Source organism: Lissotriton helveticus, chromosome 2_1, assembly GCF_964261635.1.
Source record: "Lissotriton helveticus chromosome 2_1, aLisHel1.1, whole genome shotgun sequence".
In the NCBI taxonomy this organism is placed as follows: Eukaryota; Metazoa; Chordata; class Amphibia; order Caudata; family Salamandridae; genus Lissotriton; species Lissotriton helveticus.
Genome location: NC_136059.1, coordinates 1,804,135,452 through 1,804,207,540, shown reverse-complemented (window position 1 = coordinate 1,804,207,540; position 72,089 = coordinate 1,804,135,452).

Below are 72,089 nucleotides of genomic sequence, written 5' to 3'. Positions count from 1 at the left end.
CTTAAGGCAAACTGGTCTGCTGGAGAAGCATCTGGTCTCTGGTAAAGATACTATTGTGATCGGACTATGCCACCAGCCACCATGCTGTACAGCAGCGTGTTACATAATGTATTGTTAGTTTCAGCAGGATGGGTCAGTGAGTTGAGCACTCCCTGCTGAAACATGCGTTGACTTCTCTGTCATGCCGTTCCAGCCTCGATGCTGCTAAAGTCTTCCCCCTTGTAAAGGTCACCAAGCACACTGAAGTGGCATCAGCAGCACTGCAACACTCGAATGTGCAGTAGCTGCCTCCTGACCACACTCTTTTCGTCTTTTAAAACTATTCTGTCTGTGGAAGGGAGGGAATAGTTGAGGCAGTTCTTGTCAAGGTGCAGCTAACCTCAGAATGTTTTGGCAGTGACCCTTCCATGGTCGGTAACTTGAGTACATTGAAATTGGGTGACCGTGGGCCGCAGGCCATCCCCCTGCTCCCCTATATTAGTCATACCAGCCTTGGTTCCACTGACCCCCTTACACTAAACCGTGTCTGTTGTATCTGTTATGTTGAGCCTGTCCTAAGGATGCTGTTAGCTCACTCGGTTCACCAATTGCCTTGCCTCTGCCCGACATATTACCCAATGTAATCACTGGCCAAGGATTAGGTACCGGAAATGCTAAACATACTGAAAGGGGAGGTATGGCTGGGAACTCCAACAATGATCTCAAATAATTTTACATGTTGGATAGGTGCTCTTTAATAAAAGTTAATCGTTTTTTAAGGATTCCGCAAGTAAGCGCAAGATTGAATCTATCAGAGAGAGGACTCCGCCCCAGTCCATTTATATTTTCAATAGAGTTTACCTTTAAACGAGTCTACAATTAGGCCTCTCTTTCCTTTACTGCTGGTTCTGGGGTTAAATTAGCGCTTTTAAAATACCTCGGCGTTCAGTGACTAGAGAGGGCATGAAAGGGGCTGAACTTGTATGATGTCCTCCCAGCTGTTCTGAGCAGGGCCCCCCTGACTGTGTTTATCCCCATGGCCCCCCCAAATTTTCCAATGTCCCTGCTTCCTGCTGCTCCACTTCCTAACCACAGGCGTGTTGGGCTCTGCATTTAGCGCTGGGTCCTAGCACCCCCACACTTCTCTGTGATCGGGAGAGGGCACGTTTTTCAACCTAAAAGGTTCTTTCTACCCCAGAACGATTTTCCTTTTCATTTATTTATTTATTGCATATTTTCAGACGGTGCGAACCCTCCCCGACGGTATTGGTGTGCTTTGCCTGAGCCCCCACTTCTTCCTCACACTTCTTGGCACGAGGGATTAAGCGGAACCCGGCCTCGAACCCTGGTTGCCCGCGCCCACGTCGGCCGTCAAGCAGCCGGCTCCGCGCTTTATTTACGCACCCGCTTGAGTGAACCTGTCACACAGGCCATTAGCTGGGGGGGTTCGATTCCAGTGTTTCTACATGCCACTGTATTGAGGGACCAAATAAAAACCTACACTGCCTTAACCAAGTTGTGGTAAGAAGAAACCATTGTGCCAATATCCGGCCCAGATTTAACTTTACTGCGAGTTCGCCTCGATCTCGAGGCGCTATTGGGAGACAAACTCAGCGTATAATCCTGAAATTGATATACTCTTTGGTTTACTTGAGCTCCAGTTCAACCGGGTTTGGGATTAATCTGAACGCATATTAATCTTTACTGTCCGGGCACAGACAAGCTGCAACCTTAAAATGAATGCGCCCCAATCGTAATGGAAAGCAAATTAAATCTTAGTCTGCGCAGGGCTCACACTTTTGTATTTTGCGCGTGTTTTATACAATTCTGTCGGGGCCCAGGCCAGCTGAACAAACATAAAATAATGCGCTCCATTGTAATGGCAAGCATGCTTCTTCGCACATTAACTCTCGGCCTGCGTCTGCACTTGCGTCTTTGGCAATATTAGCACCCCTTCCCAACCAACTGAAGAAAGAGGCCACTTTTCGCACTTGCCTTGGTTCGAGCTCTGTCTGGTAACGTTCCATAGCCTGAAGGATGAAAGGCTGAGCCGCGCTGCTGACTTGTGCGGGCTCACCCGGCACAGACCGTTTGCTAAAGTTGGAGCGTGCCCCTTTCCAGCTACGCTAGCTTGCCTCAACTCGTGGCTACCCCGAAGGATGAAAGGTTAAGCTGCAGAGACGCCAGAGACATACCAGCAGATGTGTACAACGCGCCCCCTCCCCCAGCAACACGCGTCCACTCCTATTCTACTTACACCTTTGTGAATTCAAAGGATGAAATGCTGGACTGCGCCCTCACCCTGGGCGATTGACTTGAGCGGAGCCCGTGCTCCCACCGCTAGGGTGCAGAAGTATCCTGCTCCCACACCCGCAGACCTACCACGCTCTATACGGCAGGATATTGCCAAAACCTTTAAACTGATCTCTCTGGCGGGCCTGATCCTCTCAATCTACCACACAGATTCTTTTGCTTGCTTGCTGGGAAGCGGGGCATAGGTAATGCCCGTCTCTCATCCTGGCATAGCAGGTGTTTTCGAAACTGTAAGGAGTACCTGATCTTTTCCCTTCGCTATTAGCCCCGCAACTAGCCTCCATGCAATTCCCCCCAGTGGGTGCTTGTTGGGCTTATGTAGCCGGTTAACAACTTACCCGGGGATGGGGTAGCGTGTGGCCACACACCCCTGCCTGCCCTCGCCCCTGGTGACTCTTTGAACTCCCTGGTCGGTCTGCGTGGCTGCCGCACGCTCCATATTCGCTTCTTACCTTCTTCTGATGTCCGTCCTGGCTTGGGAGGGTTTCCCGCCACCCGCATTGGCTGTTGTCTTCTCGGGGGCACAGATGCCCGCTCCGACCACCGCGTGGCTCCTAAATCTCTCGGATCCTTCCCTTTCGCCACCTCCTGTTGTGAGCTTTGCCCAGCCTGCTGATGCGGAGTGTAGACGGCTGCTCGCAACGGTTCAAGGTGCTCTACGCTACCCTGCCCCTCGTTACCCTCCTGAGGTATGCCTGGAACGGCGGGTGCACGGTGGGCAGCCGGGACCCTCAAAGTGGGGGGGGGGGGGGGGGGGAGTTCCCTCAAAGAGATTCCGGTTCCCCGGCAAGGCCGCCCCTCATGCTGCTTCAGTTGCGCTGGTTCCTGGGTACCTTGCCTTGGTGCTGCTACCAGCTTGCTTGTTCCCTTGGGTGGGATCGCTGTTTGACCTGTAGCACAGGCGGGGGTGGGGGCTCCGATCATGCTGCCTCCCCTCCCCGCACCACTCGACCATCGCCGTCGAAAGGAAAAGGAAAGCGTGAAAGGGAAGCCAGCTGTTCTTGCCGCCATTGCTGCTCTCCTTGTCCTGCTGAAGGCCAAGACGACCATTGAGACCCGTGAGGTGCAGCTCAAGCCTACCTTAAACACGGACAGCGGGAGGGGGGCAGGCGGCTACACGGACAGCAGGAGGGGGGCGGGCGGCTACACGGACAGCGGGAGGGGGGCGGGAACGGACAGCGGGAGGGGGGTTCGGGAACGGGATAAAAACAAAAGGAAACAGAAAAAAGACATTAAGAGCGAAAACGTCAAAATACGTACACATACAAAGTGAAAACACATTTATAAAGAAAATGCTCCTTACCTGATCGCTTCGTGGGAACTCAAATCTTGCAGCCAACTCCAACAACAAACACTTGTAGAAAGAAGAAAACAGGCCGACTCAAAAAAAAAAATAACACACACCCACCGCCGTGATGACGAACAGAAGTGGGTGGAGAGCAAAAAAATCGCGGGAACGCCCCCGAATATGGTCCGGCCTTGACGGACAGATCCGGCTCCCAATGGCTAGCCTCCATTTATGGAGCTAGCCAATGGGAGCCGGGGGACGTTCCTGATGCCCATATTGTAAACAATAGATTTCGCCTGCGCCGAAAAGCTGCGCAGAGCGCAGCCTTTGGCAGGCGAAACCTAAAAAGGGACCGGAGACTGCTTCCCACACATTGGCTATGACGAGGCCACATTATAATTTGTTCCTGATACCCATTTTTCTGCCTTTCTCAAAAAACAATTTTTCCTGTGGATCCCTAAAATTTAATTTCACGATACGAAAGTGCAGGAAAGTGGAGAAACCTTTTGACATAGTCACCCCCCACTTTTTGCCTGGCATATGATGTGACTTTGACTGGATGTGCATTGGGTCACTACTAACCAGGTCCCCAGTGGCAGATCACTTTCCCAAAACTGGGCAATTGTTTCCCCAATTGGCGATACCTTTAGTGCCCTCTACAAGTCCTTAGTAAATGGTACTCCCAGTCCATAGGGCCTGAGGCTCTTAAGAGGGTCCCCAAGGGCAGTAGCATGAATTGTATCACCCTAAGGGACGCCTCACCAAGCTCTTCCAAACTGCCACTGCGGGCTGCGTGTCTTGCTGCAGATAAAAGTGAAATCATGACATGGCACACAGCCTGTGTGCCCTGCCTACTGACGCCCCATGCATGTTAAGTAAGTCACCCCTAAAGCAGGCCTTACCACTTTAAGGCAGGGGGCACTATACTACATGTGTGAGGATAACTGCATGAGCAGATATGCCCCCGTAGTGGTCTGGTTCATTACTGCTAGTACAAGTGATCAGGAAAGCCATTTTAAAAGCATGTGCTGGACACTGGTGAAGACTAATTCCCCAGCTACATGATGGCTTCACTGAAAATTGGGATGTTTGGTATCAAACATCTTGTATTAATAAACCCACACTGATGCCAGTGTCGGGTTTAGTGATACATGCACCTTAAAGGCGCCCCCTGCAGCCATCCCAGCCACTGGTGTGCTGACAGTCTGTTTCCACCAACCTGCCACCAGAGATGAGTTTATGACCCCCCATGGGTAAGGACCTTTGCTCTTCGGGGGCCATAAACCAAGCCTGGTCAGGCAGAGAGTACTTTTCAACCCCGTCCACAGGATGACCTACGGATCAGCATTCCAGGGATGGGGAGCTCCAGAGGACCACCACCTTTGGTATGCGTATTTGGCTTCTCTCACATGAGAAGAAACCAACTCCTATTATCCAGAGCCCTGTGTCACCTGGACCAGTGGGAAAATTAGCTAGGCAAGACAGGCATGTCCACCCTCAGGTGAGGACCACCCTGAACTGGGCTACTTGAAGTGGATGTGACATTTCAGAAGTGACCATCTGGGTGATGGCAAATTTAGGATCTCTGTGGCAGGGTTATGCCCACTTCTCCAGGAAGTAGTCATATAAGGAGTATAGTGAGCCCATTGGCTGCTAGCCTATACTCCGCTAACTCCCTTAAACTCAGTATTTAGAGTGAGCCCTTGCACCAAGAAATCAGATCCTGCTGACGAAAAGAAGTTCTGAAGGCCTGCGAAAATAAGAACTTCAGAAGAAGCAACTGGCTTGGTACCAGCCCTGCTGGCCTGTTTGCCTATTCTCCACAATTGCACAAAAGTCATCTTTTCCTGCAAGCTGCTGATACTCCAAAGCCTGGGAGGACTGCCAGCACTTTGTCAAAGACTCAGGAACTCACATGGAGCAGCAGAACTGCTTCCTTGCATCCTGCAGGCACCCCAAAAGAGAGTGTGAGAATCCGGAAATGCAAAAACTCGATGCTGCAAGGCACCAATGTACCCACACTTGCCAGCCTGAGCTTAAGTCGGCCAAAGGTGCCAGCATGTTACCCTGGCCTTTCAGAGACAAAGCCCACATTGAACTTGCCCACTGTGGACTTTCTGATGCCGCCTGCAGCCTCTTTTTTACAGGCTCCCTCTAGCATAAATGCTCCTAGTGATGACAATTCAACGACTAAGGACACCTCTTTACCCGTTGCCCCTGCACCATGGAGAAGTGGACCGAACATGTCCCCAAGCATTGTGATTCCTGAGCCCCCTTGTTGATTTTTCCGACTGGTCCCCCAGTCCAAGCCAGCAGCCTTTTTTCCGACAGACCAATCTCCATAAACTTGAATGAGACACCCAAAGCTGTAAGACACCTCTGCAGCCGGCTGCCCTAGTGCTGCCTGAAGTGAACTGTTGGTGATGCCTAGGACCTTGCCCCATATTCATTTTAAGTTCAGAATATTGACCCCATAAGTCGCTGTTGAGCGCCCTACTGCAATACATATTTTTCTCAGAAGCCCACCACCAGTGTTGGTGAATGTCAGAGTTGCTAAATAGCAAGGCTCTCTAGTCTTGCTTCCACCTCATGTCTCTTCCATCCGGTATCATGCTCTCCCTGACTCCATACCCTCACTCTTGCAGGATCTTTTTTATTCCTGCTTTCTTCTTTTTATTCTGTTTTGCTGTCTATCTGCTTCTTTTCTCCTTTTCTTCCTTTCACTTTCTTGTTGAGTACTAAAGTTTGATGATGAAAAATAAATTCCACTTCCCAAAAATGAGTGCTCGTCTTCTCTGCCTACAACCACCAGCTCAAAGTAAGCCCTGTGAGTTATATGAAAATTATTCTTGACCTTGTCCCATATGAGAACCTGTACACTGAAGGGCCAGACCAAGTCTCCTTGATCAGGATCAAAAGCAACTCCAGATTGTTTTTTGTCTTGTTGAGCTTTCTCAGTCAAGAACAGGGTAATTCGTATTTCACAGCAACATTGGTTCCCACAACAGGGCGTAATCTGTCTACTGAAGAAGTTTCAATTAGATCCCACAACAAGTTATGAATGGAATTCTTGTTGAACCACACTGAAATGTATTCCAATCCATCATTTTTAGTTCATCTTTTCCATTACAGATAGGGGCCAGGAAAAGGCAATCCAAATATTGTTGCCGCCCCACAAAAGACAATCCATAATGAAATGCCAGGCCAGGTCCCCTATTAAAAGGAAGACAAGCAATCCCAGACACATTTCAGCCTTGTTTGGCTACATTAGTGAGCTGCAGCTTTGACAGAAGAATTCAAATGTGGAGTTTGGAGTACTGCTAGAGGGATAATCAGATGGAGTTTTTACGTAAGCCAAACAAATTACGGATGAAAAGTGTTTTTATAAAAATATAGAGACAGTCATATTGTATATACTTTGATACCAGAAATTAAGGCAAATATTATGCCTGCAAAACATGTTATTGTTAATATATATAAATATTATATATATACAATAAAAAAAAAAAAAGAATTTATTTCCAAAGAAGGCCCCTTTGCTATTGTGCTGTGCAGAAAATGTGTTCATGTGTTCATGTATGTGGATTTTGCTTCACTTAATAAAAACATTGGAGGGAACAGGATATCTAATTCACAAAAGATCTTGAAAATATAGTTCAGAGCTACGCAGTCTAGAGAAAAATAGCAGTCTGTATGTCTGACTTAAAAAACAACGCTGAATGCCTCACATTTCTTATTTTGTTAAAACTGACCGAATCAAGATAGTTTTTCTTTAATAGTATTTGTTAAAGGTAGGCCATAATATATTTAGAATGGGCTGCATCAGTATAATCAATATAAAAAAATTGAAAAATCCTCCCAATATGGCGTTGTAGATATTTAGGGCATCATCGCAATGCCGGTGGACAGCCACTGACAGGCAGCCCTTCCGGCTGACTGCCGCACTACTGTGCAGGCGGTCGGACCCGTGAATCTCAGGGAATGAACCACCACCTCCAACAGGATATACTGATCCCTTCAGGGTGGCTGTCGTAATCGTGATCCTGAATGGAGGCGGTGACTGCTCGGGTACCACCGTCAGGATCACGATGTCCCTTTCTGAATGCCTTCTCATGACGGTCTCACCATCATGAATAGGCAGATGGAAAATTGACTTTGGGGGACCAGAGCATGACCCCCCCCCCGTCCCCAGTGGCCCCCTGCTAAATGGCCCACACATTCATGCACTGTGTGACAGGCACCACATGGTGACTGGGACATGGTGCATGGATGTTTGTAAATTGCCTTTTTCTACTGCGGCTTGGGCCACAGCAGAATCCTCAGTAGAAAAATGCAGTTTCCGACCTCCTACACAGCGGTCTTATCAAAATATGGCAGGTGGCACCGCCGACACATTGTCAGCTCATCTCAATCCCACAGCGAATAAGGCCCGACGCTTGTCCGACTGCTATCGTAATGTGCCGCTAAGTGAGGCACAATATTATATATTAAATAGTGGAAATTAGGTGGGAAAGGACACTCCCCACACAATTACTTGGTAGAAAAAGAACCCCACTTATCCGTTTATAAATAAAAGTAAACATGACATGATCCCTTATTAACAAATGTATAAACATATACAAGTATAAAGTGAGCGTTAAACACAGAACCCACAATATATGATAGCCTCTATATGGTTTATACTAGCCTTTAATGCCTCATGTATCATCAACAATATGGCCTGGGGCATAGATTCCGCGGGTGCAGTAAGTGCAGTAGCACCCGGGACCCAGAACCCTGAGGAACCCATTGAACTTTGAAAATTGTTATATTTTACTATGCTAGCAGATGTCAATGGGGTCATTTTCCTTGCTTACACCAGGGCCCAGGGCATCCTTGCTACGCTACAGGCCATGGCTGCTGTTGGAAAGCAGCATAAAAACAGTTTGCACATTACATGCTTGCTTGCTTCTCCGCCGGATTCTTCGCCTGCAAAAGGAATTTTGCTATTAGAATCAGGAGGCCTCCTTCAACAGTTGCACCCTGAGCTATTCTAAAATGCGGATGTACATGTTTATTTTCATGAAATGGAGAGGCTGACTCTGTGATGAATGGCTACAGTAAAAGGATTGGATGGTGCCACTATACTTGTTGAAATTACTTGGCACGAGAAATGAGTCGATTTTGCCATTTTCAATGCTCGAAGAATTCATTTCCAAAGAAGGCCCCTTTGCTATTGTGCTGTGCAGAAAATGTGTTCAATGGTTCGCTCAATGATTTACATATCACCTGCCTAGTTTACTGGCAACTTTTAAGAATAAATGTAAATGTCCAGCATTTGTAAAGCGCGAACAATGACCCGAAGGTGTCAAGGCACTGGGGGTCATGGGGAAGATTAAGCAAGAGTCACGTGGTGCTGGGCCAAGTGGTGCTGGGCTGATTTGGCGCTGGGGATCGAACCGTGAGCTCCCGGGTTCCAGAGTCAGTTGCCCTGGCCGCTGCACCACATTATTATTGTTATTATTATTACAATTGCATTTATATAGTGCTTACTACCCCTGACGAGGCGTCGAAGCGCTTAAGGCGAGTAGCACACTACTCCGGGACCCATAGAGGATTAGTGTTGAATTAGTATAGTGAAACATGCAAGTACATTTTAAGTGGAGGATAGATTACTCAGTTATTTGGATTTGGAATGACAGCAGAAGGATAGAGGAGGAAAAAGATTTGTATTTATATAGAGCTTGTTACCCCTGATGGGTGTTGAAGCGCAAGTAACATGCTACTCTGGAACCCATCAGGATTAGTGTTGAATTAGTATGGTGAAACATGAAAGTAATTTTAGTGGTGAATATGTTAGTCAGTTATTTGGATTGAGAAGGGTTGGGTAGAAAAGGGAAAAGGTTTGCATTTATATAGCGCTTGTAACCCTGATGGGGTGTTGAGACGCTTTATTGGCGAGTAGCACGCTACTCTGGAACCCAATAAAGGATTAGTGGTGAATTAGTATAGTTGAATGTGGAATTTGAGAAGTGAACATGTTAGTCTGTTAATTTTGATTGAAAAGGATAGTGGCGGGATAAAAGAGTGAAGGATTAAAAAACATTTTTTTTTAGGTCTTAGCAGTAGGAGGAGGCTTTGGATGAGTAAAAAGGAGTTTTGGAGGGGAGGATTCAGATGGAAGAGTTTAGAAAGCTTTGTTTTAGAGGATCGGTATAGTAAAAAGAGGTGTCAGATGACGTAAGGAGGGGTAGAGTAGGAGAGAGTCTAGAAAGGGTTATTTTGGGGATCCTAGTAGTGGTATGGGGTTTGGGATAAATTAGAGAATGGGTGTAGAGGATATATTGATAGATGTATAGGATGAGAGATAGGGTAGTGCATTGGAAAGAGTAGAAAGTAGTTTGAGATGAGTCAAAAGGTTGGGCTAGAAGATATATTGAGCAAAGTATAGGCTGAGAAATAGGGTAGTATACTGGAAATGCTAAATTAGAAGAAAGTGATAAATATATAGATCCATAAGTACATTGAAAGTATATAGATACATAACGGAAGTAAGTATACGTAGATTACAGATATTGATAGAGGCACAGGATGAGAAATAGGGTAGTGCATTGGATATGATTTTTCAGGAGAAAAGTAACAGACACACAGATCCAAGTACATGGAAGGTACATAGATGCACAATGGAAGTATGCACATGTAGACCAAAGATGATTTTTAATGATTTATTTATTATTATTATTATTATTATTATTATTTTTCTCTCAACAACATAATTATTTTACAAGTGTATACAAAGTAATACACAAAGATAGGTACATATCTAGAGTGAAAACAAATGCTTACATACAGAGGGATATGCTGTACATTTCTGTTTGCGTATGGTGCTTATGTGGGGAAGAGTCAATTCTTGAGTAGAATTCTGAAGATAAGGTGGTTGTTGGTAGACCTTATGTTGGGGGATAAAGAGTTCCATAGATTTGGCTGCTTGAACAGAGAAGGGTATGCCACCCATGGTTTTTTTCTTCTATGGTGGGATTTTGAGGCGAGATGCTCCTTTAGAGCGGAGGTTCCTTTGTTGAATGTGTTTGGTGATTTATTCCTGATGAAGGGCTGTCCCATTCCATGTATGCTTTGAGGGTAATAGAAAGCAGCTTGAACATTGATCTTCTAGCAACCAGTAACCAATGCAGAGCTTTCAAGGCAGGGGGGATGTGGTCTCGCGGTTTGATAGGCAAGAGTAGTCTGGCAGCCGAGTTCTGAATCCGTTGTAGTCTTTTCATGGTCGTTAAAGGTGATCCATGGTAGAGGCTATTGGCGTTATCGAGTTTGTACAGAACAAGGGAGATGGTAGTTGGACCTTGTGTGGAAATCCCAAATGAGGGAAAATGTGTTGCAGCGTTTTTATAGTGAAAAAGCTTGATCTTGCTAGTTTATCCACTTGGGCATTCATCAACAGCTTGGAGTCCATGGTCATTCTGAGGTTTCTTACTTCCTTTGATACTTTAGACGGTGATCCCAGTTCATTAGGCCATGCGGCAAGCGGGTTGTAATGTTTCCAATCGCCACACGTGAGTATTTCAGTTTTTGAAGCATTCAATTTGAGCTTGCTCCAACTCATCCACTGATCCACGTCTCTGAGACAGCTGAAAATTGGTGATATTGTAATGTCTTTGGGGCATTCCAGTTGAAGGAGTATTTGCGTGTCATCTGCATAGTTATAGCACCTGAGGTGAAATTTATTGATTAGTACTGGTAATGACTTCATGTAGATGTTTAAAAGCATGGGCGAGATGATAGAACCTTGAGGGACCCCTGCTTTTGTGGAGTACGGTTTGGACGAGAAAGGTGGGGTATGGATGACATTAGTTCTGTTTCGAAGGCAGGACGCGATCCAGTCTAGAGCAGTTCCCTCTATGCCAGCTTCATAGAGTCTTTGTTTCAGAGTGTCATGGTCAACAGTGTCAAAGGCAGCTGAGAGGTCCAAGAGGAGTAGCGTAGCAACCCCGTTGTGGTCAACTGTATTCTTCAGGTCATCCCAGATGGCAAGGAGGGCAGATTCAGTGCCTCTTCCTGGACGGAATCTTGTTTGGAAGTCTGAAAGTATGTCATTCTCTTCAATGAATTGTGACATCTGGCCGAACGCTGCTTTTTCTATCAGTTTGCCCAGGAAAGGTCCATTTGTAATGGATCTGTAGTTGTCAGGGTTCAGCGGGTCCAAGTTTGTTTTCTTCAGTAAAGAGCGTATGCGTAATTCTTTTAGTTCTTCTGGAAATATTCTGGTAGTTAAGGAATCAGTGATGATTCTTCTTACTGCAGTGGCAGCAGAGGTTGTTGAAAAAATTGCTTTGAAAGTTTGTGGTGGACAGTAGTCAGAAGGGTTGCGTTTATGATTAGAGTGTATGTTGTGTGTAGGAGGGAATGAAGTAGAGGTAAAAGTGTCTTAGAGTGGTTTGTTGCAAGAGGTAAAACGTGTTGTGTTGTCCAGTGTGTGTGTTGTGCGATAGTGTTATTATGGTAGAAGGGAGAGGAGGGTGGTTGTTGGACAACTGATGAAAGGATGATTATATGTTTGTTAGTGATAAAAGGTCATCTGTTAGGTGGAATTACAGCAGGGAGTGTGTGTCGGATGGGATGTAGTTATGTATGGTGTTGATTGGCGTTGAGTTAGTGATGAGTATATTGGTTAGTGGTATAGGATAAAGTTGTGTACTGTTTGTAGGTGATGTTGGATATGTGTGGTAGTTGGGATAGTAGGTTGTGTAGATGTGGTTTGGTTCTATTTGTAGTGCATGTTGGTACATTAATCTGTACATAGTGTTGTGCGTGGTGTACATTTGGTGTGAGTGTGTTGCTCTGCTTGTGTATGTGGATGGTGTGGGCTGGGTATTGCTAAATGGAAAAATGGGCAGCATTTCTGGCCCTGACCCTGGTGTGTCTCGAACAGGCTCAAACAGGCAACTGCCCCATCACCCACAATGCAATGGTTTAGTTGAAAGATTCAACAAAACCTTAAAGGGTATGATCAAGGGTCTCCCAGAAAAGCTTAGGCGGAAATGGGACATCCTACTGCTATGCCTTGTATTTGCATACAGGGAGGTTCCTCAGAAGGGGGTTGGTTACAGCCCTTTTGAACTACTGTTTGGGCATCCTGTAAGAGGCCCATTGTGTCTGGTGAAGGAAGGATGGGAGTTACCTCTCAAACCCCCTAAACAGGACATAGTGGACAACTAAAAACCTTGAGGCTTGCCAGGAATTACAGAAAGCCAGGCATTACCAAAAGGCTGTACTGACTGTTTACCAGCCAGGACAGAAAGTGTGGGTGTTGGAGCCTGTGGCCCCAGCAGCTCTCCAAGACAAGTGGAGCGGACCCAACACTATTGTTGAACAGAAGGGAGAGGTTACCTATTTGGTAGGTCTTGGAACTCCCAGGAGCCCCCATAGGGTGCTTCATGTCAACAGACTGAAACCATATGTTTACAGGGCAGACATGGGCTTGCTCATGGTTACTGATGGCTACTGATGAGCTGACCTGCTCTCACATAACCCTGATGATGGATCTGTAGATGGAGTAGCTTTGGCAGGCAGCCTCACTGATCAGTAGCAAACTGATTGCAGACAAGTTCTCAATCAGTTCAGACATATGTTTTCTCTCACTCCAAGTCAGACCACCTGGTGCACTCATGAAGTGGACACTGGGGACAGTCTGCCTGTTAAAAATGAGAATTACAGGCAACCTGATCATGTCAGGGACTGTATTAGGACTGAAGTCCAGAAAATGTTGGATTTGGGAGTTATTGAACCCTCAGATAGCCCTTGAGCTAGTCCAGTAGTCTTGGTACCTAAACCTCACACCGAGGGTGGTAAGAGAGAGATGAGGTTTTGTGTTGACTACAGGGGTCTCAATGCAGTCACTAGGACTGATGCCCATTAAATACCAAGAGCAGATGAGCATATAGACATGTTGGCTTCAGCCAGATTTCTGAGCACATTTGATCTTACAGCTGGCTACTGGCAGATCAGATTAGCTGATGACGCAATGCCAAAGACAGCATTCTCAACCCCTAGTGGACATTATCAATTTGTGGTAATGCCCTTTGGTCTGAAGAATGCACCTGCCACTTTTCAAAGGTTGGTGAACAAAGTCCTCACAGGCCTGGAAGACTACAGTGCAGCATATCTAGATGATATTGTTGTCTGTATCTCCACCTGGGAGGATCACCTGGTCCACCTGAGAAATGTTTTGGAGGCCCCGCAAAAGGCAGGCCTAACCATCAAGGCTACTAAGTGCCAGATAGGGCAGAGTCAGGTTGTGTACCAGGGCCACCTTGTAGGTGGAGGCCAGGTTCAACCATTGCAGAGCAAAATCCAGACCATCATGGACTGGGTTGCTCCCACTACCCAGACACAGGTCAGAGCTTTCTTGGGCCTGTCTGGGTACTAAAGTAGATTTGTCAATGGGTATGGTTCCACAGTGACACCCTGAATGACTTAACATATAAAAGAATGCCTAAGAAAGTTCAGTGGACAGTCAGCCGTCAAAAGGCATTTGATGACCTGAAGCAGGCCATGTGCACTGCACCAATTCTGCAAAGACCTAACTACTCCAAAGAATTAATTGTCTAAACAGATGCATCTGAGTTGGGGGTAGGGGCTGTGCTGTCACAATTGAACGATGAAGGTCAGGACCAGCCAGTAGCTTTTATTAGCAGAATGCTGACCCCTAGAGAGAAACGTTGGTCAGCTATTGAGAGGGAGGCCTTTGTTGTGGTTTGGGCTCCGAAGAAGCTGAGGCCATACTTGTTAGGCACTCACTTCACTTTTCAGACTGACCATAAGCCCCTCTTTTGGCTAAAACAGATGAAGGGTGAAAACCGTGGAACATAGACCTGGGAGTAACCATGCCAATGCAGTTGGACTCTCCAGATATTTCCACTTAGAACATGACTCAACTGGTCAAGGTTAGTTTAATGTCCCTGCGTTTGGGGGGGAGGTTGTGTAGGAGAGTAGGATCTGCTTACTATGGTTAACCCCACTTTTTGCTGATGTTTCACTGTTTTACGACTTTAGTCTGGCTGGGGTCCTGCTGACCAGGACCCCAACATAGCTGCTTCCTATCTAAATTGATTGCATGTACATTAGGTACACTCCAGATTTGTTACTGGGATACCCATGTGAGTAGTATATGGTACCTTAGGTACTAAGGACAAAGGTACCCCAGAGGCCTACCAGGTACTGAAGCATGTATTATGCCACCCCTTGGAAGCCTTCCAAAATGGCACCACAGGTCTGCTACTGCAGCCTGCGTAAGGTGGTGTACGCACCCCTTACTAAGATATAGATTACCTATATCTACCTTTATTCACTGACACAGGTAAACCTGTAAGTCACTCCTATGGCAGGCCTTATCAATCCTGAAGGCAGAGTGCTTGGTTTTGTGTGAGAGGGTGCCCATGCATGAGCAGGACCCCTCTGCAGCTTTCAGAATCTATTCTCTGATGCTGTTCTGTGAGACAGCCAGACCATATACTCTTAAGTGCATTATAACCTCGCAGTTAATGCTAACTATGGAATGGCTGCCTGGAAACATGTTGTGTTTGGTGTCAAACACTTTGGAATCCTACCCCCCCCCCCCCTGCCACTCCTAGCGGCAGGGGTAGAATTTCACCCTTCTAGAGGGAGAAGACATGTACACACTAACCTAACCGGTAATAGTTTAAAAGAGCCCCAGCATCACAAAATGGATGCTGCAGCCACAGACACGAGTCTGACCTCCTGCTGCTGGACAAAACTCTGGTGGGGGAGGCCTGGACAATTGGTTTTCTGTCAAAGGGAGGTGTAACCACCTCCCAGACAGGCTTTAGTAGTGCTGGGGGCACACTTGGTGTCCCTGTGCATACACCAGTTCAAACCGGTTGCAGAGGCACTCAGCCCCTGCTCTGGTGTGAAACTGGACAAAGGGAAAGGGGTGTAACCACCCCCTCCCTGGGTCCTTGCATAGGTAGGACCCTAGAGTAAATCCAACCCCTAAACTTAGTATGAGTATAGAAACCCAGTCCTTAGGACTTTAGATTATACCTGGATGAAACTCTGAAGCTGCATCCTGGAACTTCAACATACTATATCGACTAGAGGACTGAAGAATCTCCCTTGGGGTCAAGAAGTCCTGGTTGCTTCAGACATGCCTTGACTCCCCTTTAAAGGGTGAGTCCCTCAGACCTTGCTGGTCTGCTCCGAAGCCAATCTTTGTTTTCTGCATGGGTTGCTGTTGCCAAGGCTTGTTGGGTCCAATGCGGATACCGACACCGTAGCACGTGACATCCTTTGTGGAACAGCTCGATTCTAGCACCTGGTTGCCGTCAACACCTCCTGGTCCTCGTGGCTGAAGAGTCAAGCTTCACCTTCTTCATCTGAAAGCACCCGACATCGGTGGGCATCCGCTCATCGCCTTCCTGGTCACTGGCTAGTGACCCAGACTCTGTCTCCTCTGCTTTCAGGTTCTTCAGATCATCTATCCACCCTTGGATCCACCCGGACACTTCCGACTTGGGCACCAGCAACACTTTTCAGCAGGTCACCATTGAAAACGAAGACGAGACCCGACATCAAAAGACACCTATGCACCCGACTTCCGTGGGTGAGGTAATTTGAGTACTCTGGTGCTCCCATGGGTATTGACTCTAGAACTGCCTAGTTCTAAAGTCCTCTTCAAGGTGTCCTTAATCTGTAATTTTCCAACCCCAACTTTCCCCATAGAAGTTAATAGTGATTTGCGGCTGTGTTTAAACACTGCACGCATCCCCCTTGGGTCCTCTGTGTCACTACCTTGGGTGGTTCCTGGTGTCCCCAGTGGTTCTAAAGGCTCTAGGCCTTGTATCGATGTCAGTCGTGGTTCTCATGCCACTTTCTTAATATATGGTTTGGTGCGCCCCTAGGGCTCAACGGATATTGTGCTAATTTACTGTGTGCTAAATAAGTTTACTGTATGTACTTTTGCCTCTAGCCTCATAAAGAGACTAGAGGGATGTGTTTAGAATAAATACATATATTTTATATATATACCTGGTGTGGTTCTCCTTTCATTTGGTCATTCATGAGATTATAGACTGGTAAATAAGCTGCTTTACATTCCTTCAAGACTTAGCCTGAAGGCTGCTCTCCACAGCTACCACTAGGCTAGCTTTCTATATAGTTTGTCTTTAAACCTACCATCAATTACGGTAGTTTGTAATGATGCAAGGTGCCCACTAGAATAGTGGACAGCATATACCAGGCCTAACTTCTCACACTGTCTTCTCGGCATTAAGCTTCAGGCAGCTGTTGGGTCATCCAGACTGCGACGTCTTGCATTCCTTTCTGGAAGATGAGTTTGGCAGTGGTGGGGTCTTTGGTGAGGGAGCGGATGAGCTGGGTGTCGTCAGCGTAGGATACGATGTTGAGGCAGTGTTGTCGGACAATTGCTGCGAGGGGGGCCACGTAGATGTTGAAGAGGGTGGGGCTCAGGGGTGACCCCTGTGGGACTCCGCAGGTGATTTTCATGGGATCTGAGGGGAGGGTGGGAGTCTGATCCTTTGGCTTCTTCCAGTGGGGATGGACGGGAGATAATGGAGTTAAGACGGAGCTAAAGTAGAGATATAATGGAGATATATTGGAGATATAATGGAGGTATAATGGAAATTTAATGACGATAAAGTGGAGCTAAAGCAGAGATATAATGGAGATATAATGGTGATAATACCGAGATAATACGGAGATAAAACAAAGATAATATCGAGATAGAGTGGAGATAATACGGAGATAAAATGGAGATATAATGGAGATATAATGGAGCTAATAGGGAGATAAAAGGGAGATAATAAGGGGGTGGGGGAGACAGATGGGGAGAGGGTGGAGAGAGAGATGGGGAGAGGGTGGAGATGGGGGAGACAGATGGGGAGACAGATGGTGAGACAGATGGGGGAGACAGATGGGGATACAGATGGGGATACAGATGGGGAGACTGATGGGGGAGACGGAGAGATGGGATGGGGAGACAGATAACGGAGATGGAGATGGAGATGGGATTGGGATGTGGAGATGGGATGGAGATTGGATGGAGATGTGGAGATGGGATGGAGATGGGGAGATAGAGATGGAGATGGGATGGAGATGGGATGAAGAGATGGAGATAGGATGGAGATGTGGAGATGGAGATGGGATGGAGAGATGGAGATGAGATGGAGATGGAGAGATGGGACGGAGAGATGGGATGGAGAGATGGAGATGGGATGGAGAGATAGAGACGAGATGGAGATGGGATGGAGAGATGGAGATGGGATGGAGATGGGATGGAGATGGGATGGGGAGGTGGAGATGGGATGAAGAGAAGGGATGGAGGGATAGAGATGGGATGAGATGAGATGAGATAAGATGGGATGAGATGGGATGGAGAGATGGAGATGGGTTGGAGAGATGGAGATGGGATGGAGATAAAATGGAGCTATAATGGAGGTATAAAGGAGGTATAATTGGATTGGATTGGAAACTTATGTAGCGCAAAACTGCCACCCTAAGGGTATCCTGGCGCTTGGATTAAAGAGAAGCCCTGAAAAAAAGAAAAAACAGAGTCAGTTATCTAAAAAGACAGACTTAGGACCCATTACTAGGGAAAAGCCAAGTTTTCAGGCTTTTCCTGAAGCCAATCAGTGAACTAGCCTGTCTGAGAATTTGTGGCAGTTCGTTCCAGGTACAGGAGGCCATCACTCCAAAAGCTCTACCACCTTTCCGAGACCTCTTAAATCTGGTGGTAGAAATCAAATTAGAGTTTGAAGAATGGAGCTGCCTACTTGGATTGTACCAGGTAAATATTTCTTGTAAAGGAACAGGACCCTGGACATGTACTGCCTTTTATATAATACAGAGGGATTTAAAATGGGCAGCCAATGACGGTCTCTTAAGGCCAGTGACGTAGAGGATCTACATGGTCTATTTAAGGCCAACTTTGCTGCCATCGATTGAACTCTCTGCAACCCCTGTACAATATATGGTGGTGCACCCAAGTACAGGGAGTTGCAATAGTCCAGTCTACTCAGTATTATCCTCCTCACTACAAGAGGACGGGTGTCCTCTGGGAGTAGAGGAAGGATTTTCCGAAGAATTCGGAGCAAGGGCAGGCAGATACTGGCACTTTCATTGGCCTGCGCGTCCATTTGAAGGTTTTTATCTACCATAACTCCCAAATTGCGCACCACTGTAGCCGAGGCCAAAGAGTCACCCTCAGGAGTGAGCTTGAACTCAGTAGGTAGGTGACGCGACATTCTCGTGGCAGGACAGTATATTACCTCCGTTTTTCCCTCATTAAATTGTAGGGTCTTTCTCTTAAGCCAACCTGCAGTTTGACACATGCACTCCTGGAAGGTGTCAATAGATACCGCTCTTTTCCCCTCCAATGAGAACACCAGTTGAGTGTCATCTGCATAGTTGATTAGATCTACCCCAAAAGATTTAATAATGGGGAATAGAGGACGTAGATAGAGGTTAAAAATGATCTGGCTTATTGCCGAACCCTGTGGTATCCCGTGGAGTACTGGAGACATGTCAGAGGTAAATTGCGATATGGATACCGCCTGTTGTCTTCCTGACAGGTAAGATCGTAACCATTTTAGAGCCTGTCCTCTCACCCCTATGTCTTCCAGTCTCTCAACCAGCACAGCACGGTTGACCGTGTCAAATGCGGCTGACATATCCAATAATACGAGGACAGATGAAACCCCATTATCAGCACGCATTCGCAGGTTATCCATTACTGATGCCAGTGCGGTCTCAGTCCCATGTCCCGGGTGAAAACCAAATTGATCCCTATCCAACAGTGAATTATCCTCTAGTTAACAGGATAGACTTTTACTAACTACCTTTTCAAGGATTTTTACCGGGTAGGGCAGTAAGGAGATTGGTCTAAATCTCGCTGGGTCGGAAGGGTCCAGGGATGATTTTTTAAGAAATGGAGTTACAATAGCTTGCTTCCAAGCCTCTGGTACCACACCTTCCTCCAGCGACTGGCAACAGATCTTCCATAGCCATAGTAAAGTTTCTTCCCCCAGAGTTTTCCAGATTTTATGAGGAGAAAGATCCAGCGGGGAGCCAGAGGACACACTTAGAGCCAGCTGGTTAAAAGAGTCCTCTGTAGGAGAAAGGAAAGTATCCAACAAGGTAGCTAACTGAAGTTCAAAAGCAGGCTTCTCGACTAGACCAACCGGCCCGTCGGACTGAAAATTCCCGACAATTTGAGATATTTTATCCTCAAAGAAGTCAGCGATCTCAGCGATCTCATTGCATAATTTCTGTGAAGCTATTACCTTATTACTGGCACAAAATGGGCTAGATAGGTTCCCAACAATACCAAAAAGTGATTTAGTGCTGTTAGGAGCTTGCAGAATAGATTTGGCATAAAAATCAGCATTGGCCCTGGCAATAGATTCCTTATAATGGGTCTCTGTCAATTTCAGAGCTTTCCTGTCTGAGTCCAGATAGGCCCTCCTCCATTTCCTCTCATGCCTTTTTATATGTTGCTCGTATCTGTTTTAGTTCATCATTATACCAGGGGGCAGAGATTTTGCTCCTGTTTTTTAGGCGCATAATCCTGCAGTAAGTCTGATAGTTCTCGCCTACAGAAGAGGAAGGGGTAAAGGACATCCGGCCCTGAAAAGATAATAGGGTCTTATTTTTCATCAACTTGGCCCATTTTCTTCCCTTTCGAAAACTCACTGACCGGTTACTAATGCCCTCTGAGCTAGAAAGCTTAATAACAAAGTGGATTAACGAGTGGCCCGTCCAATTTTGGGGCAGAATATCCACCACCTCTGTCTCGGCTTGTTTTGCAAACATGAGGTCTAAAATATGGCCCCCTAGATGCATTGATTGAGTTACCATAATGGAGGTATAATGTAGCTACTAGGGAGATAAAAGGGAGATAATAAGCAGATAATGGGGGAACTGGAGAAGACAGATGGGGAGACAGATTGGGAGACAAATGGACAGATGGGGAGACAGATGGGTAGAGGGTGGAGAGGGAGATGGGGGAGAGGGTGGACATGGGGAGACATATGGGGAGACAGATAGATGGGGATACAGATGGGGATACAGATGGGGAGACAGAGGGGGAGACAGATGGGGAGAAGGAGAGATGGGATGGGGAGACAGATTGGGAGATGGAGATGGGGATGGAAATGGGATTGAGATGTGGAGATGAAGATGGGATGGAGAGATGGAGATGGGATGGGAGATGGAGATGGGATGGGGATGGAGAGATGGCGATGGAGAGATGGAGATGGGGAGATGGAGATGGATGAAGAGATGGAGATGGGGTTGAGATGGAGATGGGATTGAGATGTGGAGATGGAGATGGGATGAAGAGATGTAGGGGCATATTAACAAGGGCTTTATCTACACTTTTTTGGCTTTAAAAGCCAAAGAAGTGGAGATAAAAATATCACCCTATGAACAACAGGGTGCTAACATGCAAAATCACATGTTAGCACCCTTTTTCACTATGCTTCCCTTTGCACCTCTAATGAGATGCAAAGTGGGCGTTCCAGGGCAAAATAATAGGAGAAATGTCGCTAAGCGACATTTCTCCTATTATCAAGCTTCACGCTAACCCTGTTAGAGACAAAAAAAGCAGCGTTAACCACGGTTAACGCTGCTTTTTTATGTCTGCTAATTTTCAGTCTTAGCCATGTAATCCAATGGTAGGTGGATTACATGGCTAAGTCCACCATGGGCTATCAACAAGGATATTCCTATCCTTGAAGTTTTATCGCTGCATTACCAGTGATAACCTCCCAAAATGCCGCTATCGCTGGATTTTGTATTGCCTAGGCGGTTAGCATTGTTAATAATGCGATAATCAGGTGATATTATTCAGCGAAAGTGGGCGTTAATTTTCCCTGTTCCTTGTTAATATGCCCAGTAGATGGGATTGAGATGTGGCGATGGAGATGGGATGGAGAGATGGAGATGGGATGGAGAGATGGAGATGGGGGGGTGGAGATGGGGCGATGGAGATGGGATGGAGAGATGGAGATGGGATGGAGAGATGGAGATGGGATGGAGAGATGGAGATGGGATGGAGATGGGATGGAGATGGGATGGAGAAATGGGATGGAGAGGGGATGGAGATGGGAAGGAGAGATGGGATTGAGAGATGGAGATAGGATGGAGATGGGATGGAGAGATGGATATGGGATGGAGATAAAATGGAGATATAATGGAGGTATAAAGGAGGTATAATGGAGGTATAGTGGAGGTACAATGGCGGTACAATGGAGGTACAATGGAGATACAATTGAGATACAATGGAGATATAATGGAGCTAATAGGGAGCTAAAAGGCGATAATAGGGAGATAATGGGGGAGACAGATGGGGAGACAGATGGGGAAACAGATGGGGAGACAGATGGGGAGAAATATGTGGGAGAAGGACATTTGAGGAGGGAGATGGGGAGATGAGGGAGAGGGAGATGAGGGAGATACAGATGGGGAGGGTGGAGAGGGAGATGGGGGAGAGGGTGGAGAGGGAGATGGGGGAGAGGGTGGAGATGGGGGAGACAGATGGGGGAGACGGAGAGATGAGATGGGGAAATAGATGGGGAGATGGAGATGGGAGAGGGAAATGGGATTGAGATGTGGAGATGGAGAGATGGAGATATGTACAGATGGAGTTGGGGAGATGGAGATGGGGAGACGGAGATGGGGGAGAAGGAGATGGGGAGACAGAGATGAGGGAGACGAAGAGGGGAGAAGACGGAGATATGGAGATGCAGAGATGGATCACTCAATCAGGGAAATGTAAGCGAGCTACTCACCTGTGGAGGCCTCAAGGCGCTGGGGGAGGGTCTGCACATCTGTTTAGCTGAAGGCCTAGGTCTTGAGGATCTTAGTGAAGGTGTTCAGGGAGGGGGCACATCTGATGTCTGTCGGTAGCTCGTTAAAAGTCTTGGCTGCAATGTGAGAGAAGGATCTTCCGCCTGCTCTGTCTCTGTGGATGCGGCGTAGTTTCAGCCATTGCAAGGTTGGAAGATCGGAGGTTTCTTTTGGGTACGTGGAAATTGATTCTGTTGTTGAGGTATTTGGGTCCATTGTTGTGTAGGCATTTGTAGGCATGAGTGAGGATTTTGAAAGTGACTCTTTTCTCCACGGTGAGCCAGTGGAGACTTCATAGGTGTTGACTGATGTGTTCATGTTGGGGGATGCCAAGGAAGAGTCTGGCGGCGGTGTTCTGTATTGTCTGTGGAGTAGCGACTTGTTGATGCCGGCGTAGAGAGCCTTTCCATAGTCCAGTCTGCTGGTGATGAGTGCGTCTGTAGCTGTCTTCCTTGACTCAGGGGGGTTTCCACTTGAAGGTCTTTGCAGAGGATGCGAGGGTGTTGAAGCAGCTGGAGGTGACGGCGTTGACCTGTAGGTTCATGGTGAGTGATGAGTCAAGTACAATGCTGGGGTTCTTGGTGTGGTCTGAGGGAGTCGTGGGGCTTCCGAGGGCAGTCGGCACCAGGTGCTGTCCCATGAAGAAGGGGTGGTACAGAGGATGAGGACTTCTGTCTTCTCAGTGTTGAGCTTCAGGCAGCTGTTGGATCATCCAGACTGCGACGTCTTGCATTCCTTTCTGGAAGTTGAGTTTGGCAGTGGTGGGGTCTTTGGTGAGGGAGAGGATGTGCTGGGTGTCGTCAGAATAGGATACGATGTTCAGGCCGTGTTGTCGGACAATGGTTGCGAGGGGGGCCACGTAGATGTTTAAGAGGATGGGGCTCAGGGGTGAACCCTGCGGGACTCCGCAGGTGATTTTCATGGGGTCTGAGAGGAAGGGTGGGAGTCTGATCCTTTGGCTACTTAGGGTGGGGATGGATGGGAGATAACAGAGATTAAACGGAGATAAAGTAGAGATATAATGGAGATAAAGTGGAGATAAAACGGAGATAAAGCGGAGATAAATGGAGATTAAGCGGGGATCAAGCGGAGATATAATGGAGATAAAATGGAGATATAATGGAGATAAAATGGAGCTAATAGGGAAATAAAAGGGAGATTATAAGGAGATAATAGGGGGAGATGGGGGTGACAAATGGGCGAGATGGAGATGGGGAGATGGAAATGGGATTGAGATGTGGAGATGGAGATGGGATGGAGAGATGGAGATGGAGAGATGGAGATGGGATGGAGATAGGGAGATGGAGAGATGGAGATGGGATGGAAATGGGGAGATGGAGATGGGATGGAGAGATGGAGATGGGATAGAGAGATGGAGATGGGATGGACATGGGATGGAGAAATGGAGATGGGACGGAGATGGGATGGAGAAATGGAGATGGGATGGAGATCGGATGAAGAGATGGAGATGAGATGTAGAGATGGAGATGGGAGGAAGAGATGGAGGGGCATATCAGCAACGCCCGCAAAGCGTGCTTAACGCTCCTTTCCCTAACGCCCGCTATCGCAGGTTTCTATCACGAAGATGTTGCGTTATTAACAAGGCGTATTTGCAAGGTGATAAAAATTCCTGCGATAGCGGGGAAATCGGCATTTTGCAGGGAACATCGCTGGTTTTCCAGCGATGGTCCCTGCAAAACGGCGAAAAACCTCGCTGCTACGACCCTGTGGTCGTTATCAGCAGAATATTTATTTATTTATTTTTATTTTATATTCTTATAAAGCGCCAGACTAGACTCCCGAAGGGGTATCTCTGCGCTATTGCTGTACCACGAGATTGTGCTAGTTAGGAGAGCATGATTATTAGGGAGTGCCGAAACTGAAGGGTAATTTATTTTATTTATCGGGATATAGGTAAGTCTTTAAATTCTTCCGGAAACACAGATGACTGGAGATTGATCTGAGTTCTGGGGGCAAGGAATTCCAGAGTATTGGACCGGCATAGGCTAATGCACGGCCACCTTGTCTGTTTTTTTTTACTCTTGGTGTCTGTAGGAGCTGCTGATGACTAGAGCGCAGAGAACGCCCCGGGATGTAGGGCTGAAAGATCTTAGTCATGTACTTCGGGCCCTCCCCTATCCTGCTCTTATGAATTGTGCATAGAGTCTTAAATTGGACTCGCTTCCTCACTGGAAGCCAGTGGAGTCTCTTCAGCAGGGGGTTTGAAGGAGTCCTAGCTGGAACATTCAGGACAATCCTTGCTGCTGTGTTTTGGATTACTTGCAATTTACTGAGCTGCTCCTCGTTTGCTCCGAGGAGCAGCCCATTGCAGTAATCCACCCTGCTGATGACCAGAGCCTGCACGAGCGTTTTTCTATGATGGTCTGGTATATAGGGGAAGACTCGTCTCAGCATCCCGATAGCCCGGAAGCAGGTACCAGCCACCTGATTGACATGTCCCTTGAAGGTAAGTTGCTGGTCAAAAAGCACTCCCAGGTTCCTAACAGAACTCTTGGGGGTGGGGACAGGGCCAAGCTCCGGGGGCCACCAGTCAGATGACCAATATGTTGCTGCTTGCCCGAAACACATTACCTCCGTTTTCCCCACATTGCACTGCAGACAGTTAGTTGACATCCAGTCTGCAATGGCTCTCATACCATCTGCAAAAGATCTTTTTATTGCAGATGTGAGAGTTTTAAACGGGAAAAGGAGTTGGGTGTCGTCAGCATACGACACCGGGGTGAACCCGAAAGATCTAGCCAGGTTGGCTAGGGGTGCCACATACACATTGAAGAGTGTAGGACTAAGGCATGAGCCTTGTGGCACTCCCTTATTGAGCTCCCTTAGTGTGGATTTGTGGGAGCCCAGCCTAACTTCTTGGACACGACCAGTCAGAAAGCTCTTCATCCAGGTCAGAGCCTCTCCCTCCACACCCACCTCACCTAGGCGGTCAAGGAGCACCGTGTGAGACACCGTATCGAAAGCGGCGGAAAGGTCCAACAGCACCAGAATCAGGGAGCTGCCCTCATCCAGTGCCATTCTGATGTTGTTGGTCACTGTTTGAAGGGCTGATTCTGTGCTGTGGTTAGGCCTGAAACCAGATTGTGAGTGGTCCAGGCCTTCCGTCGCTTCCAGATGTTGAGAAAGAAAGGTGTTCACATGTCTCTCTGTAACCTTACCCAGGTGAGGCAGGAGGGAGATCGGTCGTAAATTGGAGAGGTCAGTCCAAGGAGAGGATGCCTTTTTCCTGATCGGGTTCACCACTGCCCTTTTCCAATCTGCAGGGACCTGGCCTTTAGTTAGGAAGATGTTAATCACATCCAACATGTGCGGACCCAAAATAGGGATCATGGGGCCGACCATTTTGGTTGGAATAAGGTCATTAGGCGACCCGGATTTGATGTGGCTGCAGAGTGAAAGGAGCTCTGTGTTGGTGATCGGAGGAAAGGATGAAAGGGTGGATTTGTTACCAGATACCGATGTTTGAGGATAAGGATGGCCTGTGTTGGAGGTTTTTATAGCATCATTGGCAGCCACTATTTTTTCGTAGATGTTATTTATTTTATCCTCGAAGTATCTCGAGACTTCATCACATAGGTCTTGTGAAAAATCCTCGGAGCTGTCACAGGCAATCGGCTTGATAAAATTCTGCAGAATGTTAAAGAGCTCCTTAGAGCAGTTGCCGGCCTGTGCAATCTGCTGTGTTAGGTGTTGCTTCCTGGCATGCTTTATGTTTTTGTAGTACTTGGATTGAGTGTCTAGGAAGGCTACTCTACTGCTCTCGGTCTTCCCTTTCCTCCAAGCTTTCTCAGCCCGTCTACAGTTCTGCTTAGCTACCCTCAACTCATGGGTATACACCCCCTATGTTAGGGGTGGCTAAGTCAAGAATTTAGCAGATCTAAGGGGCATATTAGCAAGAACCTCGTTAAAATTATCGTCCTTTTAGCGGCAACAAACTGCCGTTAAAATGGCGATATTGGGCTTGCTAATATGCGTTAAAGAATTCCAATAGAAGCCCAAGTTAGATGTCCTGCACATCTAACCTGGGCTTCCATTGGACTTTTATAACGCATATTAGCAAGCCCATTATCGCTGCTTTAGCAGCAGTTTCTTGCCGCTAAAACGGCGATCATTTTATATAATAGAGATAAAGTGGAGATAAAGCAGGGATAAAGCAGAGATATAATAGAGATAAAAAGGAGATAAAATGGAGATAACATGGAGATATAATGGAGATAAAATGGAGATAGAATGGAGCTAATTAGGGAGCTAAAAGGGAGAGAATAAGGAGATAAATGGGGGAGATGGAGATGGGGAGATGGAAATGGGACTGAGATGTGGAGATGGAGAGATGGAGATGGGATGGAGATGGGGAGATGGAGAGATGGAGATGGGATGGAGATGGGGAGATGGAGATGGGATGGAGAGATGGAGATGGGATGGAGAGATGGAGATGGGATGGAGAAATGGAAATGGGATGGAGAGATGGAGAGATGGAGATGGGATGGTGATGGGATGGAGAGATGGAGATGGAGATGGGATGGAGAGATGGAAATAGGATGGAGATGGGATGGAGATGGAATGGAGATGGGATGGAGATGGGATGGAGAGATTTGGGGGCATATCAGCAACGCTTTGCGATAACTATCGCAAAACGTGCTTAGCGCTCCTTTCCCTAGCCCGCTATTGCAGATTTTTATCGCATAGATATCCCGTTATTAGCAACGTGCATCTCCAAGGCGATAAAAATTGCTGCAATAGCGGGGAAATCGCCGTTTTGCAGGGAACATTGCTGGTTTTCCGGCGATATTCCCTGCAAAATAGTGGGGTGGCTAAGTCAAGAATTTAGCAGATGTTAGTTTTTGGAGAAAACAGCAGTTTTCTCCAAAAACTAACGTCTGCTAAAATGCTAGAGCATCCTTGCTGATAGCGTGAAGCAGCGCTATTGATGTCCTGACAGGTAGTGCATGTCAGGAACACCCACTTTGCATCTCATTAGAGATGCAAAGGTAGGCGTAGGGCAAAAGGGTGCTAACATGCAAATATGCATTTTAGCACACTCTTGCTGATAGGGCGATGGTTTTATCTCCGCTTTTCTGGCTTTTAAAACAAAAAAAGCGGAGATAAAGCCCTTGCTGAAATGCCCCAGAGATGGGATGGAGTTATAATGGAGATATAAAGGCGGTATAAAGGAGGTATAAAGGAGGTATAATGGAGATATAATGGAGCTAATAGGAAGCTAAAAGGGAGATAATAGGGAGGGAGATAATAGGGAGACAAATGGGGAGACAGATGGGGGAGAAAGATGGGGCGACAGATGGGGAAGCAGATGGGGAGACATATGGGGAGACAGATGGGGAAACAGATGGAGAGACAGATGGGGTGAAGGACATGGAATGCGGGAGATGGGGAGATGAGGGAGAGGGAGATGAGGGAGAGACAGATGGAGGAGAAGGACATGGGATGAGGGAGATGGGTAGATGAGGGAGAGGGAAATGAGGGAGAGACAGATGGGGAGAAGGTAATGGGGAGATGAGGGAGAGACAGATGAGGGAGAGACAGATGGGGAGGGGAGATGGGATATAGGGTGGAGAGGGAGATGGGATAGAGGGTGGAGAGGGAGATTGGATAGAGGGTGGAGATGGGAGAGACAGATGGGGAGACATATGGGGAGACAGATGGGGGAGAAGGAGAGATGGGATGGGGAGACAGATGGGAGAGAAGGAGATGGGGAGATGGAAATTGGATTGAGAAGTGGAGATGGAGATGGAATGGAGAGATGGAGAGATGTAGAGATGGAGTTGGGGGAGATGGGGAGACAGATGGGGAGACAGAGATGGGGGAGATAGAGATGGGGGACAGAGATGGGGAGACAGAGCTCGGGAGACGGAGATGGGGAGAGAAATGGTGGAGACAGATGGGGAGACAGAGATGGGGAGACAGATGTGGGAGACGGAGATGGGGAGACGGGGGAGATGGAGATGAGAAGATGGAGATGAGGGAAATTGAGATATGAAGATGGAGAGATGGATCAATCAGTCAGGGAAATGTAAGTGAGCTACTCACCTGTGGGGGCCTCAAGGTGCTGGGGGGGGGGGGTCCGCAGATCTGTTTAGCCGAAGGACCAGGTCTTGAGGATCTTAGTGAAGGTGTTCAGGGAGGTGGCACATCTGATGTCTGTCAGTAGCTCATTAAGGGGCATATTATCAAGAAACAGCGTTAACATTATCGCCGCTTTAGCGGCAGAAAACTGCAGCTACAGCAACGATAATGGGCTTGATAATATTCCCTTGTGAATTCCCATAGAAGCCCATGTTCTGGTGTGAACATGGGCTTCTATGGGAATTCTCTACGCGTATTATCAATCCCATTATCGCTGCTTTAGCGGCACTTTTCTGACGCTAAAGCGGCGATAATGTTAACGCTGTTTCTTGATAAAATGCCCCTTTAGGTCTTGGCTGCAATGTGAGAGAAGGATCTTCCGCCTGCTCTGGCTGTGTGGATGCACGTGGTTTCAGCCAGTGCGAGGTTGGAAGATCGGAGCTTTCTTTTGGGTACGTGGAAGTTAATTCTGTTGTTGAGGTATTTGGGTCCATTGTTGTGTAGGCATTTGGAGGCGTGAGTGAGGATTTTGAAAGGATGTATGACGTTACAACGCATACTTTTACAATGCCTACCTTTACAATGCATTTTTTACACCGCAGCATCCATTACAACGCACACCATTACAACGCATACCATACAACGAATTCTTTGAAACTACCTTTACAACGCATTCCACTACAACGCATACTACATTTACAACGCATACCATTACAACGCATTATATTACATTGCATGTAAGTTAAGTGTTGGATAGTGTAGGGTAAAAATTACTATTCTAACTCCAGGGGGTGCAACAGTAGGGTAAGTGTTGGATAGTGTAGGGGTAAAAATTACTATTCTAACTCCAGGGGGTGCAACAGTAGGGTAAGTGTTGGATAGTGTAGGGGTAAAAATTACTATTCTAACTCCAGGGGGTGCAACAGTAGGGTAAGTGTTGGATAGTGTAGGGTACTATGTGTTGTAATGCTATGCGTTGTAATGGTATGCGTTGTAGTGTCATGCGTTGTAATGACTGCATTGTAAATGAATGCGTTGTAATGGATTTTGCGTTGTAAAAGTTTCGTTGTAATGGTAGTGCGTTGTAAAAGTTGCGTTGTAAAGGTTGTATACCATTTTGAAAGCAACTCTTTTCTCCACGGGGAGCCAGTGGAGACTTTGTAGGTGTTATGTTATTTACTTTTATAAGGCACTCAGCTACCCAAGGGCTTCCCGGCGCCGCCTGAAGAAAGTCAAAATAATCAAAAGAGAGATGGAAGACCTATTGATTAAAAAGCCAGGTTTTCAACATCTTACGAAAGTGCACAAAACTGGACTCGTTCCTCAAAGACAGAGGAAGAGAATTCCACAAAGTAGGACCCAAATAGGAAAAAGATCGCCCGCCTACCCTGGATAATCTATATCTCGGGAACCAATAATTTTATTTGGTTGGCTGAGCGGAGAGGGCGAGAGGAGACATACAGATGAGCGATGGAACTCATATATTGGGGGGCCTTGCCTGTTTTAATCCTGTGCATATAATTTAAGGTCTTAATTTTAATGCGATTTTCCACTTTCAACCAGTGGAGATCACGCAAGCAACTGGAGACAGGTGTAGTTTTTGGATTCTGGCAGAACAGGCGAGCAGCAGCATTTTGAACGATTTGCAATTTACAAATGACCTACCTATTGGCTCCAAGAAAAAGGATGTTGCCGTAGTCCAGGCGAGAGGTGACCAAAGCCTGGACTACCATTCTTTTTGTGGAGTCCGGCAACATTCATAAACATTTTTTGAGCCGTCTAAGTATGGAAAAGCATATTGCAGCCACCTTTATTGCTTGAGGCCTCATCGAGAGGTGGTGATCGATGATGAATCCCAGATTATGGGCTCGTTTAGTAGGCTGAGGGGAGGGACCCAATTCAGGGGGCCAATGTTGGGGGTTCCTAAGCACTTTTTTATTCCCCAGGCCGAGCACCTCTGTCTTCTCCCCATTGAGCTTAAGTGAATTAACTTGCATCCACTGAATGATTTTACTGAGCCCATCTTGAAGAGAAGAGGGCTTAAAAGCTCCTTTAGCAGAGAGGGAGCAGACTATTTGGGTGTCATCAGCATATGAAAAAATTGACAGTCCTACCTCCTCAGCAATGTCAGCCAAAGGTTTAACATAAATGTTAAACAATAAGGGGCTAAGAATTGAGCCATGTGGCACCCCATAAGGGGAGGCATGGATTTTGGAAGCTGCTTTTGAGGAAGAAACCTGAAACGTACGGTCCCACAAAAAATGTGTCAGCCATTTCAAGGCAGATCCAGTCACGCCGATGGATTGGAGAGTTTGCAAAAGCACGGTATGAGATACCGTGTCAAAGGCGGCGCTCAGGTCTAGCAGTATGAGCGCCACAGTATCGCCATCATCCAAATGACTACGTATCATTTCACTGACTCCTAGAAGTGTGGTTTCTGTAGAATACCCTTCCCTAAACCCTGATTGGGATGGTTGTAAGCACTTGTGAGTTTCCACATAGTGAGTTAGTTGCAAATTCACATGTTTCTCCAATAGCTTGGAGAAAACTGGGAGCAGGGAAATGGGTTGAAAGTTGGATAATTGGGCTGGGTCAGCGTTAGGTTTCTTTAACAGCAAGAGGACCATTGCATGCTTCCACTCAGGAGGAATCAGGGCTTCATATAAGGAGGCGTTGAGTAGCTCCTTGATCAACTGCAAAGCAGGTAAGTCAATTTTTTGCAATATGGTACCAGGAAGCGGGTCCCGAGGGGAACCTGATTTAATGCTTTTTAAGATACGACTGAAAGAGATAGTATCAAACAGAGTCCATTGTTCGAGTTTGTTTATGATGGCCATCTCCTGGGACTCTGACTGAATTCTAGGATTAGGTCAGGCAAGGGTAGCCATGCATTGGAAATCTTAGAAGTATTTAATATAGAATAGATCTGCTCCACTTTCACAAGAAAGAACATCGCAAGTTCCTCACATTGCGATTCTGAAAGAGTTGGTTGTGGAGCTTGACTGGCTGTACCGGAAAGTTCCTTAACCAGTTTAAACAGAACTTTAGGGCAGTTTTGGGCATTAGAAATAGTAGCACTTACATAATCGGCCCGAGCAGTATTACAGAGGGAATGATAATCTCTGATTGGCTGTTTATAGTTCGCTTTAGATTCTGGGGCATAATCCTTCCTCCGGCATAATCCTTCCTCCAGCGTCTCTCTAACGCTTTACACTTACTCTTCACTTTTTGTAAAGAGGGTGAAAACCAGGGAGCCGGAGGAAGATGATTTTTTACTGTCTGCGAGGAAGGAGGGAGGCAGATATCAACAGAATTAGAAATCCAATTCATGATAGTACCTAAGTCGGTCATGGAGGTCTGATTAATGGGAGGCATGGTTTCCATTAAGGGATGGTTAAAAAGATCCATGTCAAGTTTACCCCAGTTTCTAGAATTAAGTTTATTCCCTAAGTTGGGCACAGTTTGATTAGTAAGTTCTGTCTTAACCCTGAAGTCAACTAGGAAATGATCAGACCAGATGACAGCTGAGGATATTAGAAAATATTGGGTCTAATAAATGTCCCGCTGCATGAGTCGGTCCTGAATTAGACAGCACAAAATTCAAATCAGAAATTATGGAGGTGCTAACAGGGCAAGTTGTATCATCAAAATGAATATTTAGGTCACCTAAAATTGTAAAATTAGCTGCGCTAAGCAGATGGAGAGTGACCAAATCGGGAAATGTAGAAGCCCACAGGCCAGCAGGGCTACGTGGACAATAAAGTAGCATTCCTGAGAAGGTAAACCGAGGGGTAGGGCAAGTTTGAATGTCTTATCCTCACTATCCTTCCAGGTTAGCTTATCAAATTCACACTTGTATCAATTATTAAAAATAATAGCCAGCCCACGACCCGTTTTACCTTCACGGTCTCTTCTAACTATAGATTAAACATTTGGGAGTGCAGCCGCTACATCAGGGCTTGAGCTTTCATGGAGCCATGTTTCCGTTAAAAGATTGCATCTGGGCGTACATTAGTTAAGAGGTCAAATATATCCGCTCTATGTTTTGGGAGTGAGCGACAATTTAAACTAAAAAAAGTAAATTCTACATCCTTGGGGGAAAAACTCCTAGCAGTACTGCTAGCCTCTATCCTGTTGATACAAGTGGGGTTGTTAAAGGCAGTCTGTTTTTTAGGAGACGGGAGGGGGGGGGTCAAAATAAACCCACATCTATTACAATTCCCAGATGCACCATCCATAGAAGGGGGTGCAATTGAATGCAATCAATCTGAGGGTTAATACGAAGATCTAACAATTGTTTGAAGGACTAATTGCAGAGGTGTTGGAATTTGAGAAGGGGTTATGGCCTCTGGGCTAGTACTGGCACGGACGGGCGCGGACGGGCGTGGACGGGCGCGGACGGGCGCAGACGGTCTTGCCATTGGCGCGCCCGCTGTGCACGTTCAATGCACGTCCTCACGAGTCCATTAAATAGATTAATGGGTGGGCGGCATGCAAAAAGGCGTCTAAAAACTAGAGCGCTAACCACCCGAGACGCGTGGCTCCTCTCAAATGTCGTCAGGAAGTGTAGGAGCAAAGGAGTTTAACACACTCAAGAACAAGTAAAAAATCAATTTCCCCAGTTACATAAAAAAGACACCATTCAACATTAAAATCCAGCTGTTAGAACACACTCGTAATTGGCAAAAGCAAACCTGTCAGGCACTGCGCGTCCTCACGAGTCCATTAAATAGATTAATGGGCGTGCGGCGTGCAAAAAGGCGTCTAAAAACTAGAGCGCTAACCGCCCGAGACACGTGACTCCCTACAAATGTCATCTGGAAGTGTAGGAGCAAACCTGTCAGGTGTTGACTGATGTGTTTGTGTCGGGGATGCAGAGGAAGAGTCTGGCGATGGTGTTTTGTATTGTCTTCGGAGTAGGGACTTGTTGATGACGGCGTAGAGTGCATTTCCAAAGTCCAGTCTGCTGGTGATGAGTGCGTGGGTGGCTCTCTTCCTTGACTTAGGGGGGATCCACTTGAATGTCTTGCAGAGGATGCGAGAGTGTTGAAGCAGCTGGAGGTGACGGCGTTGACCTGTTGGTTCATGGTGAGTGATGGCTCAAGTACGATGCTGAGGTTTTGGGCGTAGTCTGAGGGGATAGGGGGGCTTCCAAGGGCAGTCGGCCGCCACCAGGTGCTGTCCCATGAAGAAGGGGAGGTTCAGAGGACGAGGACTTCTGTCTTCTCGGCGTCGAGCTTCAGGCAGCTGTTGGGTCATCCAGACTGCGACGTCTTGCATTCCTTTCTGGAAGATGAGTTTGGCAGTTGTGGGGTATTTGGTGAGGGAGAGGATGAGCTGGGTGTCGTTGGTGTAGGATACAATGTTGAAGCCGTGTTGTCGGAGGATAGCTGCAAGGGGGGCCACGTAGATGTTGAAGAGGGTGGGGCTCAGGGGTGAACCCTGTGGGACTCCACAGGTGATTTTCATGGTGTCTGAGATGAAGGGTGAGAGTCTGATCGTTTGGCTTCCTCCGGTGGGGATGGATGGGAGATAACAGAGATAAAACGGAGATAAAGTAGAGATATAATGGAGATATATTGGAGATATAATAGAGATATCATGGAAATTTAATGGAGATACAGTGGAGATAGAGTGGAGATAAAGCGGAGATATAATGGAGATAAAATAGAGATATATTGGAGATATAATGAGATAAAGTGGAGATAAAGTGGAGATATAATGGAGCTATAATGGAGCTAAAACTGAGATAAAATGGAGATATAATGAAGGTATAATCCACCAGTTCCGCCAGCCTTGCCCTCGCCGCCGCCCCCCGCATCCAACGAACGCTACGGCAGACCCAAGACCTGCTCACCTTCAGAAGACTCCTCAAGATCTGGCTCTTCGAGCAGTAGCAGCACCCCCCCCCCCCTTCAGTGCCTTGAGACCCTCATGGGTAAGTAGTGCGCTTTACAAGTATCCTGATTGATTGATTGATTGGTAATGGAGATAATAAGGAGATAATAAGGTGAGATGGGGAGACAGATGTGGGAGACAGATGGGGAGAAAGATGGGGAGACAAATGGACAGATGGGGAAACAGATGGGGAGAGGGTGGAGATGGGGGAGATAGATGGACAGATGGGGAGACAGATGGGGGAGAGGGTGGAGAGGGATATGGGGGAGACTGTGGTGATGGGGGAGACAGATGAGGAGACAGATGTGGAGATGGAAATGGGATTGAGATGTGGAGATGGGGAGGGGATGGAGAGGGGATGGAGAGATGGAGATGGGATTGAGATGCGGAGATGGAGATGGGATGGACAGATGGAGAGATGGAGAGATGGAGATGGGATGGAGATGGGATGGAAATGGGAGATGGAGTTTGTATGGAGATGGGATGGAGATGGGGAAATGGAGATGGGATGAAGAGATGGAGATGGGATTGAGATGTGGAGATGGAGATGGGATGGAGAGATGGAGATGGGATAGAGATGGGGAGATGGGATGGAGAGATGGAGATGGGATGGAGATGGGGAGATGGGATGGAGAGATGGAGATGGGATGGAAAGATGGAGATGGGGATGGAGATGGGGAGATGGAGATGGGATGAAGAGATGGAGATGGGATGGAGAGATGGGATGGAGACGGGATGGAGAGGGGGAGATGGGATGGAGAGATGGAGATGGGATGGAGAAATGGAGTTGGGGTGGAGGGATGGAGATGGGATGGAGATGGGATGGAGATGGGGAAATGGAGATGGGATGAAGAGATGGAGATGGGATTGAAATGTGGAGATGGGGAGATGGGATGGAGGGATGGAGATGGGATGGAGAGATGGAGATGGGGAAATGGGATGGAGAGAAGGATATGGGACAGAGAGATGGAGACTGATTGAGAGATGGAGATGGGTAGATGGGATGGAGTGATGGAGATGGAGATCGAGATGGGATGGAGAGATGTAGATGGGATTGAGATGGGATTGAGATGGAGATGAGATGGAGAGATGGAGATGGAATGGAGACATGGAGATGGGATGGAGATGGGGAGATGGGATGGAGATATGGAGATGGGATGGAGAGAAGGAGATGGGGTGGAGGGATGGAGATGGGATGTAGATGGGATGGGATGAGATGGGATGGAGAGATGGAGATGGGATGGAGAGATGGATATGGGATGGAGATGGGATGGAGAGATGGAGATGGGATGGAGAGATGGAGATGGAGAGATGGAGATGGGATGAGGGATGGAGAACGGATGAGATGGGATGGAGAGATGGAGATGGGATGGAGAGATGGAGATGAGATGGAGAGACGGAGATGGAATAGAGATGGGATGGAGAGATGGAGATAGGATGGAGAGATGGAGATGGAGAGATGGAGATCAAATGGATATAATGGAGGTATAATGGAGATGCAAATGTAGATATAATGGAGATAAAATGTAGATATAATGGAGCTAATAGGGAGCTAAAAGGGAGATAACGGGGAGAGAGATGAGGAGGCAGATAGGGGAGACAAATGGAGGAGACAGATGGGGAGACAGATGGGGAGAAGGACATGGGATGAAGGCGATGGGGAGATGAGGGAGATTGGGAGATGAGGGAGAGACAGATGGGGAGAGGGTAGAGAGGGAAATGGGGTAGAGGGTGGAGATAGGGGAGACAATGGGGAGACGGAGTGATGGGTTGGGGAATACAGATGGGGAGATGAAGATGGGGAGATGGAAATGGGATTCAGATGTGGAGATGGAGATGAAGAGATGTAAAGATGGAGTTGGGGGAGATGGAGATGGGGAGATGTAGATGGAGAGACAGAGATGGGGGAGACGGGGGAGATGGTGGAGATAGAGATGAGGGAGATAGAGATATGAAGATGGAGAGATGGATCAATCAATCAGGGAAATATAAGTGAGATACTCACCCATGGGGACCTCAAGGTGCTGGGGGTGCCTGCAGATCTGTTTAGCCAAAGGCCCAGGTCTTGAGGATCTTAGTGAAGGAGTTTGGGGAGAGGGCACATCTGATGTCTGTCGGTAGCTTGTTAAAGAACTAGGCTGCAATGTGAGAGAAGGATCCTCCGCCTGCTCTGGCTCTGTGGATGTGCATGGTTTCAATACAAGTATTCTTAAGAGTGCTCCGCCTGTTATAGGATTTGAAGGCATATTTGCCAGGTTGTTTAAGCTAAAGAAATTGAGAGACCAGACAGCTAGTAGTTAATGATAGAAAATTACTTGTGGCAATCACAATTGAGCCTTCCTTACATCTTTGGTTGGACTCTCGATGCTGGAGTACACACAAGGAAATTATGGCACTGCATAGTGCAGTGACTCCCAGATGCAGAATTACGCACCAATATGAGTTTGCCTGATGAGCAAGAAGACTGACAGCCCAATTCACAAAGGGCCTCTGCTCTCATGGCGGATGCCCCACCATCGTGGCAGGATCCCCCCAATGAGAAACTATAATGAGGATGTCTCACCACGAGTACGGGTCTCATGCAACGACTGCGAGACATCCGCCATGAATGTGGGTCCCTTTGTTAATCGTGCCGTAACTGTGCAACATGTTATTCAGGTATCTTTAACCCCACATTCTGGGATTTTTTCCCCCACCCACATTTTACTAGGTTCTTGGAGACAAAATGTCTGCAAGGGCTTACAAAAACCAGGAAGTGCATTGTTTCTTCGAAATTTGTAATCTTGAGGTAAAGATAATTTCTACATCTATCTATTTATATATGACCCTATCCTGCTCCCCCCCGCCCCGAGCGCTGGTGCACAATTAGGCTACCGAGCGCATCGCACACACCTTTGCACTATAGTGCAGGGTTGTGTGTAAGTCAAGCATAGGCTTTTTACTGGAAGGTTAGCCTTCCAGTGCAAAATACTATGCTAACACTAACTTTAAAACTTTTCACACTGCGAATGCATGCTGTAGAGCACAGCACACTTACAAAGTGGGAAAAGTTTGGGGGAATAAAAGCACATCTTCTTTTTAATGCTGCAGTCAGTGGCATTAAATTCTGGTGAAAAACCCGGTTTAGTGGCTTCGCTGCGAAACAGCATGGCCGCTTGCTGAGGATTCTCCGGAGACCCATTTCCAGCCTCGTCAATCCGCCTTACAAAACCGATCCCCCGGTGTTGAATCTAGACACTGGAGGAGTAGCTGTGCCCACTGGGAACGGACGTCTGGGGCCAAAAACATCCACATCTGCATTTGAGGCCTCCTGGGCGGACAAGCCGCGGCCTTGCGTGGGGGCGTCTGCCATCACAGAAACTGACAGAGCCGGCGGGCCCCATCCCCATCCCCAGGAGGGGGCGGAAAAACTCAGATGTGGAGCAAGCTCGCTCTGGGTGGTGTCCCGAGGTCTGTGCCACAGCAAATCCGTTTCCTCTGCCTGCTGTCTGTGACCTGCGGGCTGACTTTGCTGCGACGAGGCCGGGTCCTGGCGATCAGACCGGGAGCTTTGTGCGGCTGGCTGTGGAGGAGCGGCCCTTCGCGCTGGGCTGCGACTGTGCCGCTTCTCGCGGGTCTGCACCCGCGACCTCGCCTGGGACCTGGATTGTGTTGGGCGTCGCCTGGGCGAGGTCCAGGGGCGGCCGTGTCCGCTATAACAGGACCTAATAGTGCCGGTGAGCCCCCCCCTTCAGATATCCTGGGGGGGCATGAATCCAGGACTAAACCTGCGGCAGCCCCGGGCTCTGGAACACAGGCTACTTACACCTCTGCATATGGGACGGACCTCAATGCTGGATCACATTTGGGGGGCTGTTTGTGCAGAAAGTGAGGAGATTAAGGGAGACCTAGCCTTGTGAGTGTGGACCAGGCATTTATCAAACTCCATACTCTGTTGGTGCCAGCAGTTGGAGGCCCCTAGTGCCCTTCCCCCCACCCCCCTCCTTTCCATACACACTCCTGGCTCTTCCTTCTGAGCCTCTGCTGCTGGACCATATCGAAGGGAGCAACAATAATTTTTGTGGACCTGCGTCCTGAGACATGAGAAGCAAACGCCCATCGCGCTGAGTTGGCCGTCCAGGGATGAAGATGCCCTTGCGGCTCATATAGTGCTCACAGGTCACAGCAAGGGCCAGTAAGGGGGTCTACATTGCGTACTGCACCCTGGGTGCCCTCCTTCACTCAGATTTGGTTCATCATCTGGCGCTGATGCTCTGGCGTGGCAGACTTGACCCGGCGAAATTGTCAACCAGTGCGCCGTGGGCCTGACGCACCGACAAAGCCCACGCCATGTCCAACGCAAAGGGCGGAAGGCCATCTCAACAAACCAGGCTCGACCGTTACATATGTCCAAAGACAGACCTGCCCGAGCGGAAAGAACTGTCGACAAGCAGCAGAGTGGGGCGGAACAGGATCCTACTGAGCCCACAATGAAGGATTTAAAGGCAGCTATCACAAGGGTCCGCACATCCATTGACACCCTTTCTTCGGAGGTGACACTGATAAGGGCCGACCTTACAATATACTGAGAAAAGGTCAAGCAGCTGGAGCTCACCAATGCCAGTCTTGTGGATGACACTTCGCAATTACAGACGGATGTCAGAGAACTTTTTTTAAAATTACTATTTTTTTTTTACAGAGTTTTATATAGCGCAAACTTGACCCAAATTGGGTATCAGAGTGCTTTACATAGCACCAGTTGCGTTTTATAAGGAGACATTCATTAAAAAAAAATGCAGCACCGGGAGATTAAGTGACTTGCCCAGAATCACATGATGTTCAGCGTCATTGCCGAGATTCAAACCCAGTTCCCTGTTCTTGGGGTACCAGACAAATCAGAAGGTCCCGCCACAGACCTGTTTATCGAAAATCTGATCACAACGAAGCTTCAACCGAAGGGCCTATCCAAGCTGTTCGTGATTGAGAGGGCACACAGGGTGCCTGGGGGTCACCCAAAGCCGGGGGCCCCCCCTACCGACACTGGCCAGGTTGCTAAACTATAGGGACAGGGACACCATCTTACAAGCTGCAAGGGTCGCTCCTCCGATTCACCTGGACAACTCAGAAATCACCTTCTATCCCAACTTCACCTGGGCAGTGCAGATGCGGTGACGCTCATTCCTGGATGTCAAGCGGAGATTGCGAGAAAACTGTCTTAAATACGCCATGCTCTTCCCTGCGCGCCTGCGTGTCGAGATCGATGGTAAAACCCGCTTCTTGGACCTGCCAGAGGTAGCATCTGACTGGCTGGACATCTGGAGAACCTCGCCGGAACGGTGCTCTAACGATCATTGAGGCAGATAACATGTCTTCACCGGGCGGCTATTAATGACGCTGGTCCGCCTGTTCCCTCCATAGGCTGAGCTCCACACACGGACTCTTTACACCCGAAGATGTTGAACTGTACATCAGTGTATCCAAGTACTTAATAGTCGGTGATCCGAATATCAACCATGTAATGCACCTGTAATATGTAACGGTAGGAAAGGGGGTTGACGGGGCGGTCAGGCCTCCCCCCACGTTCTTCTTTTAGCAGTATTGTTGGGCGATAGGCACTCTGCTTTTAAAAAACATGGGCAGTTCCGAGCCCAGAGTGCAGGGGAGCAGGGCGGGTTTTTTGGGAGGGATTGTTTTGTCTTGTTTATTGTTTTTTGGGTTCTCTCTATGGTACAGTGTATGATTGTGATGCCAGTAGTTGCGACCTAAGTACATGTCAATGGGAGTGCAGCGTAACAAGGAAGTCAAAATCTTGAGTTGGAATGTTAACGGGCTGGGGGACAAGATTAAGAGAAGTGTCGTATTGCAATATATTAAGAGACTGTCACCGGACATTGTACTACTGCAAGAAACTCATCTCATTGGCAACACATGCAGAGCTATGCACAAATGGGGGTACTCAATGGTGGCGCACGCGGGCTTTGCGTCTAACTCAAGGGGGGTGGGCATCATGCAAAAAAAATCACTCACGTCCACCTGTATAGATGACCGTGGCAGATATATGCGCCTCCAGGGCTGCAGGCTGTAACGTTCCCTGACCTTAGTGCTGTGCTGATAACTCTGCTGAATGGGCACCTGGTGCTCGGCGGCGACTTTAACTCAATATTATCGGTCTCCCTAGACAGACACCCCCCTCGCACAACCCCCCAAACAGCACACTCTTTCTCCAGTTTCCTAGAAGCGATGGGATTGGTAGATGGATGGAGGGCATACAATTCGGACAAGATCCAACACACTTTTCACTCAGGGGCACACAATAGTCTCTCCCGCCTTGATTATATAATTGTCCCAGGTCCACAAGTCACGGATATCCACGAGATCCGACACCTGGCCAGAGGTATTTCCGATCATTCCCCTCTATGGGTACACAAAGTCCTAGACCACACACAAGTAGGATGCGTCGCCCTTCTAAATCCCTGGTACCGAAAAAACTCTAAAATAGTAAAGAACTTAGGAAATCTATTGATAACTATTTCTTGGAGAATGAACACACCGTTAAGTCCCCGCAAATATTATGGGAAACCTTTAACACAGTGGTTCGGGGCAAAGCCCTTTCCGTAATAGCAGGATCTAAAAAGGACATAATAAAAGACATCTCACGCCTTGAACAAGTCGTGACCTCTGATGCCACTCCTGAAGCCCTTCTCTCACTCCGTTTACGTCAGGACGAATACCGAGCACTGTTTAGTGACCCTGCCAAAATAACGGGACAAGATAGGCTGGGCCGGATATATGACTGGGGAGACAAGGCTGGCAAGCTAATCGCCTGGCTCGATAAAAAGGAGCACACCAGTAGGCTTGTTCCAGAACTCAGAGGCGCTGACATATCCCCCATAACAGACCCCCAAGACATAGTCAACCAATTTGCAGCCCACTTCCACAAAGTCTATAGATCTGTGGCGCAATACCCTGAAGCAGATTCCTCGGACCTTACTAAAGACATCTCCCTCCCTACGCTCTTGGACGCTGACCGAAACATTTATGAATAGTGCCCTCACCGCTGATGAAATCTCAATCGCGATATGATCGCTGCACTCGGGTAAAGCTCTGGGCTCCAGTGGGATCCCAATCAAGCTTTATAAGCTCCATCCAGATAAACTAGCTCCTTATCTGAAGTCCATGTTTGAAGACAGCCTTGTACAGGGATCACTGCCGATAGACCAGAGAATTGCGACCATTGTCACAATCTACAATAAAGGGAAACCCAAAACTGACTACGCCTCCTACCACCCTATATCATTGCTAAATGCAGCACCTAAAATCCTTGCAAAAGTGCTTGCCAATAGACTGATCAAGGTAATAGGGGACTCAGTTCACCCGGATCAGTCGGGGTTTATGCCGAGGAGGAACACTGCTCTAAATTTGCGTAGACTGCACTGGGTCCTGGGCAGTGTGCCGGCCATATGTGAGGACGCAATTATAGTCTCCCTAGATGCCACTATGGCATTTGATACCCTGGAATGGCCTTATCTTTTTGCCATTCTTGCAAAATTGGGGTTTGGGCCGACTTTTAGCCGCTGGGTGCGATTATTATATAGCGCACAATGGCTCAAATAGTCGTAAACAAAAAAAGATCTGAGACTTTCACACTTAACCGAGGGACCCACCCGGGGTGCCCCCTCTCTCCTTTACTTTTTGCTTTGGCCATCGAGCCACTTGCAGCTTGGATCCGTAAGGATGCAATGACTCGAGGCATGCGGTGGTCGGCAGACTGAGAAGACCGCATCGCTCTGTATGCAGATGATATTTTTCTATATCTCACATCCCCCAAGAGATCCCTGATTGCCATATTCGACATCCTGGACATTTTTGGTAGATATTCAGGGTTTCGTGTCAACTGGCAAAAATCCCTCTGGTGGGCACTCCCCCTCTACCCCAGAATTGCCCTATACCGATAGTGTCAGAGGGCTTCAAATACCTAGGCATATTCATATCTCTTGATCCCGCTGTCAGATACTCCCGTAACCTGGTCCCCCCACTGCAGAGTCTCAAAAGTTATATTGCAAACTGGAAGTCACTCCCGCTATCAATATTGGGAAAAGCGTCCCTCTTTAAAATGATGTCCCTGCCCAGTTTCCTATATGCACTGCCGAACTCGGCTGACCCCTTCCCAAACTCGTACTTTAAAGACATTGAAGGGCTCCAGTGAGACCTTCTCTGGGGTAGGAGACCACGTATCACTTTACAAAAACTTACACTCAGCTGGTACGATGGTGGAATCGGATTACCAGATATTAAAAAATACTACTGGGCAGCACATCTTATAGCCATAAACCACGGTACATATGGTAACCCTGACAACCCGGGCTTCCTCATGGATCGTTGGCTTCGCACTCTATTCCACTCCAATCTTCTCCCTCCATGACGCTACACAACACTCTACACCATTCAACACCACTCTATGCCACTCTATGACACTGTACGCCACTCAACAACACTCTATGCCACTCCACCATGCATTAAAAAAAGACTGCTTTATTAAAAAACATTCACAGACATGGCAGCTTGCTGACCTCAGCAGGCAGCCTTCTCTGGCTTGGATTGTGACATACCTCATTAATATGCATGAGGTAGGTCCGTTTGGACCAACTAGGAAACTCAAAAGAGTTTCATACATTAGGAATGCCGATTGTATAATTGGAATGCAGGGAGAGTTGCAATTAGGAAATTGGTATTCATGTTTGTACATCTGGCCCTATGCGACTCCATGACACTCTACTCCAATCTATGACACTCTAGTCTGTCCACGACACTCCACCACACTCTATACCAGTCAATTCTATGCCACCTTATGCAACTCCACTCTTTGCCTTTCCATGACACTCCACTCTACTTTACACCACTCCAGACACTCTACACCTATCTACGATACTCTACTCACTCTATAACAGTCCACTTTACAACACTCTGCCACTCCACTAAACAACACTATACTCCATTCCACTGAACAACACTCTACTGCACACTATGCTCCTCTGCTCTACGCCCTCCATGACACTAAGCTACACTCTACACCACTCTACACTACTCCATGCCACTCTATGCCACTTGACGACATTCCACTCTACTCCACTCTACTCTACTCTACACCACTCCACACCAATCTATGACACTCTGCTCCACTCCAATCTACTCCACTCTCCTCCACAACACTCTATGCCACCCCATGGCACTCTACAGCCATTCCACAACACTTTATACTACTCCATTCTATGACACTCTACGACACAGCACTCTACTCCACTCTATGCAGCTCTTTCTATGCCACTCCACACCACTTTACTCCTTGCTACTCTAGTCTGCAACACTCTACTCCACTCTACACAACTCCACTCTATGAATTTCTATGCCATTCCACAGTACAACACTCTACTCCACTCCACTAAAGGACACCCTACTGCACTCTATGCCATTCCACTCTACTCTAAGGGGAGAGGTGTGGCGCCGCGGCCAGGGCGACTGACGCTGGAATCTGGGGATCAGGGTTCGATCCCCGGCTCCGGCGGCAGGTTAGCTCAGCACCATGCGACTCTGGGCAATAGCTTGCTTAATCTTCCCGACGGCCCCCAGCGCCTAGAGACCCTAACGGGTGATTGTGCGCTATACAAATGTGGATTATTATTATTATTATTATTATTACTCCACTCCACTCTACTCTCTCCATGAAACTATCCAACACTCTATGACACTCTACACCACTCCATGCCACTCCAATCCACTCTACGTCACTCCACAACACTTTATGCCACTCCACTCCACCACTATCCACTCTACTCTACTCCACTCTACACCACTCCACAACAGTCCACCACACTCTATACTACTCAATTTTATGCCTCCTTATGCAACTTCACTCCACTTTATGCCTCTCCTTGACACTGCACTCTACTCCACTCTACTCTACACAACTCCATGACACTCTAAACCAGGCTTCTCCAACGAGTAGTTCAAGAGCTACTGGTAGCTCTCCAGCTACCTGTATGTAGCTCTCCTTTGCATAGCCCAGCCCAAAGGATTAAACGCTTTCAGCTTGTGGAATTAATATATGTTTACCATAATTGAAAAGTGTATATTTGAGAGAAAAGGTTTTATTGTAAAATTTCCAAAATGTATTTAATGCTAAAGTTTGAGTAATAAATCATGAAGCGTTGGGAGGATTATTACTCATATTATTACTTTGGTGCCAACGGCATTACAGCTGGGGCTGTTATATGTGATCCATGTAGAGGCATTCCAAATCAATAAAGCTTTTTTAGGTCGAAGTTTGGTAAAGACATCTTGGGGAGATTCAGAAAGCTGACCTAGGAATGCATTCTGCCCTTTGCTTACCACTGACCTTGTGAATTGCAAATCACATTTTCTGGCTTTCTATTTACTTTAGGCTGTCCAGCTTGAGTTTGTCCCTCCCCTTGCCCAAACTTTGTTTATTGTATTCTTCCACAAGCTCGATTTCTGTAAACAGGCCTTTAAATCTTGTCACATTTTTTGCGTATTCGAAGACTGAGGTTAAATGTTAAGCTCTCTCTCTGAGGGAGCTTGGTGGCTACTTTTCTTTTTCTGACTACAAAGTGAGAAAATCTATGTGACAATCTTGCCGAGTATCAACGTTAGAGGAGACGTGAAGGATGTTTTTGTTGTCTAGCACACAACAAAAAGAAAATAACTGCGCTGATGTTTCAGAATATATCTGAATTAGTACAAGCAAAGCACATTTTTTTTGGTAAGTGTGGGGGAAACAAATATTTAAATATGATCAAAACACATCAATTTTGATTATTTATGGAGTTTTTATATAGCGCAAACTTGACCCGCTATCGGGCATCAGAGCGCTTTACAAAGCACCAGTTGCGTTACATGAGGACACACATTCATTTTTGTTAGGCATGGGGAGATTAAGTGATTTTGCCCAGAATCACAGGATGTTCAGCGTCATTGCTGAGACTCGAACCCGGTTCCCCAGATTCGCGGTCGATCGCCCTAGCCGTTAGGCCAACTCCTCTCCATCAATACACGAGGTAATGACTCTGTGTGCAGAAAAAAAGATGTGTTGCCTGTAATGGCAGTGCCCTTCTTCACCATGCACACTCCATATTGCGCCTCTCCACTACACTCTATGCCCTTCTACTCTATGACACGCCACTCCATTCTATGACACTCCACTCCACTCCACTCTACAACATGCCACACCACTCTACACCCCTCCACTATAATACACTCGGCAGCATGCCACTCCATTAAAGTCTACTCCACTTCAATCTACGCCACTCACTCCACAACACAACATGCCACTCCACTCTATGCCCCTCCACTGCACATCACTTACCCTATTCCACTCTACCCGACTTGTATCTACCCCACTGTAAACTACCCCACTCTACCCCAATCTACCCCAATCCACTCTACCCCAACATACCCCACTCCAATCTACCCCACCCTACTCCACATCACTAACTTTTAGCCATGCTTAGCAGCAGCCACACTAGTGTGCACAATGGTTAAAACACATTGACAAAGCTAATAGCACTTGCATAGGCGAGACCTATTGGCTTTGCCTTTCCTTGTTTTTACATTACTGCTGCCAATCCTGCTTAGTGCTCTGATGTGATCACTGCTGATAATCTTGCATGGGGTGGTCACTCATGACATTTTATTTGATGTGGTCATTATTAAAACACTAATAATATTATTAGCTCCAGAAATTTTCATTAAACGTAAGTAGCTCTCACCACAGAAACTGTTGGAGACCTGCTCTACACCTGCTCTACGACACTCTACTCTACTCCATTCTACTCACTCTACACCAGTCCACTCTACAACACTCTGTCCCATTCCACTGAACAACACTCTACTCCACTCCACTGAATTACACTCTACTGCACACTATTCTCCTCCGCTCTACGCCCTCCACAACACTATGCTACACTCTACACTACTCCAATCCACTCCAGGCCACTCTATGCCACTCAACGACACTCCACTCTACTCCACTCTACTCTACACTACACCACTCCACTCTACACCAATCTATGACACTCTACTTCACTCCAGTGTACTCCACTTTACTCCACAACACTCTATGCCACTCCATGACACTCTACGGCCATTCCACAACTCTTTATGCCACCCATTCTATGACACTCTACTCCACTCTATGACACAGCCCTCCACTCCACTCTACACAGCTATTTCTATGCCACTCCACACCACTTTACTCCACGCTATTCTAGTATGCGACAATCTACTCCACTCTACACAACCCCACTCTAAGACACTCTATGCCATTCCACAGTACACCACTCCACTACAATGAAGGATACCCTACTGCACTCTATGCCATTCCACTCTACTCCACTCAACTCTACTCCCTCCATGAAACTATGCAATGCTCTATGACACGCTACACCACTCCATGCTACTCCAAGCCACTCTATGCCATGCCACAACACTTTATGCCACTCCACCCCACCACACTCCACTCCACTCTACTCTACTCCACTCTACACCACTCAACAACACTCCTCTCTATGACACTCCACTCTAGGACACTTCACTATATATCATCTCAGCCCATGTCACTCCGCTCTCTTCTACACCACTAACTTGTACCCATACTGAATTGCCACCACCCTGGTTTACAACATGGCTAAAAAAGATTGGCAATGCCAGTAGGTCTTGTATAGGCAAGATCTACTGACTTTCCAATGCTTGTTTAACAATGGGACCAGGTTGTGCATTTTGCAGCATGTTAAGCTAGTCCTAATGTGCATATAGATTTCCAGCTTGCTGACAGATTTTCTTGTCAAATCCTCCTATAGAAAGGTCATTCATGCTACTCATTTTTGGGGAGAGGATGTGTGGCACCCTCGTCTACAGACCCCCGGGACCACGCACACAATTCAGCGAAGACATCACAGACTTCATCAGCCCGCACGCCCTCCCCTCCACTGACTACATCCTCCTCGGGGACCTCAACTTCCACCTGGAGAACAACAAGGACCGCAACACCACCGCCCTGCTGGAAAACCTCGCCAACCTCGGACTCAAGCAACTGGTCAACACCCCCACCCACTATGCCGGCCACACGCTTGATCCCGTCTTCTCTTCCAGCAAGTACATCACCTTCAGCCACGCCACCGGACTCCACTGGACCGACCACAGCTGCTTCCACTTCAGCTTCAAAAGATCCACGACTCACCACCATCCGCAACAGGTACCTCACAGGAATTGGAGCAAGATCACCGCTGACCAGCTCACCACCTCCCTCAGCCAGAGCCCACCCGCCAACACAACGGACCCCAACGAAGCAGCCCGCAACTTCACACAGTGGCTGACCACCTGCGCCGATGACCTCGGGCCACTAAAGAACCCTCCCAGCAGACCCAGAAGCAAGAAGGCATCCTGGTTCACCGACGACCTCAAGGACTCCAAGAAGACCTGCCGCACCCTCGAGAAAGACTGGCTCCTCGACCGGACCACCGACAACATGATCGCCCTCAAACACGCTACCCGCAAGCACCATCAGCTCATCCGCACCACCAAGAAGAAATCCCTGAAGGAACGACTGGACAACAACACCCACGACAGCAAAGAGCTCTTCACTATCGTCAAGGAGTTCTCCAACCCCAGCACCGGCACCAACAACATCACTCCGTCACAAGACCTCTGCGACTCCCTCGCCTCGTTCTTCCACCGCAAGATCGCCGACATCCACAACAACTTCGGCACCCCACCCACGCACCCAACCGTCGAACCAATGCCCCCCACTGCCACCCTTCGCACCTGGACCACGGTGACCACCGAAGACACAACCCGCACGATGAACACCATCCACTCGGGATCACCGACCGACCCCTGCCCACACCACGTCTTCAACAAGGCCGACTCCACCATCGCACCCCAACTCCGGAACATCATCAACGCCTCCTTCAACACCGCCACCTTCCCGGAGAGCTGGAAGCACGCCGAGATCAGCGCCCTCCTGAAGAAACCTACAGCGGACCCCACCGATCTCAAAAACTTCCACCCCATCTCGCTCCTCCCTTTTCCTGCTAAAGTCATCGAGAAGATCGTCAACAGACAGCTGACCACCTTCCTCGAGACGAACGGATCCCTCGACCCCTCGCAGTCCGGCTTCAGAGCCAACCACAGCACCGAGACCGCCCTCATCGCAGCCACCGACGACATCCGGACCCTGCTCGACAAGGGGGAAACAGTGGCCCTCATCCTCCTGGACCTCTCCACTGCGTTCGACACGGTCTGCCACCGCACCCTAGTCCAGCGCCTCAGCAACATCGGTATCCAAGAGAAGGCACTGGAGTGGATCATCTCGTTCCTCGCCGGAAGAACACAAAGAGTCCCCCTCCCCCCGTTTCGCTCCGAGGCCACCGAAGTCATCTGCGGCGTCCCGCAAGGATCTTCACTCAGCTCCACCCTCTTCAACATCTACATGAAACCTCTCGCAGCCATCGCACGCCAGCACAACCTCAACATCATCTCTTACGCCGACGACACCCAGCTGATCCTCTCCCTCATCAGAGACCCCGACACCGCCAGAACCTGCCTACACGAAGGGATGAAAGACGTCGCCGAGTGGATGAAGGACAGCCGCCTGAAACTGAACTCGGACATGACGGAAGTCCTCATCCTGGGATCTTTGCCCTCCGCCTGGGATGACTCCTGGTGGCCCCCAGCCCTGGGCACCGCACCCAAGCCAACCGACCACGCACGCAACCTGGGCTTCATCCTGGACCCCTCCCTCTCGATGACCAGACAAGTCAACGCCGTCTCCTCATCGTGCTTCAACACCCTGCGTATGCTTCGCAAGATCTTCCGCTGGATCCCGACCGAGACCAGGAAGACTGTCACCCAGGCACTCGTCACCAGCCGACTGGACTACGGAAACGCCCTCTAAGCCGGAACCACAGCCAAGCTACAGAAAAGACTCCAGCGCATCCAGAACGCCTCCGCCCGACTCATCCTGGATGTCCCCAGACGCAGCCACATCTCCAGCCACCTGAGGAACCTGCACTGGCTCCCCGTCGACAAGAGGATCACGTTCCGGCTCCTCACCCACGCACACAAGTCTCTCCACGACCTGGGCCCCAAGTACCTCAACGACTGCCTGACCTTCTACACGCCCACCCGCCAGCTACAGTCCACCAGCCTCGCCCTCTCAGCCGCACCACGCATCCGAAGAGCCACCGCCGGAGGAAGATCCTTCTCTTACCTGGCTGCCAAGACTTGGAACTCCCTCCCCATCCACCTTCGGCTGACCCAGGACCATCTCGCCTTCAGGAAACAACTCAAGACCTGGCTGTTCGAGCAGTAGCATACCCCTCCCCCCAAGCGCCTTGAGACCCTCCCGGGTGAGTAGTGCGCTATACAAATGGCATGATTGATTGATTGATTGGTGCTGGGATGATCAGGGAAACAGCCGGGTCCTCGATTCATCTGCCCCCAATGAAATGTGATGAATTGGTCCCACTGTAATTTGCCAACACCGGGATATAATTCAGCAGAACTCAGACGTTGTCTGCTCAGAACAGCAACATGCAGACTGAGGGGCATATTAGCAAGAACCTCTTTAAAATTATCGCTGTTTTAGCGGCAGGAAACTGCAGCTAAAACGGTGATAATAGGCTTGCTAATATGCGTTATAGAATTCCAATAGAAGCCCAGGTTAGATGTCCTGCACATCTAACCTTTTGGTGGAATAGAATCCTGACAGGGAGATATCTGAAGTCTAATATTTAAATGCCATTGCACTGGGGAAACACACAGCTTGTTATCACTTCACAGAGAGAGAATTAGAGGCATGTTTTTGACTTTGTGCAACCTCCATATGTAAGCGATATGAAAGCACTGTAAGAATGTCGCATGTATCAGTATGCATGAGTATCTAAACAAATAACAATTTGAAGGGCACTTCCTATTATTTTTTATGTAATACATTTACAGCAGTACTCATCCCACTGCAGGGTGTTAGAGCACTTGAAATCACAGGCACACATCATACATTGACAATAAATCTTACAGCTGTATGGCTGGGATAAACACAAAGTCAGGATTTAAAACGTAACACAATGGTTGGTGTTGTCTTTTATTACTACACAAGAAACCCTATTTAGCCCCCTTATAATAACAGATAGATAAAAACCAATAAGGTTTCCAACCCATGTCTTGCAGTTTGCATGTAGTTCCTTGATGCCAATTCATAGCTCACTGTGCTTTATTGTAAGGATTTCAATTTATGAACTGCATGGAACAAAAGGGTCTCTGTGTCGAAGGCAGTGAACCACTTACCTATCTAAGGGCCCGATGTAGGTCGGTCGGTAACGGCCGAAAATCTGTATTTTCGGCCGTTACCGATCGGTAAATAGGTGATTGGCATGTAGGGGGGCTTTATTTTACCGAATCGGTAAAATTACCGATTCGGTAATTTTACCGATTCGGTAAAATAAAAAATCGGTAAATTTACCGAATCTGAGCCACCCATATGTAGGTGGGACTCTTCAGAGTCCCAGGAGCCTTACCGAATCAGTATTTTACCATCAAATCCAATTTGATGGTAAAATACCGATTCCGGTGTGCATGCACATGTGTGCATGCACACCTATGCCATGTGACAGGCAGACCTGCCCTTAGGGCATGTATGCCTGCCACATGGCACCCGAGCCTGTTTTGGGGGTGCCAGAGGGTGTCAAAGTGACACCCCTTGCACCCTTGTGAAAATCGGTATTTACCGATTCGGTAAATACCGAATCGGTAATGCCCATTCATTCCTATGGGCTTCAAAGCCCATAGGAATGCATGGGCATTACCGATTCGGTATTTACCGAATCGGTAAATACCGAAATAATCCGATTCGGTATTCCAGCACATCTGGAATACCTACATGTCGACCCCATAGATTTACCGATTTTTAATTACCGAATCGGTAAAATTCGGTAATTTAAAATCGGTAAATCTATTTCACCTACATCTGGCCCTAAATAGCATAATATGCTGTCATCTGGATGTATGACGTTATAACGCATACTATTACTCCGCAGACCAATACAACGCGACTTTTACTCCGCATACCGTTACAACGCATAGCGCCTTGGGGCGCTGGATAGTGGTAAGTATAATTTTCTATTCCAACACCAGTCCCCGTGGACACTAGGGAAGGTGTTGGATAGAAAATTAAACTTATTCCCTATCCTACAGCGCCCCCCAGCGCAATGCGTTGTAACGGTATGTGGAGTAAAAGTCGCGTTGTAATGGTAGTGCGGAGTAAAAAATGCGTTGTAACAGGTGTATACCTGTCATCTGCATGTTACACCATGTGCTTGGCAGGAGACACAATAAACCTCAGTGCTACTAAATGAGTCAAAACTGTGATTAAACAAAACACAGATCTATCCAGCATGTGCTTTTTTTTAAATTTATTTTAAAAATATTTTTATTGAAGCTTTTTAACTTCCAGAATCACAGTAAAATCATGGCAGTAGTTATACATCACAGGAGCATATGACAATAATACCTATACGTTGCGTTCTAAAATAAGGCATATTTCCAGTGTCTCCAGCATGTGCTTTAACCTCCAGAGTTATCTTAGCATTATTATTCCCTAGGATTTACTGGGCAGACAAAGGTCTCTGCACAGCTGTCTTAACCCTGTTAGAACTCCTCCCAGAGAACCATAGGACACACAGGGACTACTGGGCCCAACCATGGTGATCGAGGCCTTTTACTCGTAATGGCCTCGGTCCCTGCCTACTACGTGTGCTGAACAACTGGGCCAAGTACCCCTTCTGCATTTGACTCTCAGTAGCAGGCAAGACTCTTGTGGGGATATGTAGATACAGGTCAGTGAACAAGAATCATAACTCAAAATGCAAACAGTGCACACAGTAAATCAGTGGCCATTACAATTCTAATTTTTAAAGAAAAAATATATGTTTATTACTAACTTTTCACATGCACAGGCATATGACATTCAAAAGCAATAACACAATCCCCCTTAAGGTCAGGGTGCTAGTACTTATCAGACTAATCCATGTCCCACTTTCCCTTTCGTAATGTGTTCAGGGTTATTCCTCATTCACTTGTGGCAGCATCCAGGGAATGCAAACTATTAAACCGTACTTAAGTGTTCCCCCTTTGACTCCTTAGAAACTAGAAAACAGTGCCTTTGGAACTGCAGCACTGATAGCAGCAAGTCCCCCCGGGCCCCAAAAGCCCGCTTTCAGTCTAACCCACTGTGGTGGTATGGCATTGTTCACCGGTACAGTGAGTGCCTTCTTCTTGAGTGTTCCAAAATCCGGATTCTGTATGACAAAGTCAGGCCACTCAAAATAGACGTATCACCCCTGGTTGCGCAGGCTCTTCCTGATGAACAGTGTTGTTGGTTGGTTTCCAATGATCAGAGCGCCTCCCACATGGCGTACAACAAAGGTGTGTTGCTTTTTCCCTTAGCAGGGGGGGTGCTGGTATTATTCTCCGGCTCTTGACCAAAGCTCCAACAAGGGTGCGATGTCCTCAGTGGCATCTTGGTGTCGCTCAGAGACTGATTTAGATGCAGATCACAGTGTGTGGGCTCAACTCTTTGGACACACCTTTTCTCCTTCAGTTGGGGCCTAAACCCGAACCCTAGCCCAAAATGGTACAGGCAGGCCTTCCTGGCATATGGGGTTGTCACTGTAATCACATTCCTAGCACAGACTCTCCTTATTTGATCAACCTCATTATGACAGCCCCTCCTGACATACAGGTTGGCTGATATTGGCATTCACAAGTCCTGTGCACCTGGCCCAAACTCAGATTATCAGTGAACTTCTCTGGCAGACTGGGTCACTGTGGCGCAGTGCCTACGCTTGGTGTTTCCAAATACAGCTCATAACAGTGTATCCTACTCCTAGCATTCGTGGGTCACAGAGCAATACTGCACATGGGCAGCAGCCTGATCGGCGCACCGCCTCGCACCTTGCTCAGGGAATCCTCGTGCATGGCTCTCCACTGGACCGTGCTCCCTTCAATGCTCTCCTCTCCCCCACAGTGTACACTGGCCTTGGGAAGCAGACACGCGATGGTGCTCCAGGGCATGTAATCTTGGTGTCCTGGGTGATGTCCCCTCACCCAACAGGGAGACTATTAGGCCTTTGCCCCCAGTCCTGGTCACAGGCAGAGCCTTGCAGCGCTTCCCCTTCTCACACTGCCCAAATACTTGGGGCTCAACCTCCTCTTCTTATAGTCCTTTTCCAATCTTTGATGTTTTATGTTAGGAATCTGCTTCCTTTGAAGTGGACACTTTTCTCTTTCTTCTTTCTGCATGAAAGATGTGTGTCACAGCAGGCATGACTCTGAAGTTGATTGGCCCACAACATTTTGGATGCCAGTCACAGTGATATGTGCATCAAAATGTTAATCCCAAGCACCCAGCCCTACTCTTTAGGATTCTCTTATCAGCCTCATCTCCCTTCATGAGATGTGCCCAGGCCCCTTCCTTGTGATATATTACTGAATCAAAAAGCAATTTCTTAAAATGCATCAAAGGAAGTCTCTATCTTTTCTCCAGTGTGTGTCCTTCCCAGCTCACAGAAATGTAGCAATCCACAAATTGGTCTGGGGGAAATGCTCTCCGCCTTATGTTTTCACCAGACAGGCTTGGGTTTACCAAAGTGGAATCCAGGGCCCTCCATGTATTGTACCATTGCAGGCACACTTACTCAATTCAATTCAATTCAAAACCACTTTATTCGATTAATTTAAATCATAAAAGTACACATATAAATCACACATCATAAAATACATTTAAAATGATAGACAATATTAAAATCACATAAAATCCTAATGTAATTCAATTTCTTATCCCTTAAAAATACAGATACAAGCAAATACAAAGAAATTCATGGTTCAATCATAACTGAGCATCTTAATTTTCGCAACCTTACAGCTGCTACAAAATAACTGGCGATATTAAAAATATTCCATGGGTTATCCAATAATTGCAGATACATTAAGGCAGGTTTAACCTGTAAGAACCCCTTGCCTCTTAAGAGTGGAATTATAAACTTTTTCCTAATATCAGAATAATGATCGCAAAAAATATAAAATGCGTGGTATCTTGGATTGAGCAGCTATCACAATCACAAAGTGTTGCCTTCTCTGGTTTACTCCAGCCTTGAAACGTTCCCAATAAAAGGTGAATCTGATTGAAACGGAATCTAGTTAGCAAGCAACGGTGATATGGTCTTGTTACTAGCTTTAGATAGGGCTCAATAGAAGGTGATGTGACTAGTAAAAAATGAGCCCTAACCAGAGGTTTTTGTAGTTCCTCAGCCTCCCGTTCCTTTGTCCTTAAGGACAAAAAATGCTTTTTGACCCACCTTTTATCTCCTTTAACAATACCCCCTGGGGTTTCAAAAATTTCTGGTCGCCCAAGTTTCATGAACATTGACTTAACGTAAGAAAGCCACTGTATTTCATTTCCCCTTTCTAAAATAATACAGTCTTATAAAATAAGGCGATTTAGCGTTAATTCAGGGTTAAGCCAGGTTTTTAGCCAACAAATAAGGGGAGCCATGCTAATCAGATCGCAAACAAACCCCATTCCCAGCTCCTGGTGGGCAGCAAATGTTGGGGTAGATTGGGGGATAGATAAGAGGGAGCGAAAAAAAATATTTTCAACCTTCTGCACCTTTTCAACTTGCTTATACCCCCAAATTGCAGCACCATACAACGCTATTGTCAGGCATTTTGCCTTGTAGATGGAGAGAATCGCCTCACATGGCCTTACCCCTAGTTGTTGTGCAAAACGTAATAGGGCTGATGTCGATCTTCCTAAAGCATTCTTTTTTGCTAAGTGCTTGGGGGCCCAGGAACATCTGTCATCAAACAGGACCCCCAGGTAGGTAAAGGCCTTCACCCTTTTCACCTCTGCCCCCTCACAATAAAAGGTTTTCACTTTGTTCTTACGTATCCCCATAGACATAACATGTGATTTAGCAATATTTACTACCAAATCCAGAGAGTTCATGAACTCCCCAAAGGAGTTCAGTAGTCTCTGTAAACCTATCGGGGTACGAGCTAATAGGACGGCATTGTCCGCGTATAGGAGAACCGGGATGGTACTGTTCCCTATACGCGGGACGTCCAAGGTAGCAGTATCCAGGGATTTATCTATAGCATTGATGTACAATGTAAAAAGTAGAGGGGCCAGAATGCACCCTTGTCTGACCCCTCAACCGATTTAAAGTGTCTTGTGCAAGTGCCTTCCTGTGTCATCCTAACGGACGCAAATAGATCCCGATGGAGATCTGCCATAAAGAATACCAAACTGGGGTCAATCCCTAAATCTAATAAGAGGGACCACAGCTTCGATCTGTTTACCAGATCGAAAGCTGTGGATAGGTCCATTAAACCTAGAGAAATAGACCCCTTAGTGGCTACGGTGTATTTGTTCGTTAGTAAATACTAACCCTGGGCGAAGTACTACGCTACGCTCGCGTAGTTCGCGAAGTTTGCGCAACTTCGCACTACGCGAGCTGCACGTAGCTCAGTGCGAACACGCGTAGCGTAGTGGTCAATTTTTGCTTGTTCGCGGTCCTCAACGTCATGTTCGCGACCGCGAGCAAGCAAAATAACATCCCGGCGAGACTCTCAATGCGGGGAGGTCAGGTTTCTCATTGCGAGTGTTCGTGCATGCTCGCGACCGCTGGTGATGAGAAACTACCAGTTCGCGTTAAGAAAGCTGCCGCTCGAGTAAAAATCTACTTGAGCGGTAGAAAACTACAGCTCGCACTGTGCAAGATGCCGTTTTCAATCATTACACAGTGCCGGATGCTTGTTCGCACTGTGCAATCATTGAAAATGCATCTTGCACAGTGCGAACATGCTACTACGCAGTTCGCGTAGTGCTACGTGAAGTTCGCGTAGTGCGAAGTGCACTTCGCGTAGCTTCGCGTAGCGCTACTTCGCGAACTACGCCCACCCTTAGTAAATACAAGTTAAGACACTGGGCAACGGTGATTCTGCCCGGTCTAAATCCATATTGCAGTTCCGACAGAATCCTATTATCTGTTACCCACTCAGACACCTTGGTTAAAATAACTTTTCCCAAGATTTTGACAGAAGAATCTATTAAATAAATTGGTCTGTAACTCCTCGGGTCCCCTCTCTGTCCTTTTTTAAAAACAGGAATGATAATAGGGTGGGACCATGAGGCAGGACACCCATGGGACACAGTAGAATTAAAAACATTCGTTGAAATTTTAGCCCAAAGTTTGGCATTGCCCTTGTAGAGGTCGGCGGGGACACCATCTGGGCCTGGAGCCTTGTTTCTTGCAGATTCATTTATTGCTCTCTCCATATCCTCCTCATCAAACACTACATTGGACTCTGGTGATATACCAGTGGGGGCTATAAAAGAGTCAAATACCTTGTTACTCGCATATATAGCTTCAAAGTGTTTCAACCATTCATCCTCTGAGATATTAATTTCACGTATATCATTCTCCTCGCCTGTTAGGAGTGGACTATTAACAATAAACCAAAACTTCGAGCTATCCATTAAAACTTCTTTAGACATCAAGCTATCCCAATCCTCTGATTTAATTTCGTTTTTTGCGAGTTTGTTTGCTTAATTTATATTCTTTTCTGAGGCTAGCTATAAGGGCTTTATCCCTGGGTAAAACTTTCAATGATTTTAATAGATTTTGGTGCGCCCTAGAGCATTTAGAGTCAAACCATCTTTCTTCTCGTTTACGCTTAGGTCTAACGGCAACGGTTAGGTCTAGAGCAACCTGTTTACGAATTGCTTCAAAAGCAATGATGCTTCCCCCTCTGCAGTGGAGCTGTCAGTGCATTTCCTGATATCTTCTTTAACCTTTGTGCTCAGTCTATCTAAAAACTGCTCCGGAACTATTTTTGCCCATTTTATCCTCCTCCCTTGGTCATGAGTTATCACACTATTAGGTCCCTTGGCGTTATCTATGGCATCAATACGGCAAAAGCCTCTGTCCATTACCAAGTTGACCGGGTTGTGATCACTAAAGGGAGAGCTGATTGCATTGTAAAAGAATACGTGCCCTAACAGAGCAGGGGATAAAAATATATAGTCGATAATCGACTCACTTTCCCTAGCTTTAAACGTTACAACCCTCTCGTTAATATCAAAGAAACTTGGCTCATAGAGATCAGCACATGATAAAAGATCCTCAAGAGCCTCCCCCTTCTAGGTATGCTCAAAGTGAGGTGGCGACGCAAAAGGGGGGCCATGAATTTCATTAATTCGATAGATAAAATTGCACAGATGAATATTAAAATCACCCAAAAGAATGATATCGACATGAGTGGTTTGTTGTGCTTTATAAACTTCTAAAAACTGAGCCAAATAGCACAAATGTTCATTGCAATACTCACTGTTCCCAGAATTATAGAAGTTAATTAGCAAAGTTTTATCATTATTCGAGGTAGTGAGCTCTGCTATTAAACAGTTAGGGGAGGCAGAATCTAAGATCTTTATTGCGCCCTTCAGTCTCACTGAGAGGAGGAGCATCAACCCTCCCTTGGCTTTGCCCGAGGGGGTTGGGCGTGCTGGCTGGAAATAAGATTTAAAACCATCCACCCAGAAGTTATTATCCTTATCCCAAGTCTCTTGTAGGGCTACGACATCACAGGCTCTGATAAGCTTTAACCAATTTTGATCACTCCTTTTCGACCAAAGCCCTGCAATATTCCAACTCATTAGCCTAAATTTGGAATCTACCTCTATTATGGTATCAGGCTCAAAGGGAGGGAGTTGAGGGGTCACAGTTATAGGCCTTAGTCAATCGTTCTCATTTAAACGGGCCAATGGCGAAAACCTATTTGCTAGAGCTAGAGGGTCCTTACTCGTAGTTACCTGGGGGCCTATTATCAAGCCTGGGCGATACAATTATCGCCGCTTTATCGGCAGGAAACTGCAGATAAAGTGGCGATAATGGGCTTGATAATATGCTCTATGGAATTCCAATAGAAGCTCTTGTTAAATGTGAACGACATCTAACATGAGCTTCGATTGGAATTCCATAGAGCATATTATCAAGCCAATTATCACCACTTTATCGGCAGTTTCCTGCCGATAAAGCGGCGATAATTTTATCGCCCAGGCTTGATAATATGCCCCCTGGTTACTTTGTGATTTGATTGAGGAGATAGCTCCAAAACTAGCCCCACCAGAAAGATGATCCCTATTTGTGAGGTTAGATGGCAGACTAGACTTCCATAGGAATATTGAGGCTAAGGTCTTGTACCTCTATTTAACCGACTAGGGCGAGGGTAAAAAAAAAAAACAAAGGTACTGTCCTAATACTACCTTCCTCTCTCCTCAAGTCAGAATCATCCCACAACATTCGGGGTACAACATGTGGGTTGCTAAAATTAACAGTGACGCAATCCCTTTTAATTCCTTTTTCAGAGCTCCCAAGCCAGCCAACACGCCAAGCCATTATGATATTTGAGAAAATATCAGTATCACCTGCGCAATTATGGTCACACCAATTTTTTGTGATGGCTAGTAGAGCATCTGAAAATTCAACCTCTCCCTCCGCCAGTGGGGGTACCCTTACAAGGACAACCACCAACGGGACTGCTTCAGGGGGAAGATTAATGTTAGGTTGGATAACAATATTCTTGGGCTGTTGGTCGATTTCTTTCCCCCTACATCCATATGGGACCAAATTACTTCACATCTCTGAATTCCTTACTGAGCAGCTCTGTAGTTCACCAACCCCATCATAATCAACTCGACCCCTAGGTATGACTGATCCAGGCATAGGAGTTTCAGCCAATAGGGGATCTCCTGGCCTAATCCTTGCGCCTTGTCCACATTTTTCTCGATGCCCACCATAGGATGATTTATGGATTGGCCAGATGACTGCGTCAGGCCAGGGATGCACTCATGCCGATTTAAAAACATATTAATTAGCTCACATTTTTCTAGCAAATCGGCAACACAAGTGTTCAAAGTGTCAATAATGTCCTTAGCAATACTAGTTAGAGCCAGCTCCAACCGGGTAGTAAATATTTCCTTCACCAAGTCCCGAACAGTGGACTCTGTTGTATTAAGTAGAGCAGGCCCACTGTTTTGTGTGGTACTTTTTTTCTCTTTGTCCCGTTTATTTGTTCTCTTCGGGGCTTTCTTTGGCACAGTACTCTGTTTTTTAGACTGTCCTTTAATGTTTGGAGTCTGGCCGGGAGGGATACTAGAGGCGTTACTTATGGGAGATTGAGCCCTATCCTCAGTGACAGCAAGATGTTCTTCTTGAGCCCCATTTGGGGGATTAATAATTACACGGGATTCCAGGGGAACGGGGTTTTTCGGAATGACCTCTAAGGAGTGGGATTCCGCTACACGAACGGCGTTTAAATCCAGCCCAAGTTCTCTCTCGGCGGTTTCAATTTCTGTTGTTAACATACCCACCGCCGAGGTCAAATAAGAGATAATAGATGAGGACTACCTAGGGACTTTCGCCCCCCCCTTGGTCTTGAGATGTATGTAATTTCCGCTTACCCATGCTGGCGTTCACGTTAAAGAGGGGTAGCCCGGCCTGGCCTCTTCTGGCCCCTGACGGCCACAGTCGGCACGCCCTTTGCCCGGGCTCAGCCCGGCGCACGCCCGCACGCACGTCCCGCGCGCACGTCCAGCGGGACGGAAATGACGTATTGCTTATACAGCTCAACGGGCGGAAAGGGCAGGCTGGGTCCGTCGCTGTTAGCCCCCAATGGCTCCTGGGGCTCGTAGTCCTTCTGGCCCCCACACACCCCAAACACACTGCGCTGTGTCTCCCGCGAAGCGGGAGGCGCGAGGTCTTCAAGTAGCTGGTGCGGGCGGAAAGAGAGGGCTGGGTTAGTTGCTGTTAGCCCCCAATGGCTCCTGGGGCCGTAGTCCTTCTGGCCCCCACATGCCCCAAACACACTGCGCTGCGTCTCCCGGGAAGCGGGAGGCGCAAGGTCTTCAAGTAGCTGGTGCGGGCGGAAAGGGAGGGCTGGGTCCGTCGCTGTTAGCCCCCAATGGCTCCTGGGGCTCATAGTCCTTCTGGCCCCCACACGCCCCAAACACACTGCGCTGCGTCTCCCGCGAAGCGGGAGGCGCAAGGTCTTCAAGCCGCTGGTGCGGGTGGAAAGGAAGGGCTGGGTCCATCGCTGTTAGCCCCCAATGGCTCCTGGGGCTCGTAGTCCTTCTGGCCCCCACACGCCCCAAACACACTGCGCTGCGGCACACTTACTCATTGTACATTCAGAGCACAATTTTGGTCCAGTAAAGTCACCTCTATGTATTGTATCATTAAATGTACACATGCATTCAGCACACACACTCAGTCTGAGCTCACTGTTGAGCATAGAAGCTTTTCTATGTTTAACCAGGGTGCGCTATTTTTTTTTTTAGTTTTATATAGTGTGTTAGACCTGACACCCTTGGCGTGGTTTCCCCCCATCTTTTTGCCTCTGCCTCCTGTATTTTTGATGCTGTGCTGGATTTCGTTTTTGCTGGTTTAGATGCTTTGGACACTCTGCCACTGCTGATCAGTGCCGGAGTTTAAGTGCTCCCTATGTAAATTGTCATATTGATTGGGTATACCTGATTGGCATATTTGTATCACCATGAAGTCCCTAGTAAAGTGCACTGTGTGTGCCAGGGCTGGTGATGACAGATGCTACTAGTGGGCCTGCAGCGCAGATTGCGCCACCCACATGAGTAGCCCTAAAATGGTGTCTCAGGTCGGCCAGCGCAGTGCCTGTGTGCAGTCAGTGGACTGCCATGTCCGCCTGGCCAGTGTCCCCACTGGCTGGGCCTAACCCTTCCCTGTGTGTGCACATCAGTCACCCCTATGGAAGGCTCAAGGTACCCCCCTGGGCAGGGTGCAGTGTATGGGTAAGGTAGAGCATGTACTAGTGCAGGTCACATGCTCTGGTAGGGAGCAGCAGCCATTTTGTGTGCTCACTGCTGTAACGTTATCTTGCTCCATAGAATAACATGGGGGAGGCTGGTCCCAATGGATACCAGCCTATCTTCTCATAGGAACAAGATGGGACATAAGTGATTGATATCCCTGAACTCAGAATTTAATAACACATCTTTTAGTAAAGGGTGTTTTTAAATCCTGTGTTTGAGAATAGCACTTTTAGAAAGTGACTGTTCTCTTGTCTAACCTTTCTGTGTGCCTGGGCCTGCTTGTGGATTGACTGTCTGGTTTGAGGGTGACATGGGCTGCAGAGCCCCAAGGAGGTTGTCTGAGTCAGCCCGTGGATGAAAGGCAGCATCTGCTGCCAGGGAAGTGGGAGGAGATAGCACCTGATAGTGAATAGGGCTGTGCCTGCCTGACCACAATGCTGGCTCCACCTCCCGCTGGGCGACTGTCACCTCTGTCCCTGATACTGAAAGAAAGAAGAAAGCCCCAGTGCTCCAGCAACACCCAGAACTGGTTTAGACCGGGCTCAGGGCCCACTTGCACAAAGACTTCAAAGGACTTCAAAGACTTTTAGGGGTATAAGAGAAGGACCCCTGACTACAAATTTTCAGATTCTACAATCAAGAGGAACCTCTGCTGGAAGAAGGACTGCTGAAGAACTGAAGGAAGATTGCCTTGCTGTGTGCTCTAAGGGCTGACCTGTTCTGCTGTTCAACTAAAAGCTGAGGAGAAGAAAGGGACTTTGCTGTGTGATGTGACCATGCCTGCTTGAACTAAAAAGACTTTGCTGTGTGCTGTGTCTTCAACTTGAATCTCCAAGGGCCTGAGAAGAGCTGGCCTCCTGTTCCTGGAACCCAGGGTTAAAAGGTTCCTAAAGCAACCCTAAAACGATGTGGAGATCGTGCTGTTTTGACTGACTGCGGGATTTATGCCCAGCTGCTGACCGTGGGCAGTGATCGGTGTGCTCATCGGCACATACTCTGTGGAAAGCGGGGGTCCGTGGTGCCTCCCGTCGTGAGCTCTGCCCGAAAACGATCCTGTGGCTGTGAGGGCGGTCTTGTTGTAACCTGTGCCCTTGTAAATCCCTTGCCGCCAAATCACCGTCGCGGCCCGGGTCCAGGAACACCCTGCGAAGTTGCTGTTTGTGACCAGGAGCAGCAGCGGCGAAGATCGGAGCCGCCGCGCTCCCATTGGTCTAGAGAAACAAGCCCCTCCTGTAACGCCCAGCGTCGCCGCGTCATCGTCGAAGCCGCGCACGGATTGGTTGCCGACTCAAGCGTCACCAGGGGCCTGTCCCGGGAGCCGCACTGCTATTGGCTGACTCCCGGGTGCACACGAAGGCTCGCCTGAAGTGCTGCAACATCATTGGCCGGCCCGGGGAAGCTGTGTGGGATCGACGGAGCCGTGCCCGCAGCGAGAAGGAGACCCGTCCTCGAGACCCGTCCTCGCCGCGGGAGCATTGTGAGTGCCTCCCTGCCCCTGGCCTGTCTGTCCCTGCTCGGAGCGCCGAGCTAGCTCCCCGCCGCTCCCCGAGGATCAGAGAGCGGGCGGAGGGCTGCTGGGACCGGCCGGGGCGGGGAACGGGTCTGTTCTGCACGGCGCAGCGCGCCTGAAGTCCGTGGTGGTGGCGCGCCCGCATTGTTCGGGCTTGGTTCGTCAAAGGGCTCCACAGGTCAATTAAATAACACGTTGGCATTGCTTGAATACTTCATTTAAAGAGCTGATGACGCAATAAGTCAGTATTACTAGTTTTTAATACAGATTTACAAGAGACTTGAGTCTGATTTAATAAGAACTTCCTAATAAGCTGAGTAACCATCAAGATTAAGTGCAACATTTTTCCTGAAGAAGTAATTATCGTGTATTGTTGATTTTTACTGCTGCAACTAGATAAAGTTATATTTTTTATATATACTTACCTGTGTGGGCTCAGTTTGTGGTGGATTGGGGATTACTGTTGTGTTAAGTGCATTTATTATACACATTGCCTTAGGGATTAGCCTGTCTGCTCGTGCCAAGCTACCTAGAGGGTGAGCAGGGGTTATCTACTGTGTGTAATTCTTCACCCTGACTAGAAGCAAGGGTCCCTACTTGGTCTAAGGTACTTACCTCTGCCAATTAGAGACCCCCAGATCTAACATAGTGCCATCTAGACACAAAGGTATCAGAGCGCTTTACATGAGCACCAGTTGTGTTACAGATGGACACGTTCATTTGTGTTTTTTTAGGCAAGGGGAGAGTAAGTGATTTGCCTAGAATCACAGGATGTTAGGCGTCCCTGCAGAGACTCGAACCCGGTTCCCTAGCTTTGAGGTCAACAACCCTAGCCGTTCAGCCACATCCTCTTCCCTATTTACAAACACACACACTGCCAACACACACACTCACCATGTAGGTAGGGGACAACACTACACCCTTCATGTATTGTACTTCATGTAATCACACATACATCCAACACATGCTTTGCTTTGGCATTCACTGTACAGCACTACATCTCTTATGTCCTGAGTCCTATTAGGCATACATGCAACCAGTACATGTGCTAACCACACAGGCACTACACAGAATTTCTTTATCCCTGTACTGTATCCTTCTTAGGCAAACATACATCCAGTGCAGTCCGGTGCTATGGAGTGCTACACAACTACTTGATATAGGCCAAGGATGAGTTAAGCACACAGCAGCGGAACTTTTAAACACGATGAATGAGCCTGTAAGCCTTGCTTCAATGGAACAGGATAAAAAGGTCCTGTTCACTACTACTGATCACTACATGGTATGCTGCCACCACCGAACTTGTGCTACTTAACACTGGGTGAAGGAAGTAGCCTTCCATCACTATGAGGGTAGTGCTTTGAGATCCCCTCCAGGTCCAACAAGACCGTAATTCAAGAGACAGGCCTATGTCATGGTGCACAAGCATTATCCATGTTCACCTATGACAAAAGATTCTGCATTAGGGATCCAGACAGCAGTATAGCTGAGCGCTCTGAGCAGGGGTACACGTCTTTACCATGGAAAGGACCTTTCTGCCTCAACAAACCCGATAATATATTTTAAAATTCAGCCTGTGTTGAGTGACGGAGCGACAGAACATTATTTACAACAAGGGGTGGTGATGGACAGAGTCTCTGAATTAAGCAGAGTACACTCACCCAGTCAAGAGATCAGGGCTAGATCCAACACTGTTTTTAGCTCATTGCACCATCCCAGTTTCAGAACCTGGCTGTATGCAAATTAGTCTGTCCCTGGCCCAGTGCATCATGGGAACAGGGCAGACCAGACTACAATAGCCAATTCTTACACTGGGAAGGAAACAAGCTTCCGGGGACCGGTTTCTGGCATTACAGCCGTCTTCGGCCCGGCTTGCTTGAATCCTGATGGTGCAATGAGCAAGGGACTCACATCTGAGTATACCCTTCCACGCTTAGGGTGGACAAAATTATTTACAACAAGGGGTGGTGATGGACAGAGTCTCTGAATTAAGCAGAGTACTCTCACCCAGTCAAGAGATCAGGGAGCGACAGAACATGGCGGCAGACGGCTGAGCCGCCGTGGTGCTCCGTGAATCAGGTTACCGTTTGCCTTGCCTGAACCCTGACAAATTAAAAATGGCATGGATTTTCTACTTTACCGAGTGTTACATTACTATGGCGTTTTAATCAGGGGTATAAGGACATAAATAAGTAAATGTATCGGGCGTTTGCTCGGTAAAACTTTAGCAGGCGTTGTCCGATATACCACGCGTGAGGTCTGTCTTTCGTTTCCATGACGGGTCTCCTCGGCTGCGTTTTCGGCGTTGGAAGGGCTGCTGGTGAAGACGGAGGCGGCAGTTGTGCAGTGTCTCTTCTTGTTGCTTCCAGCCCCATAGGAGTTCCGCTGGTCCTGCGGCTGTGGTCCTTGGCTGCCCTGGAGCTGTGGCGTGGCAGGAAAGCATGCCGTCGGGTGCGCGCTTCGTGTACCAGTGCCACTAAGGGTCGGCTCTTGGAGTACGGCTCGCAGGATACAGTGGAAGGTGCAAAGGCTGCGGGAGTGCCCGGCAGCATCGAGAGGAAGGAGAAAGTGTCTGATGTGGATAGTGTTTCGGGAGACTCCGAGGAAGAGGGTTTGTATTTGCATTTTCAGAGCTACCAGCAGCAGCAGTCTAAAAGTAAGGGGAGAAGCAACCGCAGAAGGGGCAAGGCGCTTGTCAGAGCACAATCGAGGGCGCCTGCCCCCAGCGCAAAATTAGTCAGCAACGCTGCATTATTCCCCGGAGGCAAGAGAGCCTCTTCATATCTCTCAACCGAAGTTAAAGCCAAGGGTGATAGAGGGAAAGTTAGAGGAAAAGTCTTACCAAAACGCAATCTCGCTACCACGCTTGATGCAGGTTAAAAAATTACGACATCTCTTCGTTCGTATTTCAAAGTAGTCCCACAGGTTTTACATCTCATTGAGGCTCAGGGCATGCCTATACTTTCAGAGTCGGGGATGGCTGTTCACGACAATCTAGTTCCGGTCCCTGCTGTCCAGTCCCCTCCTGGTGGTGGCCAGGTCTCTACACTAACTGCTGGTGGGATAAACGGGTCCTCTGATTGTACCACTTTGGCATCGTCAGGTCAACTCTCACCCACAAACGTTCCTATTGATGCAGTTTTAACCTTTATAGAAGTTAGGGAAAGTGTGGTGATCGACTATGTCTGTGATGGGCATGTGGCAGTAGGAGACAGGCCAGGTGATACCATTGCCCCCGCCCTAGTGGAACTCGTGCACGTAGGGAGGAGCGGCATGCAAGTTGAAGCAGGAGTACCAGATTTACCAGATTTATCTTTTGATCTTGCTCAGCAGCAACTTCCAGATACCGCCCCACCCTTGGAGGAAGGTGGTATCACAGCTGCCTCTTTGCTGGCAATGTTTTCAACACTGTCTCAGGACATAAAAAGGGGGTTTGAGGAGACTTCAACTATTCAGCTGGAGATTCGGAACTACTGCGAGTCCCTTGATAACAAAATCGATGGGTTAACATCAAGGACAGGGGTGCTGGAAGAGACTGTGGGTGCGATGTCGATACACTTGGATAAAGCTGTCGAGGACATTGGTAAACTTAAGAAGGAGGATCAGACCCTTCTAGACAGGATGGAGGTGTTGGAGAACAATGCTAGTAGGGGGAATATTCGCATTCTTAACGTACCAGAGGGATCAGAGGGTTCAGATGTCAAGAAGTTTGTTGTTCATTTATTGAAAGAATCACTACCTTGGAGGTGTTGGCCACTGACATCCAGAGGGTCCATAGGGATCCATTGAAACAGAACCCGCAAAGGTCGAAACCGCGTAAAATCTTGGTTAACTTTCACACTTATGCCCTTAAAGAACAGATTCTTAATCTAGCTCTAAAGCAGAAGTCCCTACCTGGCAAGGGGTTCACTTTCCTTATCAGGTCAGATTTATCTAGGATCACGCTGGAAAAACAATGGGAGTTTGGTAGGCGGCTGGACGCCTTTAAGAAGCTGGGTGCTACTGCTCAGCTTATGTTTCCGGCCTCACTAAAGGTGATGCATAATAATAAGATGGTCAACATCAGGACAGTCCAAGCCGCTGATGAGCTCCTTTTAGATCTGGGCAATAAGGCGTCGGGTAAATAGGATTTGGATCTCTTATTGACATAGGTCAAACTAGAGTATGTGATTATTATCATGTATATTTATAGTCACCTCGAATAGATACAACAAACAAATGAATTTAAAAATTTTAAATTATAAAACTATCAAAATATTAAATTATCGAAAAAAAAACAAAGTCTGTTATGGAATACACATATTTTTTCCTCTTTTGATGTAGTAATTTACTTAGGTAGGGATTCTTTTGGTTCAGAGTTTGGGGAGGGGGTAGCGGTAACCTGAGGTAGGGGTGCCATCTACTAGACTTGATCCGGTTAGATACACCACGGGTTCTCCATGGGAGGGGGGGTGGAGGGTGGAGGGGGCACGGGGTTAGGGGGGGCAAACATTTCATACAAAATTCCTCATTTGTCAATTTGGTGCCTTATTACATCCTGTTGGTTATACGTGTTTTTGTGTTGTGTTGCCAATTTTTAAAGGGGCAGGGCAGCCTAACGTTGATTTTCGTCTTAAATTGAGGTTGGGCGGAGTCTGGGACAGCTGTGATGACTAGCTTAAAGATAATGTCGTGGAACATCAATGGTTTGCGAACTAAATCTAGGGCCAGAACGCTTTTGCAGTATCTCCGCGACTCAGACGCTCAGGTCATCATTCTCCAAGAGACGCATTTGGTCCAGGCTGAAATTGATGCGTTAGTTAAGGTCAATAAATGGATTGACTTTTCAATTCATACCTCTCAGTCTTTGACCTCTAGAGGGGTATCGCTCATTTTCAAGAAACACCCTAAGGTTAGGCTCTTAGACTCTAAAGTGGACCCTGATGGTAGATGGGTTATTGCTTCTCTCTCTATTTTGGGTTCTCAACATACCATGGTTGGGTAATATGGTCTCAATCAAGATGATTCATCTTCCTTGAAAATCATCTTTTCCCATCTCTTGTCCTTCCCTAAGCCTGTAATATTTGCTGGGGACTTTAATATTGTTTTAGACCCCTTTTTGGATAAATCTCATAATAATCGATCCAGAGTCCCGTCGAAGTCAAGAGCTTTTTTGTTGAATGCAATGAAGCAGTATGGGTACGTGGATATCTGGAGATTAAGGGCAGACCAACAGCAGGGCATTTCTTTCAGGAACTACAAGTACCATCACCAATCCAGAATAGATTTCATATTAATTAATCAGAGATTGGTTGACGCTGTGAAGGTCATTAAATACCTCCCCCTTCATTTATCAGATCATTCTGCAGTACTGTTGGAACTCATGACCCCTCTGGCAGCGCCGGTAAGGACTTGGTCTTTTGATTGCTCGCTACTTTCCCATCCTAAAGATGTGCTTTTTCTAAAGACTGAGGTGGCGCTTGTTTTAAAAGTAAATGTAGGTTCTGCTGGTATAGGAGTTGTCTGGGACTCTCTTAAGGCTTTTTTGAGAGGCCTTATCCCAGCTAAAGTGGCTTATAGAAGGAAAGAGTAGAGAGAGGCCGTGGCCTCGGTGGAGGCGAATATAGCTAAGGTCCAGCTTGAAATTGATGCTAATGCTGTCTCCACGGATGCTGTCTTGACAACCCTGCGTGAAAGATTGCTTTCCTTAAAGGGTCAATTAGCCTTGATTCTTAACCAGAGGGTACAAGAAAGATGGGAGGCCAGTAAGATTGCACATTTTCAGTATGGGGAGGGGGCTGGGTAGTTACTGGCATGGAAAGCCAAAACGGATCAGGTCCGTAACAACATTGACCTGATCAACGTTAATGATGTCCCTCTATCCGTAGATGTTGATATTAGATCCGCTTTTAGAGAATACTTTCAAGCTATTTACCATGAGGACAAAAAGTTGGACCCTGTTACCATCAAAGATTGGCTCAATAAAATCATCCTCCCACGTCTTTCTGTCAACCAGAGTGAGATGTTAGATAGTGAAATCTCGGAAGACGCGGTGAGGAAAGCCATTCAGAATGCCAAGAAGGGGAAAGCATCAGGGCCAGATGGCCTACCTGCGGAAATTTATAGAACTTTGGAGCAGGAACTTGTCCCTTTTTGGCAATCTTATTTAATCAGATTCTATTGGATGGGGTGCGTTCTCCAGTGTCATGGGACAATGCTTCCATTACTGTAATATTAAAACCAGGGAAGCCACCAACTGCATGTGGTTCGTACAGACCAATCTCGATCCTAAATGGGGATTACAAGATATTCTCCTCTATTCTTGCAAACAGACTGGCTTTAGTTGCCCCCACGATTTTACATCTAGATCAGAAGGGGTTCGTCAAGGGGCGACAGCTTTTCGAATTAACCTTTGATTTAATAGGTGCTATAGATCTGGCTGTTTTGGAATCCCTTCCTTTGGCGGTTCTTACGTTGGATGCCACCAAGGCCTTCGACATGGTCAACTGGTTGTACCTGTCGGAGGCCGTTGGGTGATAGGGAAATGGTCCCCGGAGCCCCCCTGCCAGACAACACTGAAAAGTACCGACAGCAGGTGACCGTCAATGGCCACCGCATAGGGGCGCTCCGAGGCACAGGGGCCAGCATCACGGCAGTAAAGCGTCTCCTGCGGATCACTGACATAACCTCGACAGACCGAATATCGACTGCACAAAATATCGATGACAAATTATCGATAACAAAATTATCGATTGCCTATACTTAAACAACAAACCACAAAAATATCGAAACCACAATATCGACTACAAAAAACAACGACTACAACAATATCGACTAACAACAATATCGATTTCTAAAACATCGATAATCACATATTTAAATGAAAAACAGTCAAAATATCGAATACAAAAATATAGATAGCAAATTGATCGAATTTTTTAAATATCGACATTACTAAATCCTTGAATAAATCACTTTATTATTTAAAATTGAGTCATACTAATCATAATTATTCAAATATTGTTCATATAAATGTATAAAATATATTATATATTTTCCTAACATTTATAACACACAATAAATACAAACATACATTTTATAATACATAAACACAGTTTCAAACGACTAAACATTTCTTACTGGAAATTATATTTATTTCTCCACTTTACAAATATAAAAATAACATTACCTATACTAAATAAGGCCTTACACATTAAAAAAACGTTAATTGGCGTCACCCATATAAGGAAAGCAATTAGCATAACAGATAAAAAAATTCAAACAAATCCACAAATAACAACAGACTATCAATTTAAACAACCAATCCTATTTTTGAAACAATTAGACGAATACTATATAAACAATATTACAGCAAACTAAAAATGCAGGCTACATCTCCTAACTAAAGGAAGACGAAACTCTGCAGGATTTCTGAAAGAAAACTGATTGACTTCAACATAAAGACAGCTACACCTATGTAAAGTAAGTACTACTACATTATTAGCCTGTATGTAACTCTCAAACCTCACACCTATGTTTAAAAGCCAAATACCTAAAATATGTTTTTTTTTTACTACTTATCCTACAGACAAAAAGAAAATACAGAAGACCTACACAACACCTGGACATCAAAAGTTAATTATAAATAAGTAAGTATATAATTGAAATGTAAATTCGACATTTAATAGATAGGTAACTAAATAGAAACTAGCTAAAACACCTCTATCAAAATATCATAAATAGTAATAAAATATTTGTACACATTTTCTCAACTTCCACAGATACAAAAAGATATACACAGAAAATAACAGTTTGAAGAACATCAACACCTGAAAAGAAGTACTTGAATTCATCAAAAGAATTACAGGTAAATTAAAAATGTATTAAACTGTATTATTAGAATACAACATTATTTTTTCTAAAATTGTAATGACATTCTCTTTTAATTACCTCCTAGAAGTACAATACTATCATGACTGAAGGAGCTAAATTCATTTATTCACAAAAAGGGAAAATGCTTCTTTGTTACATGGGATATGTCTACACTCAAGAGAAACAAAAAGATTTGAAAGTGTTTTGGAAGTGTACGAAATATTATGCCAACAAATGTTATGGTAGAGCTATAACTCAGGAAACTACTGTTACTTATACTAAAGAACATAATCACCCACCTAATGTAACAGAAATAGAGATTAGACAAATGCTAGATTCCCTTAAAGAAGCTAGTACTAGAACTGATCAACCAACAACTGCTATTCTGAAACACCATTTAAGTGTACTTCCCCAACATGCTTCTAGCCAATTACCATCTATCGAATCCCTTAAAAGAACTGTAGCTAGACAAAAAAGAGCAACATGCACTACTCCTCCCACACCAAAAACTTTTGAAGAAGTGCAAATTCCCCCTGAACTCTCTGTAACTCACAACAAAGATAATTTTATACTCTATGACAACAAATCTAAAGATACAAGAATTATAGTGTTTGCCACAGCAAACAACATGACTAAACTTACCCAATGCCAAACTTGGATGATGGACGGTACTTTTTCTGTATGCCCCAAACCTTTTTATCAATTATACACCATCCATGGTCATTTCCAAAATGCTAATATTCCATTCCTTTATGCCCTTCTACCAAACAAACAGCAAGCTACCTATCAAGAAATACTAACTGAAGTCATTCAACATACTAACAACTATTTTCCACAAAAAATTATCATTGACTTTGAAAAAGCAATGATAAACAGCATCCTTAAAACATACCCACACACAGCAATACAAGGTTGTTATTACCATTTTAATCAATGTATCTGGCGACATCTACAAAAATCAACCTTGAGTATCCAATACGCCACTGATAGCACTTTTGCTTATCAAATAAAAAAACTCATCGCCCTAGCCTATGTTCCACTAACAGATGTAACTGAGCACTATAACTTATTAATAGACAGCCCCTACTATAAAAGAAACGAAGAAAGACTAAGCCCTATGCTTGACTACTTCGAAGACACATGGGTAGGAAGGCTACACAGATCAGGCCATAGAAGACAACCCAAATACCAAATAGCTTGGTGGAATGTCTACCTTAGCACACTAAATAAGGAAGCTAAAACAAACAATGCAGTTGAAGGATGGCACAATGCCTTCCAAGCAACTACAGGCCGAGGAACGCCTACCCTTCACAAAT